This window comes from Gavia stellata, chromosome 7 (assembly GCF_030936135.1).
Source record: "Gavia stellata isolate bGavSte3 chromosome 7, bGavSte3.hap2, whole genome shotgun sequence".
In the NCBI taxonomy this organism is placed as follows: domain Eukaryota; kingdom Metazoa; phylum Chordata; class Aves; order Gaviiformes; family Gaviidae; genus Gavia; species Gavia stellata.
Window position 1 is genome coordinate 50,402,330 of NC_082600.1, and position 69,714 is coordinate 50,472,043.

Here is a 69,714-nt window from a genome sequence, read left to right on the forward strand (position 1 = left end):
TGGGACCGACTTCATTACCCCCCAGTCCCTGCCTTGAGCCTCAGGGGCTTGAGAGAAGAGAGATTACCGTTGAAAACTGAGGCAAAAAAATTGTTGAGTACCTCAACCTTCTCCACGTCAGTTGTCACCACTTCTCCTATCTTATATATTTACTTTCTTTAATCTTCCTTCTCTGGCCAATGTAACTGTAGAAGCCTTCTTGTTACTCTTCACATCCCTTGCCAAATGCAGCTTCAACTGTGCCTTAGCTTTCCTGATCCCCTGCCTACACATCCAGGCAGCATCCCAGGATACATGTACCTGGTTCCACTGCTGGTACATTTCTCTGTTATGCTTTAGTTGTGCAGTAGTGATGAGGAGGTCCTTCCTGAGCCATGCGGGTCTCCTGCCATCCTTGCCTCATTTCTCACATGTTGGAATCGATAGCTCTTGCACTCTAAGAAAAATGTCCTTAAAGAGCTGCCAGCTCTGTTCAGCGCCTTTGTCCCTGAGGGCAGTTTCCCAGGGGGTCCCATCCACTAATTCCTTAAACAACTGAAAGTTTGCTCTCCTAAAATTCAGGTCCTGACTCTACTCTTCACCTGGTCTATATCCCTCAAGATTGTGAATTCCACCAGGGCATGATCACTGCAGCCCAGGCTGCTACCAATCTTGACATCTCTAACTAACTAGTTCATCCACGTTGGTAAGCAACAGGTCCAGTAATGCTTCTCCTCTGGTTGGCTGCCTATCACCTGGATGAGGAATTATCCTCAACACACTGCAAGAGTCTTCTGGACTGCTTACAGCTTGCTGTGCTGCTTTTCCAGCAGATGTCAGGGTGATTGAAGTCCCTCAGCAAGATCAGAGCCTGTGGGAGTGATGCTTCCTATAGCTGATGTAAAAACAATTCGTCAACAGGCTCCGCTTGATTAGGCAGCCTGTAGCAAACACCAACCACGAAGTTTCCTTTGTTGACTTGGCCCTTAATTTTTATACATAAGCTCCCAAGCTATTCATCTCTGGTTTTCAAAGACAGCTCTGTGCAGTCAATCCATTCTTTTACAGAGAGGGCAACCCCCCTGGTCCCTCCTTCCATGCGTGTACCTTCTGAACAGTTTATATCTGTTGATTGCAGTGCTCCAGTCATGTGATTCATCCCACCACATTTCAGTGATAGGGATTAGATAGCAGCTTTCTAGCTGCACAGTGGCTTCCAGCTCCTCCTGTTTGTCATTTATGCTGTGTGCATTGGTATAGAGGCACTTCAGATGGGATATTGACCTTGTCACCTTTTTAGAGGAACACGCCCTAATTCCTCTGAGGCATTTCAAAGGTATTTTCCTCTAGGTTCCTGATACATCAGCAGACCCTGTCTCTCTCTGTTGCTCAAATCCCTTTTCCCCACTAAATATATTCTAAAACTCTCCTTATAAGTCTGGCCAGTTTGTTGGCAAAAACCCTCTTACCCCACTTAGTTTGATGAATGCCATCAGCTCCCAACAGACCTGTCATCTCAAAGGTAGATCCATAATCACAGGAGCCAAAACCTTGAGCATGGCACCAGCCATGCAGCAAGGCATTCATTTCCTGTTCAATTCGTCTCTTCCCTCCCAAACCCCTTCCTCTGACTGGGTGGATAGAGGTACCTGTTCTCTGGATCCTTTTAACATTGCTTCGAGGCACATCTAGTCTCTTTTGATGGTTCTAAGTTGCCTTACTACTCCAAATAGTATCATTAGACTCTGTGTGGAATACTAGGAGTGGATGATGATCTGTAGGGGTCACCAGGCTCAGCAGCCTCTCAGTTATGTCACAAATGCAAGCTCCTGGTAGACAGAAAGCATCTCTATAGAAATTGTCTGCATGGCAAATGGGTGCTTTGGTGCCTCTCAGTAAGGAATCTCCAATTATTAACATTTTATGTGCTTTTCTGTTGGCACTAGTTCTAATGTGGATGGGTTGTTGGATCAACTTTGCATGGTAGACTTCTCCTGGATCCTGTCTGTTACTCATGTAATCTTCATTCTCTAACCCCAGAGCGTTGTGTATGTTACATAGAGGCACTTTAGGGGAAGTGGGAAGATCCTTCTTTCTGCCCCAAGCAGAGGCAAGGGTCCCATCTCCTTCAGCTTGTCAGTTACTTGTGCCAGTCAGCTGGACATTGAATTCAGGCTTACCTTCCCCCTGTGCAGCCTTAAGGCAGGGCTGTCGCTCAGACTGAGACAGTGCAGAATATCATGTATCAAATCTCCTGCTCACATTTCTGGATACTGTGCTGCCTGTTGAGCTCCACTTGTTAAACATAGCTACTGTTTTGAAGAGTTCTTCTATCTGGGCACAGTGGCAGCTATGACATCCACCGCTGCCTTCAGGTGCTAGGGGGACTTCCAGCTGCTGGATACCCATGCAACCTAAGGTCTGGACAGATATTTCAGTCCTTAGGAGGTCTGTTTGGCTGCAGACATCAGCATACACAGGCTGTAGTGCTTCTGTTTGGGTTTCAGCCTCAGACTTGCAGTTGTGGCGGGCTGACACCATTTTCTTGTGGCAGGTCACAGTCTCCTTGTCCTCACAAAAAAAACAAACGGCCCACTTACTTATAAAACTGTAGTTCTTTTGAAAGATGTCGTCCTTCTAATTCCTTGGAGACCTCAAGCTTCAGGGTAGGTTTGCACAGCCACCAGCTAGCTGGAGTGACCATCAGGGCGGCAGCCTAAGCTTGCGGAGGAGCAGAGCAGATAACAGGTTGACAAATGGCAGAGCGCGCTGCCCTTCTCACATGCCCTTCCATGCAAACTGCTGATGTCGCGCCCTCCTCGTGGCGCTCCTGGCCACTGGTGCTTCGTAGGGGCCAGTTACATGCAGCTTCCCAAGGTTTGAACTGGCTGTGGGGACCACTGGCACCACCCAGCTCTCACCTGCCCCTCTTGTGCAACCTGGTGCCTGCTGGCTGGTCCTTCCACACACAGCCCAAGGGTGCTTGGGGCCCAGAAACCCCCTCAGACACCCCCGGGGGCCTCCCAAGCCTTGCACTTCTCTTAGCATGCGACAACAACTGCTGCTGCCGCTGCTAGCATTAGCTTCCTGCGGTTTGAGTTGCCGATACAAGTCTGCTACATTCTACACTGATACTGTGTGCAGTGGCACACCAGGATGTCCTTTTGCTTTGTTAACAACCAAAGGGCATGCAGGGATCATGCTACCATTTTTGCCCTTGGACCTTTCACTCCATTGCTTGGTAGAGGAATCCCAGCTGACTCCATCCTAATATTCACTGGGCTAAGTAAGTACATGACCCCTATGACTCCGTTGCCCAGTACAGACACTATGCCTCTACTTCCTAACTGTGCGTACTTGGATCTCCAGCATATCCCTCTGTACTTGGGCTTCCAGTTTATCCAAGGTCAACCGGTTCTTCAAAATTTCCAGTTTTGCTTGCAATTGTCTTGTTTTCTTTCAGTCATTTTCTAGGGCATTCAGGAGTCCAGATTTTCCTGTTGTACCCACAATTCCCTTGTTTTCTTTAACTCACTTTCTAAGTTCTTCCCCCTGTACCTGGGCTTCCAATTTAGCAAAGCATAGTTGGGTCTTCAGATTTTTCCAGTCGTGCTTAAAATTGCCCTGTTTTCTATCATCCACTTTCTAGGGTTGCCCCCTGTAGCTGGAGGCAAGTTAAAAATAACCAGATACTACTTCGATCTCACAGAATCACATAATCACAGAATCACTAAGGTTGGGAAAGACCTGTAAGATCATCAAGTCCAACCATCAACTAACACCACCATGCCCATTAAACCATGTCCCGCAGTGCCACGTCCACACATTCCTTGAACACCTCCAGGGATGGTGACTCCACCACTTCCCTGGGCAGCCTGTTCCAATGCTTCACCGCTCTCTCAGGAAAGAAATTTTTCCTAATATCCAGTCTAAACCTCCCCTGGTGCAACTTGAGGCCATTTCCTCTCATTCTATCACTAGTCACTTGGGAGAAGAGACCAGCACCCACCTCTCTACAACCCCCTTTCAGGCAGTTGTAGAGAGCGATGAGGTCTCCCCTCAGCCTCCTCTTCTCCAGACTGAACAACCCCAGCTCCCTCAGCCGCTCCTCATCAGACTTGTGCTCCAGACCCCTCACCAGCTTCGTCGCCCTTCTCTGGACACGCTCCAGCACCTCAATGTCCTTCTTGTAGTGAGGGGCCCAAAACTGAACACAGCATTCGAGGTGCGGCCTCACCAGCACCGAGTACAGGGGCATGATCACCTCCCTACTCCTGCTGGCCACACCATTTCTGATACAGGCCAGGATGCCGTTGGCCTTCTTGGCCACCTGGGCACACTGCCGGCTCATATTCAGCCGGCTGTCGACCAGCACCTCCACGTCTTTTTCTGCGGGGCGGCTTTCCAGCCACTCGTCCCCAAGCCTGTAGCGTTGCATGGAGTTGTTGTGGCCAAAGTGCAGAACCTGGCACTTGGCCTTGTGGAACCTCATACAATTGGCCTCGGCCCATCGATCCAGCCTGTCCAGATCCCTCTGCAGAGCCTTCCTACCCTCAAGCAGATCAAGACACCCACCCAACTTGGTGTTGTCTGCAAACTTACTGAGGGTGCACACAATCCCCTCATCCAGATCATCAATAAATATATTAAACAAGACCGGTCCCAAAACTGAGCCCTGGGGGACTCCGCTTGTGACCAGCATCTCATTGCCCTCTGCCTTATCCTACTCCTTACTTCTCTAAACATTGCTTAATAGCCTCAGGGTTGAGGCACTGGAGTAATTCCTTCCGATTCCCAAAACACTGTGAGGTGGGGGTCACCTGGTATAAACATTGTGTGACTGGCTCCCACAACTGTGAGCGTGGCCACCCTATGACTCATTTCACCTTTTCCTGCTCTCCACTAGCCATCATCCAAAATGGCATTTCCTACTGGAGTTGTACAGTAAGGCACCAGGAGTCCTGCGGATGCATGAGTACATAAGTACTTGGACCTCCCAGGTAGAACAGAAAGGCACTCAGAGGCCCATGTTGCACCCAGAAACACACTTGGAAGTCCCTGGGTTGCACAGAAAGATACTCTGAACAAAAAAGGCTCTCAGAGGCCCCTGCTGCACACATAAAGTCACTCAGAGGACAACATGAAGGGCACCCAGAGGCCCTGAGGACAGACTGAAAAGGTCTACACACAGAAGAAATCACAGTCAGGGGTCTGTACGAAAAGGCACTTGGAAGCCCCTAGGCACCACAGAAATGCACGCGTGGGCTAAACAGAAGGGCATCCAGAGGCTCCTTGGGTTCAACAAAAAATGCACTCCGTGGCCTCTGGGGCGCCCAGAAAGGCAATGGAAGGACCCCCTTGGGACAAAGAAAGAAACTAAAAGGTTGCATAGAAAAGCATTCAGAGGTCCCTTGGTCAAATGGAAAGGCACTGAGAGACCCCTGTCTCTGACAGAATGGGACAGAGGCACCTGGGAGACAGAAAATAACATGGAGGCTCCTGGATCGCACAGCAAGGCACTTGGAGGTCTCTGGGCCATGCAGAAAGGAACTCAGAGGACCCTGCATCTAATAGAAAAGCACGCAGAAGTCGCTGGGCAGCACAAAAAAGCTCACAGAGGCCCTTGGTTCAAAGAGGAAGGCACTTGGATGCCCCAGAGCCAAAAGGCAACTTGAGGCCCCTTGGGTTGAACAGAAAGTTCAGCCCAGTGTCCTCCCAGTCCCTTTCTCTGTTGCCCAGGGAGTTCTGAATGTCTTTCTGTTTGAGTCAGGGGCCTCTCTGTGCCTTTGTGTTTGGCCAAATGCTCGCTGGGTGCCTTTCTCTGCACTCCAGAGGCTTCTGAGTGCCTTTCTGTGCACTCCAGGGGCCTCCAAGAGCATTCCTCTGAGGCCCAAGGGCCTTCAACTGCCTTTTGGTGCACCCCAGAGACCTCCGAGTGGCTTTATTGGCTTCCCAGGGGCCTTTCAGTGCCTTTCTGTGTGGCCTGGGCTTTTGTGTTCATCTCTCACACCTCAATGTCCCTTTCTGTGTGGCTTCGGGCAGCCAAGTGCCATCCTGTGTACCTCAGGGTCCTCCACTTCTGCGTTTGTGTCTCTTCCTCATGATTTCCCTAAACTACTGTCTCACTGTAGCAAGAGCACAGGTCCAAAAGACAAAACATCCAGCTTAGGGCTCCCACACAGAGGGGCCAGGACTGAAAGCTTCTGCTGGCCCACACCTTCCCTTGGCAACACTTTTACAGTCCCACCAACACAGGGGACCTGTGATAGAACTCCTCCCTTACCTACTCCATTTTTTAGCTAGAGCCTTCGATAAAAAGAAGAAAAACCTCCAGTGAAGGCTCCCACACAGAAGCGGCAAGGACTGAAAGCTTTTTTGGACTTCACCTTCTCTTGGCAGGCCGTTTCACATCCCTACCAAAGCCAGGGCTCTACCTTTGCTGTGAAACCCAATCGTCACCTTTGCCATAGCCCAGCAAGACAACGGACAGCAGACAGCTAGGGCTCCACACAGAACTGGCAAGGACTAAAAGCTATCTCTGGTCCTCACCTTCCCTTGGCAGACCATTTAACAATCCCACCAAAACCAGGGCTCTGTCTTTGCTCTGACACCTAATCACCACTATCATCAGAGCCAAGCAAGAAAACCACTAGCAGCCAGCGGTGCTCCAACACAACAGTGGACAGGGCTGAAAGCTGTTGCTGGCCCTCACTTTCCCTTGACAGTGCCTTTACAGCCTCACCAAAACCAGGGCACTTTCTTTGCTCTAACACCTTGTCGCAACCTGAGTCATAAAGCCCTGGGTTAAAGGACAAGTTGCATTTAGATTTTGTGATCTGCTGTGGACAAATAAAGGTGAGATTGACACCAAGCAACCAGGAGATTCAATAGAAATCCTTTATTGGTTGCAGACAAAAGTGATAAAATGTCCCTAACTACCTGTATAGTTATATAATTCTCAAATGAGAGGTAAAAGGAAAAAGAAGGAAGAGTAAGAATAAACAAGAGAAAATGAGAAATAGAAAAGAAAGAGATACATGACCACCCTAGGTTCCAGTGATGTCTTATCCTGCGTAGTGTCTGGTTCATGGCTTCTGGATGGTGGGGTGCCATCACCCCATCTGTCCTGGCATCTTTTATAGTCTCTTTCTTCCTGGGATCCTCCCTTCAGGCACAGTCTTGACACGCAGGCACACTATTTACTTGGAGTACTTGGAACGTTCTCGAAATGAGTACCTTTTGAGTACTTGGAATGTTCTTGAAATGAGTCTGGGAGTGTGGGGGGTCTTGGTGGTCGATATACCCCTCCTCCGGTTGTGACCACGATGTGACCTTTTCCTTGCGCATGCGTCTCAAGTCAAAATGGGGGAGTTAAGGTAGGTAACACCACCACCCTACCTCCACAAATCTTGCTGCTTCCCTTTTTCCCACTGACTTGCAAAAATGGCTTGTTTAAGGCATATCTAATAGGCCACACATCCTGTTTGTTACAGCCACGCATGCTGTTTGTTACACACCTAAGCATCAACATTGCCAGAGGCCAGCAAGAAAACAGACAGCTGCCAGCTAGGGCTCCAACATAGAAGTGAGCATGACTGAAAGCTGTTGCTGGCCCTCACCTTCCCTTGGCAGGTCATTTCATAGCCTCACCAAAAACAGGGCTCTTTCTTTGCTCTGATATCTAATCATTACCATCCTCAGAGGCAGCAAGAAAAAGGACAGCCGACAGCTAAGGCTCCCACACAGAACTGGCAAGGGCTAAAAGCTGTTCCAGTCCTCAGCTGCCCTTTGCAACTCCTTCACCGCCCCACCAACAGCAGCGCTCTGTGCTTCTTCTGAGACCTTATGATTCCCCTCTCCTCCTTCTTCACTCTAGCCAGAGTCTAGACCCAAAAGACAAAACTGTCCAATAAAGGCTCCCACAGAAAGGGGCCAGGACTGAAAGCTCTTGATGGACTTCACCTTCCCTTGACAGTGCCTTCACAGCCTCACCAAAAGCAGGGCTTTTTCTTTGCTGTAACACCTAAGCATCACCATAGCCAGAAGCCAGCAAGGAAACGGACAGCTGCCAGCTAGGGCTCCCACATAGAAGTGGCCATGGCTGAAAGCTGTTGCTGGCTCTCACCTTCCCTTGGCAGGTCATTCACAAACCCCACCAACCCTGGTGCCCTATTTTTGCTCTAACACCTAATCGCCACCTTCGCCATAGCCCAGCAAGAATAAGGACAGCAGACATCTAGGCTTCCCACACAGAACTGGCAAGGGCTAAAAGGTCTTGCTGGCCCTCACCTTCCCTTGGCAGTGCCTTCACAGCCTTACCAAAACTGGGGCTCTGCCTTTGCTTTAACACCTAAGCATCACCATAGCCAAAACCCAGTAAGAAAACAGAGAGCTGCCAGCTAGTGCTCCCGCGTAGAACTGGCCATGACTGAAAGCTGTTGCTGGCCCTCACCTTCCCTTGGCAGGTCATTCACAGCCCCGCCAACAGCAATGCTCTGCGCTTGTTCTGACACCTTACGATTTCTCTCTCCTCCTCCTTCACTCTAGCCAGAGCCTCGATCCAAAAGACAAAAACATCCAGTGATGGCTCCCACACAGAAAGGCCAGGATTGAAAGCTCTTGCTGTACTTCACCTTCCCTTGGCAGCGCCATCGTAGGACCACCAACGTCGGTGCTCTAGCTTTACTGTGAAACCTAATCATCACCATCGTCAAAGCCAGCAAGAAAGAGATGGGCGGCCAGCTAGAACTTCTGACACATGACTGGCAAGGGCTAAAAGCTATTTCTGGCCCTCACCTTCCCTTGGCAGGCCATTTCACAGCCCCATGAAAACAATGGCTCTTTCTTTGCCCTAACACCTAATTATCACCGTCATCAGAGCCCAGGTAGGAAATGGCTAGCGGCCAGCTAGTGGTCCCACACAAAAGTGGCCGTGACTGAAAGCTGTTTCTGGCACTCCCCTTCCCTTGGCAGCCCATTAATGGTTCCATCAACACTGCAGCTTTACTGTTATTCTAACACCTAATCATCACAATCGTCAGACCCAGCAGGAAAATGAACAGCGGACAGCTAGGGTTCCCACAGAGGACTGGCAAGAGCTAAAAGCTGTTGCTGGCCCTCGCCTTCCCCTTGGCAGTCCATACACGTAACTACCAACCCCGGTGCCGTGTTTTTCCTCAAACACCTAATCACCAACTTTGTGAGAGCCCAGCAACAGAACAGCCAGCCGACAGCTGTTGCTCTGGCACAGAAGTGGCCAGGGTTAGGGTTTGGGTTTGGGTTAGGTTTAGGTGTTATGGTTAAAGTTAGGTTTAGGGTTAGGGTTAGGATTAGGGGTTGGGGTTAGGGTTAGGGTTTAGGGTGAGGGTCTGGGTTAGCTTTAGGGTTAGGGTTACGGTTTAGGGTTAGGGTTGGCTTTAGGATTAAGGTTAGAATTAGGGTTAGGATTAGGGGTTAGGGTTAGGGTTTGGGTTTGGTTTTGGGTTAGGATTATGGTTAGGGTTAGGCTTTGGGTTAGGGTTAGTTTCAGGATCAGGGTCAGGATCAGGTTTAGGGTTCGGTTTAGGATGCAATTTAGGGTTAGGGTTTGGGGTTAGTGTTAGGGTTAGTGGTTAAGGTTAGATTTAGGGTTTGGGGTTGGGGTTAGGGTTAGGGCTCAGGGGTTAGGGTTAAGGTTAGGGTTTAGATTTGGGTTAAGGGTTAGGGGTTAGTATTAGGGTTAGGGATTAGGGGATAAGGTTAGGGTTAATGTTACAGCTAGGTTTAAGGGTTAGGGTTAGGGTTAGGGTTAGGGTTAAGGTTACAGATAGGGGTTAGGCTTAGGGTTAGGGTTAAGGTTACAGATGGGGTTAGGGTTAGAGGTATGTTTAGGGTTAGGGGTAACGATTAGTGTTAGCATTTGGGTTTGGGGTTAGGCTCAGGGGTTATGATTAGGGTTAGAATTAGGGATAGGGTTAGGGGTAAAGGGTTTGTGTTAGGGTTAAATTTAGGGATTAGGGTTCGGGTTAGAGTTTAGGGTTAGGGTTTAGGTTTCATGCCATTGTTAGGGTTAGAGTTGTGGTTAGGATTAAGGTTATGGCTAGGTTTAACAGCTAGGGTTAGTGTTAGGGTTAGGTTTAGGTGTTAGGGTTAGTGTTAGGTTTAGGGGTAAGGTTTAGCGTTAGGTTTAGGGTTAAGTTTACAGATAGGGGTTAGGGTTAGGGTTAAGGTTATGGATAGGGGTTAGGGTTAGGTTTAGGGTTAGGGTTAAGTTACAGTGGGGTTAGGGTTAGGTTTTGGTTATAGGGTTAGGGTTAGGGTTAGGGCTATTTGATTTAGGGTTAGGGTTAGGGTTAGGGTTAGGGTTAGGGTTAGGGTTAGGGTTAGGGTTAGGGTTAGGGTTAGGGTTAGGGTTAGGGTTAGGGTTAGGGTTAAGTTACAGTGGGGTTAGGGTTAGGTTTTGGTTATAGGGTTACGGTTAGGGTTAGGGCTATTTGATTTAGGGTTAGGGTTAGGGTTAGGTGTTAGGGTAACATTGAAGGTTAGGGACATTATGGTTAGTTTCATCGTTATGGTTATGGCTAGAGTTAGGGTCTTGGTTAGTTTTAGAGTTAGGGTTATGGTTTAAGGTTCGGGTTAGTGTTAGGGTTTGGGTTTGGGTTAGGTTTAGGGTTAGAGTTAGGGTTATGGTTATGGTTAGGATTATGGTTAGGGTTAGGCTTTGGGTTAGGGGTAGGGTTAGGGTCTGGGCTAACTACAGGGTTAGGTCTGGGGTTTGGGAGTAGGGTTAGGGTCAGGGTTATGGTTTAAGCAAATGCAATGCCCATCTTCAAGAAGAGCCAGAAGGATGATCCAGGGAACTACAGGCCTGTCAGCCTGACCTCAGTGCCGGGGAAGGTTATGGAGCAGATCATCCTGAGTGCCATCATGCGGCCTGTACAGGACAACCAGGCCATCAGGCCCAGTCACTATGGGTTTATGAAAGGCAGGTCCTGTGTGACTAACCTGATCTCCTTCTGTGACAAAGGGACCCCGCTTAGTGGACGAGGGGAAGGCTGTTGATATAGTCTACCTAGACTTTAGTAAAGCCTTTGACATCGTTTCCCACAGCATTCTCCTGGAGAAACTGGCTGCACATGGCTTGGAAGGGCATACTCTTTGCTGGGTAGAAAACTGGCTGGATGGCTGGGCCCAAAGGCTTGTGGTAAATGGAGTTAAATCCAGCAGGCAGCCAGTCACAAGCACTGTTGCCCAGTGCTCTGTACTGGGGCTGGTCTTGTTTAATATCTTTATCAATGATTTGGACAAGAGGATCGAGTACACCCTCAGTAAGCTTGCAGACGACACCAAGTTGGGTGGGTGTGCTGATCTACCTGAGGGTAGAAAGGCTCTGCAGAGGGATCTGGACAGGCTGGATGGATGGGCCGAGGCCAGTTGTATGACGTTCAACAAGGCCAAGTGCCGGGTTCTACACTTGGGTCACAACAACCCCATGCAATGCTACAGGCTTGGGGACGAGTGGCTGGAAAGCTGCCCCGCAGAAAAGGACCTGGGGGTGTTGATCGACAGCCAGCTGAATATGAGCCAGCAGTGTGCCCAGGTGGCCAAGAAGGCCAACGGCATCCTGGCTTGTAGCAGAAACAGTGTGGCCAGCAGGAGTAGGGAGGTGATCGTGCCTCTGTACTCGGCGCTGGTGTGGCCACACCTCGAACGCTGCGTGCAGTTTTCGGCCCCTCACTATGAGAAAGACATGGAGGTGCTGGAGCATGTCCAGAGAAGGGCGACGGAGCTGGTGAGGGGTCTGGAACACAAGTCTTGTGAGGAGCAGCTGAGGGAACTGGGGTTGTTTAGCCTAGAGAAGAGGAGGCTGAGGGGAGAACTTATAACTCTCTACAACTACCTGAAAGGGGGTTGTAGAGAGGTGGGTGCTGGTCTCTTCTCCCAAGTGACAAGTGATAGGACCAGAGGGAATGGCCTCAAGTTGCACCAGGGGAGGTTTAGATTGGATATCAGGAAAAATTTCTTCACAGAAAGGGTTTTCAGACATTGGAACAGGCTGCCCAGGGAGGTGCTTGAGTCACCATCCCTGGATGTCTTTAAAAGACGTGTGCATGAGGCGCTTCAGGACATGGTTTAGTGGTGGACTTAGCAGGGTTAGGTTTACAGTTGGACTTGATGGTCTTAAAGCTCATTGCCAAGGTAAACAATTTTATGATTTCTAACATCCTTTACTGAACTTGTGATTATAAAGGCAATTTACAATATAACAATTAAATAAACAGTAAGTTAAAACAACATACTTTTATACATTCTATTTCAAAGGTCTCAAATGACCATCAGGTTCCAACACATTAAGACTTGAAAACAATATTAATCTTCAAAGTGCATCCACGGCTATACTTATCATTGTAACACATTGCAAAGGTCCCAACAACGATTAAGAGCACTACACGAGACAGGCATGAATGATGTGCTTGAAGCTTCCTGGGCAATATGGCTTTTACCTCTAAATTGAATTGACTCTTTGGACAACAAATTGTAAACACTAGCATCCTTTCTGGACTACATAAGTGATACTCTTAGTGGGAACCAGTCTCCACGTCCCTCACTTAACACTGTAGTTTCACAAATGTTTCAGGTTAGTGCTGCCTAAAGACATACCCCACCTGTCTCCGGCCATCTGTTCCCATGCGCATCTCCTGCTACCCTTGAGCCAGTGCAAAGCACTTGTACGTTTGCTCAGTGAACCAGCCAGGGAAACTGATTGACCTTCAAGCTAATTCAGCAAACAAACATGGCAGAGCGCTAGCTGTAATTCTCCTTGATTTCCCTGGTCATGTTCACTGTGCAGATGTGCTGGCACCAGAAAGACATCCGCACAGGGGAGAGACACAGTGCCTGGGAGCAGGAAGACTATTTCTGTAGGCAGCAGTACTGTTAAAAACACCAGTTAAAACCATCTTGTGGAACTACAGCATTCAGCTTTTTCATTTTGAAACAAGAAACGTGTTTTTGAAACAATTTATAGTGCCAATCAAATAGTCAGGAGCAAAATGGTGGACTACCAGAATAGACAATAACTTTTTACCATCTCTCTCATCCCTCTTTCTCTCTGCCTCAGCCAGCCGGTGCCCAGGGATGGAGTGGACTTCAGGTTCTCATCTTGAAGGGTGTATGGTGTAAAGAGTGCAGGGCCACCAGGCCGCAAACACAAAACAATGCTCCAATACTGTAAACGGGATCTGTTCCTCCTCTCCGAGTACGGAAAGCCCACAGGATAGTTGGTACAACAGGGGCTGCTACAGTATCTCTTCTTTTTTCCTGTCTTGACATACCCAAAGGCTTCATCATCATGAGGTTCTGTAAAATCACGTTCTTTCACGAAATGGTTTTCATTAAGTCCGTGCCCCACCTTCCTGCATGGAGACTCCACAGGAGACAAAAGGATGGCAGCGTTTAGATGACTTGGAGTTAAGTCCACTACGATACCAGAGTCACTGAACCTTCCAGGAGAAAATTCACCCAGTTCCTTCAGTGAAGACGGTGGGCTTAGAGGACAGGCGTCTTGAGCTCTGAAGATGTTTTGAATGAGCTGCTCCACATCTAGGCTAGATGCCACCACGTCAGTCTGGATGGCCTGTTCCACCATCACATTGCTGACTTTCTCCTCCTCCTGGAAAGAAGTTACTTTCTCATCCAGAACACTTTCAAGCATCTCTTGAGTCACAGCAGAACTGGAGGGAGCTGGATCACTCAACTCAGAGGTTATGGTGGTCAAACTGTCTTCACAGGAATCAGTCCCGTTAGCTGTGCCCTCATTAAGAAGCAGCCCACTATCTGCCACCTCCTCCAGAGCTTGGTCCTCTGTGGTGAGGCTGTCTGGCATTGTGGCACACAACACCAACGGCTTCCCCTCTGAGTCACACCTGTGCTCCAGGCACTGCTCATCTCTCACAGAGCTGCTCTGAGCCATCTCCATGCTCTGCAGCAAAGACTCCAGTTTCTTGTTTTCAATGCTAATGGCTATGAAGTATTGCTGCATTTTTTTGTCTTTCTCAGCCAAGCTGGTTTTCATGCTTTCAATAACCTGCTTGAGTTCTTTAACTTCCCTTCTTGCTTCCAAGGCGGCCAGCTCTGCCTCCACACGATGACACTCTTCCTCAACCCAGTCCTCCTTCATCCGTCCCAGCTGAGCTTTGAGTTCTTCTATTTCCACTTCCCTGTAGCAAAATAAAAAAGTTATAACGCTTCTGCTGACCGGTCAGTTAAAGAGTCAACATGTGGCTCCACTGCACTGGGATGGCTATGCTGCAGAGATGCTCCAAGAAGAAAGCAAATTCCTCCATGCACCATGTGCTGCTGCCTCCAAGAGAGCTGGCAGAGATGCAAACCAGCTGCCAAGACACGCTGGCTGATTGTTAACTGGAGTCACTGACCTCACCACACAGCCAGCAGCCTTGTGGGCTGTGCCGTGATCCTGGACATTCTGAGGTGCAAGTGGTGGCCTCTAGGTTAGATCCAACCAGTACAGCACTTAACATCTCACCTATTGCCTCACCCTGGAGTAAATAAGAAACAGCTGCCTCGATACATCCCCCGTACCTGGCAGCAGCTTGTCTCGTACAGCCAGAGCCAACACTGGCCTCAGACAGCAGGAGGGCTCGGGGCTGCAGGCACCTGGCTTGCTTTGCACCCACCCAGCCCAGCGTGGAGCCAGAGGCTGCTGCCTTGACTTGCAAGCAAGTGGGGAGAGGGGGCCCTTACTGAGATCCAGCCCTCCCAGATGCAGAGGTCGGGCTATCCCGAGCTGGTCCAAGTTGTCCCTGCGACTCTGCCTTGGGGCTCCACTCAAACACCCCTTTGTGCCCGCTTGGGCTGTGTGTGCTGGAGAGCCAGCTCTCAGAGTGCAGCTTTAGTAAAGGAGATGACAGAGATGACGTCTGTTGCTGTGGAATGCACATTGTCACTTCTTTGCTCAGCATCCATACAAAGGGCTCTTGCGAAAAATTCAATATCTAAGCGACAAAACCACAAGCGGGCACACTGGTTTGTGTAAGAGCTTTTCTTTCATTAGGGGAGAAGGGGGACAGCTGTAGTCATATTTCACTGAGTAAGGCAGAACAGGAGACCTGCAGGTAGAAACTGGTTTATGTAGAAAAGGTCTCAATGCTAAATCAGACTGGTAAAAAATGACCCTTTAAAAATATTCTGCTAGGGAAGTTCAAAAAAGGGAAAAAGAGACAGCCATATTCATAACTAAACTGCATGGTACGTATTCACGGAGCACGCTATGAAACCTGAAATATCTGAAACCAACCAAATCAGATTGATCACATTTCAAATTTCTTAATGAAAACTTTATGTGGCCAAGAAATGAGTAAAAACATTCAGGACTCCCACCCCTAAATGCTCCTGCATAAATCTTTCTGACTCTGATTTCTGAAGTGAAATATACCTTTCTTTAAGTCTGCTCTCAGATTCCTTCAGCTTTGTTTTCAAATGCCGTACTGTAACTTCTTTCTGCTGCAGAGAATTTAAATACTGCTCTGGATTTTCTGGCTTCATGCTGTGATTGTCACCACAAGAAATGGTGACAAGAAAAAAAACCAAACCATCACATAACATCACTCCTACAGTTCTTCAGTCCTGGCAAAAAGAAAAACATCCCATAGACTGATACAAAGCTTGACTCATTTGGGGCTCCTCAGTTTCCGCACAAGTGACTCCCTCTGGCAAATCAAAGTACTTGAGGAAATGGCTGATTTGTGGCTATCGTGCAAAATCTGCTATTTATTGTACTTGTTTTCAGTGTAGGGAGACATTTAACTTTAAAACACCCAGCCAACCCCTCACCCTAAACAGGTGTGGTGTGCCCAAGGGCAGGCAGCCGGGCCACCGGCAAAGGCACCCAGCTGCAGACACGGTCAGGTGAGGTAGTGTAGGGACTGAGTTCAGCTCCACATGTCAGGTAGGAAGCTGAGCACCCTGAAACCTAGATTCATCCTGTCTAGCTTTAGGTGCACATCTGATAATGCTTGGCTGTTAAGAGAGAGAGAGGGAAACAGCAGCAGTGTGGTGGCAATTTCTTCTCTGCAATACGGGTTGCATGCTCTGACAGGTATCTGTTTTCTTTCCTGTACGGGAAACTGCACAGAGAGGTGCCTAAGGCTGGGCAGGGTGAGTTTTCACCTGAGTGTATCATATTTTCTATACTACCCCAGCCAACTCTCTCCAAAGCGAAAGGACCCTTATACAAAAGAACCAGTAAATCCACATGGGAATTGATGCCATGAAACCACATGAAGGAGCTTGCCTTGGAGTGATAACCAACTATAAGGGGCTTTGACTAAAAGTAACCTTGAATCTTACAGTGCTGAAACAATAAAGGTTTTACAGGGGATGGAGCACCCTGTTGACTGGCGAGCCACCAATATGAGGAGTCACACCTATGCTGAGGAGCAAGTTGACCTGCACAGCAACCCAGACAGCCAATGCCACATTACCGTGCAGAGACGGTAAGTCAGTGCGCTGAACACTGGCATGCTGAAATAAAGACTTGCCTCATCACTGAGCTGCTGTCGCTTCCTTTGCATGAGCCTGGCTTGCTCCTGCTGGCTGAAGAAGCCCCGTGATTCTGGCGGACGTTAGCAGGACACAGCTGGCTTTTGCCCAGTCTTGACAAAGGGTCCTTTTCACAGGAAGCAGGTGGGCTGGCTAAGAACTTGTAGGATAAGGATCCATTATCCCGACCATAAGGGCCACGGCTGCAGGGGAAGCAACACGGTTAAGGCATATTGGATTATCCTCATCACGCAACCCATTATGTGTCTTATTTTACACACAAAGTTGTCTAAACACTAAAACAGACAGGAAACTGTGAGTGGCCGTGAAGAAAGTCAGTCCCAAAGTCATCAGCCACTGCACGTTCTTTCACTGACTGTGGGGCACTCAGTCTGAATTACGTGATCTAGGAAAACCTCGGCCATTTTCACATTTCTCAGTGGATAGCACGATTCCCAGTGACTCCATCAGATCATCCACGTTCCCTGAACCTCTGACTCCATTAAGTAATGAGAGAACTGCAGCCTGGACTAGTGCCAAAAGAACCAAGCTCCAGCCTCTCCCAGCCAGGTCTGCATAGAGATGCCTGTCCACGGAGGTCTGCTGTAAGACTGTTTTCAAGCTCCTCAGCAAGCAGCCTGAAGGATCACAGCATGCAGTGAAAACAGATTTTGGTTGAGCCACTGTTCTTTCCTGCCTTTGGCATACCGGCTGCTTCAGCTGCCATTGTCAGCTATTCACTTGCTTAGATATAGTTCGAAACCCACTGTGAGCAGTCTGAAAGAGTATTAAAAAAGCACAGCCTTTTCTTTCTTCCTTCCAGTTTCCCTCATACATATCTACCTTTCTTTTCCCACTCTTTACTAAAGAATCAGACTGTCAACCACGTGCTTGAAAGCAACTGGTATCTGCACTGCCCGACAGCTGCCAAAGGGCTGGGGTGCTCTGAGGACAGCTTCTCGAGGGGCATTCCTCACTTGCTCACTTGCTTTGCCTTCTGCACTACTACGCTGCTAACTTCATCCTCTCATGCCAGTTGTTCTTCTAAACTGTAACGGAAGGGCTGGTTTCAAAAAAATACGGAAAAAGGCAAATCCAGCCAGCAAAAGAGAAAGCTTTAACATAAAAAATTAAATACCACAGAATTAGGAAGCAAGCTCTCTTCTCAAAATCGTCTGACTTGGTTTCCTCCCTTCTCCGAAAATGGAACAGTTTATAAGGAACAGGTGGCTGAGTGGCTGCTGCAGACCTTCATCGCACTGCTGCCGTTTGGGTCATTTTATAACCACTTCACTCATTTTATAACCATTTCACAATGAAGTGCAGGACTGTGGCTTGTGACAACATGGAAACGTTTCACAGCGACTTAAGCCAAACAGTTAAAAGAGAACATATTGCAAAGGAGAGGAGACATCTCTTTCCACTCGGTACAGTACAGCATCAACTCTTGTGTGAGGCAGAATTTGCCCAGACTGTGCATAACACAGCCATGCACTGGAAGGAGCATTCTTACAGAGGGCTTCTGTCCAATTAAGTAGGTCAGCATGCTCTAACATAAAGTTACATTTAAACGCACAATAATCTATGAAACGATACATCATCTTACTGCAAGTAAGGTGATTTTAGGGCTTCACATTATACTTGGTATTGCTTTTTCCCCCAGCCAGTACCTTTACTTGTTAGATTTAACCTAGAGAGCACTTCAGTAACATTTATTTTTCCAACAGTCTCACGACGCAGATAGGAAACTGCTCATTAAGCATCATTCTGCCGACCTCTGTACACTGGGGCACGCTGCGACCTTGGAGACGTGTGTGCCTTAAGCACAGGGCTATCCCACTGCCGGTCCCAGCCTGCCTGCCAGCTCTTCCACAAAGGGCAGGAAAACAGTCCTGTCTGTTTGAACTCTTTGGTTTTGGTCTCCAAACACAGCATTTGTATTTTTTTCTTCTTCTTTCTCGTATCACAGTTCTCATCAACATAAGTACTGCCCATTACCCAAATTGTTTTAAAACTCACAATACTGATATTGTCTGTATTAGCTGCAAGACCTTACAGAGTAGTCTACCTCTGCACTAGTGACGCTTGCACTATTCACGAAAGATTGCTTTGCTTACTTGAGAGAAAAAGAAGATCTTTTGCTTCCAGCAGCAGACACATGGACTTCAGGCGCTGAAATACCGCCCATGCTGCCTGAAGACCTGAAATCGGCTTCACTCCCTGGCAAGGAAAAGGGAAGAGTAAAAACATGATGATAACTCAAAGTCTGTTTTCAAAATAACAGTGAATCACAAGCATCCTTCCTTTGTCCGTCCTGAGTGAATTTTAGAAGTCGCATGAATTTTCAAACATCCCTGAGGACAAGCGCTGGGCTTGTTCCAGATTTTCAACATGTCTTCAGAACCGGCACTTCAACAGGAGCAGAAAAAAACATTTGAACACAAAACCCTCACGCTACAGAAGTCATTTTAGGATGTAGCTAGGAACATTTGTTGTGACAACCTGTTCGCTTTCTCACAGCCATCAGCACGTGAATGAGGCTGCTCACGTGGCTCCTTCAGAAGCCCAGTGATTCGGAACACACAATTGTGATGTCAAATGAGAACCAAAAATAGAGTGAAGGCATCTAAAACACAACCTCCCCAGGATTTAGGTATCTAGGTACATAAACGCAAGTAAAATCCCAGTGTTTAAAGGGGCCAAATGTTCAAAATGCCACCACTATCTCTCTGCAAAGACCTGCTTAGGTCTTTATGGTCGAGCTTCCACTTTTGAGCCCAGTAACCACCACTTACCCCATGGCCTTATACCACAGTGGAATCAAGTAAGTGAGATGTGCATGACTAAGATAAAGACATTCCCTTTGCTTTCTATGCCTACATATAAATACAGATACATAAACAGAAGGAACATACAGACATATCTACTCAACACTGCTCAAAAAGTATTAAAAGGAATCGCTCTGAGGGAAACAAAAACTTTTAGGGAAGTAATTTGGCCACCAAAAAACAAAGTTCAGCGAACACTGAAACTATTTATGATTTGAAGTCAAACATGGACAGAAAATGGAAAACCAGAATTTTCTTTCTGTCTGAAACGACAGTTTAATTTTGAAAACTGTCAAATTTCTTTCTTCTTTTAAAAAGGGGTGAAAACATTAAAAAATCTCCCCAGTCATTCTAAATATTTTAGGTTGAGTATCATCTTTGCTCAGTCTGAAACACAGGTTTTCTTTAATGTATTGATTTGGCAGCAAAGCCCCGAATCAGTTAGTCCCATAGTTCCACTTTGAACATAACAAGGTGTCAGACAAAAAAAAAAAAATAGGGGATGTAAAGGAAAATAGAAAAAGAAATAATCTACCAATTCCTGAGTAAACATTGTTCAGAAAACAGTTCCAATCCCAGGATTCTCATTAAAAAGGCGTTAATAACCTGCAGGAATCCCAAAAATGTCAACAACAATTATAACAGGATTACAGGGCACTGTTTAGGAAGGGAGATGACCGGAATTTGTGTATTCTAAGATAAAAAGAAATACTGGCAACACTGTTTGTCACAAAGAGGAGGAATACAGCTGGAAAACTGTGAAGAAAACCAGGTAACAGCAACACAGGATTCTGGCTGCGATGCGTGTTATTTCATGAAAAATGACTTGAAATAAAATCTGATGGTCGGTGGGAGTTGTGCATAGTAAAATGTAGCTGGAGTAGGTTTGGAATATTTTAACCAGAGAATCAGAAAGCTGTTTTAAACATTGGCATAAATAATGAAGATTGTAGTTTACAAGCAGAGCACACACACACACACACAAATCTCCTAAGGGAAGATTCATAATGGCCTCTTTCATATGCACAGTATTTCTTTCTGTGGAGGTGGAACTGGCTGAAAGTCACAGAAAACAGTCAGAAAGAGCAGAAAATTTGCTGCAGTAAATACCCAAATTGCAAAGCATGTTCTAGCTTGACCTCACACCTATTTTAAAACAAATACTTAAGAGTGCACAGTGTGTGTAGCATCGGCTTCTCTTTTTTGACTCATCTTCCAGACTGGATTAGCAGAGGAGAGAAAAAAAAACCTGCTTGAATATACAAAAAGGAATTTTTTTGACTAAAGATCACAGCTATTGCCATCTTCCATACCTGCCTCAACTCTGACCTCAGAACCCCAGGGCCCTTCTTATGCCAGAACTCAGCCATCTTTTCCAGATGCAGGAGCACGTCCCCACAATCCCCACGAGACCTGCATCTCTACCAAAAGGCATGTGGAGCTAAAAGACGAATTGGCTGGCATGGGTCTCACCCTGTCCAGCAGCCCGGCGGCTCAGGCGCTCCCTGCAAAAGTCCCATCCCTGCATCCCCTACTCACTCAGCTTTGCAGTCGGAGCCGTGGCTTTCTCATGGACCAAGCGCGAGGCTAAGCTCGAGGTGGCAGGCATCCTGAGGCGAGAACCTCCCTTTAACGGTGGGCATCCCACTTTCTGTACATCTGGAGCGGTATCGAGACAATCAATGGGCCAGAGAGAGAGAGAGAGAAAGGAGTTATGGTGTGCCTGCTGGGAACTCGGCTTCAAACCCTCAATAAAACCGTTACTGAATGATATGAAGTGGAACAGCTTCCCTGGAGCAGACTCCCCACATCCCCTCAGCCTGCCAAGCAGCCTGCTGTTAGGGCACCCTTCTCCTCTGTCCTCAAGTCCATACTCCAAGAGGCAAACACATCTAAATAGAAGTTTCTTTTCCCTTTACTGAACTAAGTAAAAGGGATCTCCTTTTTTTTTTTTTTCTGTGAGGAAGGAGATAAGTACCTAACTGCGGAAGATTTGTGCCCGACACCCTGAATTGCAGGTGGCCTGTGCCGCCAGCCCAGGGCTGAGCAGTTCATTATTTAGGACAGATGGGATTCAGGCTTTTGCCTTTTACTTGCCCATTCCTCCTTTGTAACTTGCTGACTTCTTTTTTGCATTCTCCATTTTTGCTGTGACGTCTGGGTGCTTCCTGCAGCCTGAGAGTCTTCTGAACAAAAGGAGATACATGTCTTGAGAGGCCACAGCCCAACCACGAATTGCCTACGTCTCCACTAAGCAACAGCAGCCATTTTGAGACAGGGGTGGCTCATAAACATTGCAACACAGAATTAAAAGATCATTTTTCCAGGCCACTTTAATCCAACAGGAACTTGTAGATTTGGGTTCAAAAATACAAAACACTTTAAAGCCGAAACACTCTTTGTAGGTGCTACTTTGCTTATTCTCGTTTGAAAGAAATGCTTGGCTATTTGAACATGTTTTCCACATCAATTCAACTAAATTTGTTTAAATTCAAACTTTAAAATCTAAAACGTATAAAAATCCAAACTAAAAAAATAGCACTATGCTACTAATTTTTACCAAATTTTTAAGCATCTTTTGCTCAAAATATTTATATTCCGATTATATTCTAATATTACCTCTTGGAAGCTACAGAGCACCTTTTTCACTTCAGTGCAATTTAGTTAGCTTATGTCCTAAAAATAATTCATTCCTGCTGACTAACAAAGCTCATGGTGCGAAATGAGATGATACAGAAATTTCCCTGTGCAATGCTAGGCGCCTTGGGCAGCGGTCCTCAGAAACAGGACAAAAAAACAGAGAGTGCCTAAGCTTATCAGGGATCAACGGAAGAGGAAAAGGCATCTAATTAGACCTACTTGAAAGAGCCAAGCGTGATCTTGAAACACAAACTTTCTTCTGCAGCTGAATATCCAAGACTGAATTTCTGTTCAAGGAAAAAAAAAAACAAATAAACCCCCCTAAAAAAAGGAGAAATAGAAGAGACAGAGACTGTACTTGGCTTCCATAAGGGCTAACAGCAGAGCTGTCAGAGACCTGATGAGGACCACAGGAGACTGGGGTGGGATTCATCTGACTAAACACGAATGTCTCTAACGTAGACACCCGCGTCTGAGCCAACCTCGGTCCCATTTTTAGACAACAGAGAGTTACTCAGTAGAACCAGTGAGTTCAAGGCACTGCTTACCTTATCCTAAAGTAAATGCTTACATATTTGGGCAGAAAGACCGCACACTAGACTCACTGATTTTATTTGTTATATCTCCTTTAAAACAAAATAGGACCTCAGTCCACTTGTGCCAGTGGAAACGATTACAGCTACATTACAGATACACAACTGAGGTCAGACAAATGACAGTCCATCTCTGCTCTATCCAATTTGGCTCAAGACCGTGAATTTACATCTCCCTCACCTCCCAACAGCTCCCGTAACCCCCAGAAGAAGGGAAATGGCAGATTCACCTCTTAAAGCTCTTCCACTTAGGAAGTGGAAAGAGAGACAGTCCCCATCCACAGCCCACAGCTCCTGAACGTCATCTGAGACCTGTAGATTCAAATGTCTCCTCTTCTAAATCACAAACACCGAGGGGTTTATGCCAGAGAGAGGAGCTCCAACGGGATCTACTGGCTGTGCCGGGTCCGTTGAGCCACCTGGGAGGGACCACTCACAAACTGCCACCGGAACCCGAACGTTCTGAAGCGTGCGGGGGAGGGCGGGGCTATGCAAATGACGGACCCCCCAACAGCCGCATCCACCCCCCACCACCCACCAGACTTCACAGCACTGGTGCCTTCCAGACCTCACAGCTCCAACTGCTACAGCACACCACACCTTCCCAGGGTGACGCCCCTCCATGCCCAACTCCAGGACGCAAGCTTTGAGGATAGCACGGGCTTGAACCCGGACACGGCGTCCTCGCTCCTGGAGGGCGAGATGTGCGTGTTCATCTCCCTCTGAAAGAGGAAAAAACAACATTAGAAACCCTCAACCCGACATGACAATAGCTTTAACTCATTTAAACCAGACACAGAAGATGTTTCTATGAACTTCTGATCCTAGTATTTAGGAACAAAAATACAGGCTTTTTGTAACACTGAAGGGATATTTTTAATGATAAAACCATTTACTCTAAGCAGGAGAAGATCATTCACTGTACACTCGCACTCTGCTATTCACACACCCCTCCCTCCCCGCACTTTTTTTTTATTAATTAAAAACAAGTGCCACTAAGCAGTATTTCTGATGGAAGGCAAATGTGGGTAAGCCTTCCAGAAATACAGGCAGCTCAAATAAGTTGTCCTCCAGTCCCACAGAGAGCATCCCAAAGGAAGACTGAGCTCCCCAACACGCCTTGCACAACTGCAACCCCTCCCCAGGAAGCCCAAAGAGAAACATGATGCTTCTGAAAAATCCCAGTCCTCCGCACATGGTGGTGTCAGAGCAAAAGTCTGGACAAGAACAAGAGCCCCACTTGAGGCTCAACAAAGCTGTATTTGATGCACAGTCTGGGAAAACCAGAGCCAGCAGATAACTCAGAGCTTTTACAGAAGGCCTCAGACCTCCCAGCATCAGCGCTGAGAGCAGCTTCCATACGCCAAGCACAGGGATGGAGAAACAGCTGGTCACGAGCAATGGCTCCTTCCCAAGGTCTCCAGGCAGCCTGCACCACAGAGGGTTGCTTAAGCAAGCCGTTTGTAAGAGACAAGGTCTAGGAGGAGGCTCTTCCATAAACGGCATTCTCAAGCCGAGATCCTCGAGAACACGACCTTGCTGCTCGCTCTCTTCCCCTACAGAGCCTGAAGGAGCTGCCCAACGGCTCAGGCAATCGCCGTTTTCAAGAGAGGCAGAGTCCAGCAGTATGTAAGGCTGCCAGATCCAGAGACATCTCCTGTATGGATCCTTCCCCTGACATACAGGCCCATGCTGGCCAGACTGGTATTTATGACTGGAGCTGAAGTGCTCTGGAAGGTCGGCACACACTGGCCACTGAAAAGCTCTGCTCAGTGCTACCAGATGATTTCTAGTCAAATTCAGCAACAGAAAGACAAACGGGGAGAGGCCACAGTCCCGCGTGCAAAGGGAGCAGAGAACAAAACAAAAGATACCGGGGGCAATTCTGGAAGCAGCAACTGGCCGTCTGGCAGACGCATTTTTACCCTCACCTGGTTCATACCTTGCCTTTCTCTCTGTGTATGTCTGCATGTAAAGTGTGCGTATTCATGTGCATGTGTTCCAAGTCAGGACAGCGTATGCTCCACACACAGAGAAAAATGACCTTCCTCCCTTGACCTTGAAAATGTCTGTGTTCCGTGCAGAGACAGTATCGATTCAACATGAAGACATCGACATTCGTATTCAACATAAAGACATAAAGCGTAGCTTCCCCTTACCTGACTGTTTTGTGTAGTATGTACACAATTAACACATTGTATGTCTATTCTGCATGTTCTATGTGTGTGTTCTGTGTAGAGAGTGCATCTACAGAGAGAAAAACATGGTTGTGCTTCCTGTGTCTGTATACTTTTTTTATGCGTAGATAATCTATCTTCTGAATCAAGAGAGGAAAAAAGCCTCAGCGAGATGAGATCAGCTGAGGCTTCTCTTCCTGCAGGCAGAGAATATAGTGTCTGTGGGTGTTCTGTATAGACCGTGCATGGGGGGGTGTGTATCTGAGTTTGCAAAAGACGTATATTTATGTGTATCTCTATACGTCTATGCGTATGATTCTGTTTATACTTGCTGCATGTTTTCTGTGTATATTCTATGCCTATAAAGGTACCGAGATGGTGTCATACCTGTGTGTATTTTATATTCAGACAGAAGTTCCCTCGCTTGGGCAATGCAGGACTTGTTCTGTATGTAGACTATACGCAACCTACAGATATTGTAACTAAAATGAAGCAAGCTTCAGCTAAGCAAGGTGAGGCTTTTTTGCTTCAGTGCAAAATACACACTTTCTTGTTTATGCCCTGTTCACAGGTGCAAAAACCTCAGCCAGACTCTTCTGAGTGTAGGCAGTAAACATAGTGTCTAGTTCTATTCAAGCTGTAGATGGAGAGCAGGGACATAGTCGAAACCCTTTTGTCAGTCTGCCAAGTCTCTGCTGTCTGAATGTCTTCTACCTTCAGCCTGGGGAGCTCGGCTGAGCCTTCTGTGTTGCCACAGACGTGGACTTTGTGCTGCTTGTGTATCTCTTAGGTAGCGGGTGAGGGCGAGGTGAGAGTGACCAGAGGAGCAGGGAGGTGGCTCCCAGGTGAAACAGGAGCTCTCCAGGTGGTCATTTAAAGGGGCTGAGGGGAATGTTTTGGGGGCCACCTTTTATCTCGGCCAGAAGGGGCCTTCTGTGAGTTGCAGGTTTCTTCAAAGGCGGAGAAGTGGATTGCACCCCTGCGCCAGTGCCACCTGTGAAGGTTGAAAGCTCACTAGGAAGCATTAAGAGCGGTGGGCCGCAGAGTTGACTAATCCCTGTGCAATAAACAGGAGGGGTCTGGGAAGAGGTGCGGCATTTGTGTCCTCATCAGGTGTAGTCCGACTCTGCGCAGGCAGCCTTTCCGTTGTGGGAATGTGCAGTGTGGCTTTTTGGCACAGCAAAACGAGGGAGAAATGAGGACTTTCCCAGGAGGCCCTAGGAGATGAAGAACTGGGATGCATTCAAGGACTTTCACAGGACTTGCTAGGAATGACTGTCTCTAGGAGACTGCAGGAACGTTGTACAGCTGTTGGCTAGGAATTTCCAAATGGGAATAAAAATACCTGTTCCACTGCTGTTTTCTAGGATTGCCCACAGTCTGGGATTGCCCACACTAGTTTTGAAGCGTGTGAGGAGCACATCACCATATGGCTCTGGAGGAGGGCTTCACCACCTGGTTGTTTTTCTTGCAGTCCTGCGCTGTTTGGTTTTTTGGGAGCTGTCCAGCCTGGGACTTTCTGGGAATGTAGTGGTTCAATGAATCCTCCAAACACCATGAGCAAACGTGGCAAGCAAAAAGAGAAGTCCCAGACTGCCACTTCCAAGAGACTCTTTTCCACCCCCTTGCTGGTCTTCTCTTTGTGCCCGTGCAGCTGTCTTCTGCAGATGTCTTCTCAGCAAACAGAACCCATGAAGCAACCAGCTCAAAACCAACCCACCAAACCGAGGCTTATTTTTGGAAGCCTCATTTTGTTAGCCTGCCTAGTCAAGCTCTTCAGGTCCTCCTCCTCCTCCTCAAAACCAGATGGCCCAAGGACTATTTCATCCAGTCCTGAAAGTGACAGTGAGAATCTGAATCCTTTTTTCTGAAAGGTAGGTCAGAACTTTTATACAGTATTTTTAGGCTATAGGAGTAGATTTGTTGCCCCCTTCCCTGCAGATCATGCCACTTTTCTGACTTGCACAATTATAGCTACTCTGTTTCTTGTAGTGAGATAGTCAATCTGTCATTTAGTCAGAGAAAAGACGCAGGTCAGTCAGGCATGCTCCATCTGAAGTGAATGCACGTAGGACTCCATCTGCTTAGTTTGATGGTGTTGATTAATTCTTTCCTTTGCAAATTCTCCAGAGCCTTGCATACTACTGATGTCAAACCCATTAGGCTATAGCTGCGCAGCTGCCTGACTCCAGTTCTTTGGGGAAATGTTTTCTGTAGCTCACTAACAAATCTGCTAAGTCAGAGGTAGAAGATGTCGGAAGTTCTTGCTCTGAGATAGGACTTCAGTTGCATGGGCAAGTTCTTTCTGAATTCTGAAACAAGTTCCCTGACTGCTTTGATCCAGCCTGCTGAACTCAGTCCTTGCTTCCTTGTCCCACATGTACATTCCTGCTCAAGATCATTCTTTTTGTTTAAAAAGGAGACAAAGGATTTGTTTGAAGATCATCTACATACAACTCAAAACTGGGAATCTCCCTGCCTGCCTCCTGACCTCTTTCCTCCTGTCCTTTCTTTTCATCTTGGTGAGGCTGAAGACTGCTCTAGTTTGATTTCTCTTAGGACCTTCCCCTGGCTGTTTGTGGTTCTAACGCTTGTCATTCTATTCCTGCAGTTCTTCTCCCTGTGACATGGCTAACTCGTCCCCATTCCCAACTGCCTTCGTCTCCACCTGCTGGAGTTGCTTAAAGAAGACTTTGGTTCGGAGATCTTCCCCCCAAAACCTGAACCAGGTGAGGGTAAAAATGCGTCTGCCAGACGGCCAGTTGCTGCTTCCAGAATTGCCCCCGGTATCTTTTGTTCTGTTCTCTGCTCCCTTTGCACGCGGGACTGTGGCCTCTCCCCGTTTGTCTTTCTGTTGCTGAATTTGACTAGAAATCATCTGGTAGCACTGAGCAGAGCTTTTCAGTGGCCAGTGTGTGCCGACCTTCCAGAGCACTTCAGCTCCAGTCATAAATACCAGTCTGGCCAGCATGGGCCTGTATGTCAGGGGAAGGATCCATACAGGAGATGTCTCTGGATCTGGCAGCCTTACATACTGCTGGACTCTGCCTCTCTTGAAAATGGCGATTGCCTGAGCCGTTGGGCAGCTCCTTCAGGCTCTGTAGGGGAAGAGAGCGAGCAGCAAGGTCGTGTTCTCGAGGATCTCGGCTTGAGAATGCCGTTTATGGAAGAGCCTCCTCCTAGACCTTGTCTCTTACAAACGGCTTGCTTAAGCAACCCTCTGTGGTGCAGGCTGCCTGGAGACCTTGGGAAGGACCCATTGCTCGTGACCAGCTGTTTCTCCATCCCTGTGCTTGGCGTATGGAAGCTGCTCTCAGCGCTGATGCTGGGAGGTCTGAGGCCTTCTGTAAAAGCTCTGAGTTATCTGCTGGCTCTGGTTTTCCCAGACTGTGCATCAAATACAGCTTTGTTGAGCCTCAAGTGGGGCTCTTGTTCTTGTCCAGACTTTTGCTCTGACACCACCATGTGCGGAGGACTGGGATTTTTCAGAAGCATCATGTTTCTCTTTGGGCTTCCTGGGGAGGGGTTGCAGTTGTGCAAGGCATGTTGGGGAGCTCAGTCTTCCTTTGGGATGCTCTCTGTGGGACTGGAGGACAACTTATTTGAGCTGCCTGTATTTCTGGAAGGCTTACCCACATTTGCCTTCCATCAGAAATACTGCTTAGTGGCACTTGTTTTTAATTAATAAAAAAAAAGTGCGGGGAGGGAGGGGTGTGTGAATAGTAGAGTGCGAGTGTACAGTGAATTATCTTCTCCTGCTTAGAGTAAATGGTTTTATCATTAAAAATATCCCTTCAGTGTTACAAAAAGCCTGTATTTTTGTTCCTAAATACTAGGATCAGAAGTTCATAGAAACATCTTCTGTGTCTGGTTTAAATGAGTTAAAGCTCTTGTCATGTCGGGTTGAGGGTTTCTAATGTTGTTTTTTCCTCTTTCAGAGGGAGATGAACACGCATATCTCGCCCTCCAGGAGCGAGGACGCCGTGTCCGGGTTCAAGCCCGTGCTATCCTCAAAGCTTGCGTCCTGGAGTTGGGCATGGAGGGGCGTCACCCTGGGAAGGTGTGGTGTGCTGTAGCAGTTGGAGCTGTGAGGTCTGGAAGGCACCAGCGCTGTGAAGTCTGGTGGGTGGTGGGGGGTGGATGCGGCTGTTGGGGGGTCCGTCATTTGCATAGCCCCGCCCTCCCCCGCACGCTTCAGAACGTTTGGGTTCCGGTGGCAGTTTGTGAGTGGTCCCTCCCAGGTGGCTCAACGGACCCGGCACAGCCGGTAGATCCCGTTGGAGCTCCTCTCTCTGGCATAAACCCCTCCGTGTTTGTGATTTAGAAGAGGTGACATTTGAATCTACAGGTCTCAGATGACGTTCAGGAGCTGTGGGCTGTGGATGGGGACTGTCTCTCTTTCCACTTCCTAAGTGGAAGAGCTTTAAGAGGTGAATCTGCCATTTCCCTTCTTCTGGGGGTTACGGGAGCTGTTGGGAGGTGAGGGAGATGTAAATTCACGGTCTTGAGCCAAATTGGATAGAGCAGAGATGGACTGTCATTTGTCTGACCTCAGTTGTGTATCTGTAATGTAGCTGTAATCGTTTCCACTGGCACAAGTGGACTGAGGTCCTATTTTGTTTTAAAGGAGATATAACAAATAAAATCAGTGAGTCTAGTGTGCGGTCTTTCTGCCCAAATATGTAAGCATTTACTTTAGGATAAGGTAAGCAGTGCCTTGAACTCACTGGTTCTACTGAGTAACTCTCTGTTGTCTAAAAATGGGACCGAGGTTGGCTCAGACGCGGGTGTCTACGTTAGAGACATTCGTGTTTAGTCAGATGAATCCCACCCCAGTCTCCTGTGGTCCTCATCAGGTCTCTGACAGCTCTGCTGTTAGCCCTTATGGAAGCCAAGTACAGTCTCTGTCTCTTTTATCTCTCCTTTTTTGTTTGTTTAGGGTTTTTGGGGTTTTATTGTTTAACAGAAAGGAAAGTCAGTCTTGGACATTCAGCTGCAGAAGAAAATTTGTGTTTCAAGATCACGCTTGGCTCTTTCAAGTAGGTCTAATTAGATGCCTTTTCCTCTTCCATTGATCCCTAATAAGCTTAGGCACTCTCTGGTTTTTTGTCCTGTTTCTGAGGACCGCTGCCCAAGGCGCCTAGCATTGCACAGGGAAATTTCTGTATCATCTCATTTCGCACCATGAGCTTTGTTAGTCAGCGGGCATGAAGTATTTTTAGGACATAAGCAACCTAAATTGCACTGAAGTGGAAAAGGAGCTCTGTAACATCCGAGAGAGAATTCTGGAATGTAATCAGAATATAAGTATTTTGAGCAAAAGATGCTTTAAGAGTTAGATAAAATTATTAGCATAGCATTATTTTTTTTAGTTTGGATTTTTATATATATTTGATTTAAAGTTTGAATTTAAACAAATTTAGTTGAATTGATGTGGAAAACATGTTCAAATAGCCAAGCATTTCTTTCAAAGGAGAATAAGCAAATTAGCACCTACAAAGAGTTTTGGCTTTGAAGTGTTTTGTATGTTTGAACGCAAATCTACAAGTTTCTGTTGAATTCAAGTGGCCTAGAAAAGTGATCTTTTAATTCTGTGTCGCAAATTTTATGAGCCACCCCCTTCTAAAAATTGATGGTTGCTGTTGCTTAGTGGAGATGTAGACAATTAGTGGTTGGGCTGTGGCCTCTCAAGGCATGTATCTCCTTTTGTTCAGAAGACTCTCAGGCTGCAGGAAGCACCCAGACGTCACAGCAAAAATGGAGAATGCAAAAAAGAAGTCAGCAAGTTACAAAGGAGGAATGGGCAAGTAAAAGGCAAAAGCCTGAATCCCATCTGTCCTAAACAATGAACTGCTCAGCCCTGGGCTGGCGGCACAGGCCACCTGCAATTCAGGGTGTCGGGCACAAATCTTCCGCAGTTAGGTACTTATCTCCTTCCTCACAGAAAAAAAAAAAAAATAAAAGGAGATGCCTGTTACTTAGTTCAGTAAAGGGAAAAGAAACTTCTATTTAGATGTGTTTGCCTCTTGGAGGATGGACTTGAGGACAGAGGAGAAGGGTGCCCTAACAGCAGGCTGCTTGGCAGGCTGAGGGGATGTGGGGAGTCTGCTCCGGGGAAGCTGTTCCACTTCATATCATTCAGTAACGGTTTTATTGAGGGTTTGAAGCCGAGTTCCCAGCAGGCACACCATAACTCCTTTCTCTCTCTCTCTCTCTGGCCCACTGATTGTCTCGATACCGCTCCAGATGTACAGAAAGTGGGATGCCCACCGTTAAAGGGAGGTTCTCGCCTCAGGATGCCTGCCACCTCGAGCTTAGCCTCACGCTTGGTCCATGAGAAAGCCACGGCTCCGACTGCAAAGCTGAGTGAGTAGGGGATGCAGAGATGGGACTTTTGCAGGGAGCGCCTGAGCCGCCGGGCTGCTGGACAGGGTGAGACCCATGCCAGCCAATTCATCTTTTAGCTCCACATGCCTTTTGGTAGAGATGCAGGTCTCGTGGGGATTGTGGGGACGTGCTCCTGCATCTGGAAAAGATGGCTGAGTTCTGGCATAAGAAGGGCCCTGGGGTTTTGAGGTCAGAGTTGAGGCAGGTATGGAAGATGGCAATAGCTGTGATCTTTAGTCAAAAAAATTCCTTTTTGTATATTCAAGCAGTCTGGAAGATGAGTCAAAAAAGAGAAGCCGATGCTACACACACTGCGCACTCTTAAGTATTTGTTTTAAAATAGGCGTGAGGTCAAGCTAGAACATGCTTTGCAATTTGGGTATTTACTGCAGCAAATTTTCTGCTCTTTCTGACTGTTTTCTGTGACTTTTAGCCCATTTCACCTCCACAGAAAGAAATACTGTGCATATGAAAGAGGCCGTTATGAATCTTCCCTTGGGAGACATTTTTTTTGTGCTCTGCTTTTAAATTACAATCTTTATTATTTATGCCAATGTTTAAAATAGCTTTCTGATTCCCTGGTTAAAGTATTTTGAACCTACTCCAGCTACATTTTACTATGCACAACTCCCACCAACCATCAGATTTTATTTCAAGTCATTTTTCATGAAATAACACGCATCGCAGCCAGAATCCTGTGTTGCTGTTACCTGGTTTTCTTTACAGTTTTCCAGCTGTGTTCCTCTTCCCTATGACAAACAGTGTTGCCAGTATTTCTTTTTATCTTAGAACACACAAGTTCCCATCATCTCCCTTCCTAAACAGTGCCCTGTAATCGTGTTACCATTTTTGTTGACCTTTTTTGGGATTCCTGCAGGTTATTAATGCCTTTTTAATGAGAATCCTGGGATTGGAACCGTTTTCTGAACAATGTTTACTCAAGAATTGGTAGATTATTCCGTGTTCTATTTTCCTTTACATCCCCTATTTCTTTTTTTTGTCTGACACCTTGTTATGTTCAAAGTGGAACTATGGGACTAACTGATTCGGGGCTTTGCTGCCAAATCAATACATTAAAGAAAACCTGTGTTTCAGACTGAACAAAGACGATATTCAATCTAAAATATATAGGATGTTTGTGGAGATTTTTTAATGTTTTCACCCCTTTTTAAAAGAAGAAAGAAATTTGACAGTTTTCAAAATTAAACTGTCGTTTCAGACAGAAAGAAAATTCTGGTTTTCCATTTTCTGGCCATGTTTGACTTCAAATCATAAATAGTTTCAGTGTTCGCTGAACTTTGGTTTTTGGTGACCAAATTACTTCCCTAAAACTATTTGTTTCCCTCAGAGTGATTCCTTTTAATACTTTTTGAGCAGTGTTGAGTAGATATGTCTGTATGTTCCTTCTGTTTATGTATCTGTATTTATATGTAGGCATAGAAAGCAAAGGGAATGTCTTTATCTTAGTCATGCACACCTCACTTGATTCCACAGTGGTATAAGGCCATGGGGTAAGTGGTGGTTACTGGGCTCAAAAGTGGAAGCTCGACCATAAAGACCTAAGCAGGTCTTTGCAGAGAGATAGTGGTGGCATTTTGAACATTTGGCCCCTTTAAACAGTGGTATTTTACTTGCGTTTATGTACCTAGATACCTAAATCCTGGGGAGGTTGTGTTTTAGATGCCTTCACTCTATTTTTGGTTCTCATTTGACATCACAATTGTGTGTTCCGAATCACTGGGCTTCTGAAGGAGCCACGTGAGCAGCCTCATTCACGTGCTGATGGCTGTGAGAAAGCGAACAGGTTGTCACAACAAATGTTCCTAGCTACATCCTAAAATGACTTCTGTAGCGTGAGGGTTTTGTGTTCAAATGTTTTTTTCTGCTCTTGTTGAAGTGCCAGATCTGAAGACATGTTGAAAATCTGGAACAAGCCCAGCGCTTGTCCTCAGGGATGTTTGAAAATTCATGCGACTTCTAAAATTCACTCAGGACGGACAAAGGAAGGATGCTTGTGATTCATTGTTATTTTGAAAACAGACTTTGAGTTATCATCATGTTTTTACTCTTCCCTTTTCCTTGCCAGGGAGTGAAGCCGATTTCAGGTCTTCAGGCAGCATGGGCGGTATTTCAGTGCCTGAAGTCCATGTGTCTGCTGCTGGAAGCAAAAGATCTTCTTTTTCTCTCAAGTAAGCAAAGCAATCTTTCGTGAATAGTGCAAGCGTCACTAGTGCAGATGTAGGCTACTCTGTAAGGTCTTGCAGCTAATACAGACAATATCAGTATTGTGAGTTTTAAAACAATTTGGGTAACGGGCAGTACTTATGTTGATGAGAACTGTGATACGAGAAAGAAGAAGAAAAAATTACAAATGCTGTGTTTGGAGACCAAAACCAAAGAGTTCAAACAGACAGGACTGCTTTCCTGCCCTTTGTGGAAGAGCTGGCAGGCAGGCTGGGACCGGCAGTGGGATAGCCCTGTGCTTAAGGCACACACGTCTCCAAGGTTGCAGCGTGCCTCAGTGTACAGAGGTCGGCAGAATGATGCTTAATGAGCAGTTTCCTATCTGCGTCGTGAGACTGTTGGAAAAATAAATGTTACTGAAGTGCTCTCTAGGTTAAATCTAACAAGTAAAGGTACTGGCTGGGGGAAAAAGCAATACCAAGTATAATATGAAGCCCTAAAATCACCTTACTTGCAGTAAGATGATGTATCGTTTCATAGATTATTGTGCGTTTAAATGTAACTTTACATTAGAGCATGCTGACCTACTTAATTGGACAGAAGCCCTCTGTAAGAATGCTCCTTCCAATGCATGGCTGTGTTACGCACAGTCTGGGCAAATTCTGCCTCACACAAGAGTTGATGCTGTACTGTACCGAGTGGAAAGAGATGTCTCCTTTGCAATATGTTCTCTTTTAACTGTTTGGCTTAAGTCGCTGTGAAACGTTTCCATGTTGTCACAAGCCACAGTCCTGCACTTCATTGTGAAATGGTTATAAAATGAGTGAAATGGTTATAAAATGACCCAACAGGCATCTCTATGCAGACTTGGCTGGGAAAGGCTGAAGCGTGGTTCTTCTGGCACTAGTCCAGGCTGCAGTTCTCTCATTACTTAATGGAGTCAGAGGTTCAGGGAATGTGGATGATCTGATGGAATCACTGGGAATTGTGCTGTCCACTGAGAAATGTGAAAATGGCCGAGGTTTTCCTAGATCACGTAATTCAGCCTGAGTGCCCCACAGTCAGTGAAAGAACGTGCAGTGGCTGTTGACTTTGGGACTGACTTTCTTCACAGCCACTCACAGTTTCCTGTCTGTTTTAGTGTTTAGACAACTTTGTGTGTAAAATAAGACACATAATGGGTTGCGTGATGAGGATAATCCAATATGCCTTAACCGTGTTGCTTCCCCTGCAGCCGTGGCCCTTATGGTCGGAATGATGGATCCTTATCCTACAAGTTCTTAGCCAGCCCACCTGCTTCCTGTGAAAAGGACCCTTTGTCAAGACTGGGCAAAAGCCAGCTGTGTCCTGCTAACGTCCGCCAGAATCACGGGGCTTCTTCAGCCAGCAGGAGCAAGTCAGGCTCATGCAAAGGAAGCGACAGCAGCTCAGTGATGAGGCAAGTCTTTATTTCAGCATGCCAGTGTTCAGCGCACTGACTTACCGTCTCTGCACGGTAATGTGGCATTGGCCGTCTCGGTTGCCGTGCAGGTCAACTTGCTCCTCAGCATAGGTGTGACTCCTCATGTTGGTGGCTCGCCAGTCAACAGGGTGCTCCATCCCCTGTAAAACCTTTATTGTTTCAGCACTGTAAAATTCAAGGTTACTTTTAGTCAAAGCCCTTTGTAGTTGGTTGTCACTCCAAGGCAAGCTCCTTCATGGGGTTTCATGGCATCAATTCCCATGTGGATTTACTGGTTCTTTTGTATAAGGGTCCTTTCACTTTGGAGAGTCTTGGATGGGGTAGTATAGAAAATATGATACACTCAGGTGAAAACTCACCCTGCCCAGCCTTAGGCACCTCTCTGTGCAGTTTCCCGTACAGGAAAGAAAACAGATACCTGTCAGAGCATGCAACCCGTATTGCAGAGAAGAAATTGCCACCACACTGCTGCTGTTTCCCTCTCTCTCTCTTAACAGCCAAGCATTATCAGATGTGCACCTAAAGCTAGACAGGATGAATCTAGGTTTCAGGGTGCTCAGCTTCCTACCTGACATGTGGAGCTGAACTCAGTCCGTACACTACCTCACCTGACCGTGTCTGCAGCTGGGTGCCTTTGCCGGTGGCCCGGCTGCCTGCCCTTGGGCACACCACACCTGTTTAGGGTGAGGGGTTGGCTGGGTGTTTTAAAGTTAAATGTCTCCCTACACTGAAAACAAGTACAATAAATAGCAGATTTTGCACGATAGCCACAAATCAGCCATTTCCTCAAGTACTTTGATTTGCCAGAGGGAGTCACTAGTGCGGACACTGAGGAGCCCCAAATGAGTCAAGCTTTGTATCAGTCTATGGGATGTTTTTCTTTTTGCCAGGACTGAAGAACTGTAGGAGTGATGTTATGTGATGGTTTGGTTTTTTTTCTTGTCACCATTTCTTGTGGTGACAATCACAGCATGAAGCCAGAAAATCCAGAGCAGTATTTAAGTCCTCTGCAGCAGAAAGAAGTTACAGTACGGCATTTGAAAACAAAGCTGAAGGAATCTGAGAGCAGACTTAAAGAAAGGTATATTTCACTTCAGAAATCAGAGTCAGAAAGATTTATGCAGGAGCATTTAGGGGTGGGAATCCTGAATGTTTTTACTCATTTCTTGGCCACATAAAGTCTTCATTAAGAAATTTGAAATGTGATCAATTTTATTTGGTTGGTTTCAGATATTTCAGGTTTCATAGTGTGCTCCGTGAATACGTACCATGCAGTTTAGTTATGAATATGGCTGTCTCTTTTTCCCTTTTTTGAACTTCCCTAGCAGAATATTTTTAAAGGGTCATTTTTTACCAGTCGGATTTAGCATTGAGACCTTTTCTACATAAACCAGTTTCTACCTGCAAGCATGTCTTAGCTTAGTCTCCTGTTCTGCCTTACGCAGTGAAATATGACTACAGCTTTCCCCCGTCTCCCCTAATGAAAGAAAAGCTCTTACACAAACCAGTGTGCCTGCTTGTGGTTTTGTCGCTTAGATATTGAATTTTTCGCAAGAGCCCTTTGTATGGATGCTGAGCAAAGAAGCGACAACGTGCATTCCACAGCAACAGACGTCATCTCTTTTGCTAAAGCTGCACTCTGAGAGCTGGCTCTCCAGCACACACAGCCCAAGCGGGCACAAAGGGGTGTTTGAGTGGAGCCCCAAGGCAGAGTCCCAGGGACCCCTTGGACCAGCTCGGGATAGCCCGACCTCTGCATCTGGGAGGGCTGGATCTCAGTAAGGGCCCCCTCTCCCCACTTGCTTGCAAGTCAAGGCAGCAGCCTCTGGCTCCACGCTGGGCTGGGTGGGTGCAAAGCAAGCCAGGTGCCTGCAGCCCCGAGCCCTCCTGCTGTCTGAGGCCAGTGTTGGCTCTGGCTGTACGTGACGAGCTGCTGGCAGGCACGGGGGACGCATCCAGGCAGCAGTTCCTCATTTCACAGAATCACAGAATCATTAAGGTTGGAAATGACCTGTAAGATCATCAAGTCCAACCATCAACCCCACACCACCATGCCCACTAAACCGTGTCCCACAATGCCACATCCACACATTCCTTGAACACCTCCGGCGATGGTGACTCCACCACCTCCCTGGGCAGCCTGTTCCAATGCTTCACCACTTTCTCAGTATAGAAGTTTTTCCTAATATCCAACCTGAACCTCCCCTGGCGCAACTTGAGGCCGTTTCCTCTTGTCCTGTCACTAGTCACCTGGTAGAAGAGACCAACATCCACCTCTCCGCAACCCCCTTTCAGGTAGCTGTAGAGAGCGATAAGGTCTCCCCTCAGCCTCCTCTTCTCCAGACTGAACAACCCCAGCTCCCTCAGCCGCTCTTCATCAGGCTTGTGCTCCAGACCCCTCACCAGATTCCTTGCCCTTCCTTCTCTGGGCACGCTCCAGCACCTCAATATCTTTCTTGTAGTGAGGGGCCCAAAACTGAACACAGCATTCGAGGTGTGGCCTCACCAGCACCAAGTACAGGGGCACGATCCCCTCCCTACTCCTGCTGGCCACACCATTTCTGATACAGGCCAGGATGGCGTTGGCCGCCTTGGCCACCTGGGCACACTGCCGGCTCATCTTCAGCCGGCTGTCGATCAACAGCCCCAGGTCCTTTTCTGCCGGGCAGCTTTCCGGCCTCCAGCTTTCCATTTCCTCCAGGGTGAGGCAGTAGGTGAGATGTTAAGCGCTGCACTGGTTGGACCTTACCTAGAGCCAGCACTTGCACCTCAGTATGTCCAGGATCAGAGCACAGCCCACAAGGCTGCTGGCTGTGTGGCGAGGTCGGTGACTCTAGTTAGCAATCAGCCGGCGTGTCTGGGCAGCCGACTTACATCTCTGCCAGCTCCGTCGAAGGCAGCAGCAAGTGCTGCATGGAAAAACTTGCTTCTTTCTTGGAGCATCTCTGCAGCATAGCCATCCCAGTGCAGTGGAGCCTCACGTTGACTCTTTAACTGACCGGTCAGCAGAAGCGTTATAACTTTTTTATTTTGCTACAGGGAAGTGGAAATAGAAGAACTCAAAGCTCAGCTGGGACGGATGAAGGAAGACTGGGTTGAGGAAGAGTGTCATCGTGTAGAGGCAGAGCTGGCCGCCTTGGAAGCAAGAAGGGAAGTTAAACAACTCAAGCAGGTTATTGAAAACATGAAAACCAGCTTGGCTGAGAAAGACAAAAAAATGCAGCAATACTTCATAGCCATTAGCATTGAAAACAAGAAACTGGAGTCTTTGCTGCAGAGCATGGAGATGGCTCAGAGCAGCTCTGTGAGAGATGAGCAGTGCCTGGAGCACAGGTGTGGCTCAGAGGGGAAGCCGTTGGTGGTGTGTGCCACAATGCCAGACAGCCTCACCACAGAGGACCAAGCTCTGGAGGAGGTGGCAGATAGTGGGCTGCTTCTTAATGAGGGCACAGCTAATGGGACTGATTCCTGTGAAGACAGTTTGACCACCATAACCTCTGAGTTGAGTGATCCAGCTCCCTCCAGTTCTGCTGTGACTCAAGAGATGCTTGAAAGTGTTCTGGATGAGAAAGTAACTTCTTTCCAGGAGGAGGAGAAAGTCAGCAATGTGATGGTGGAACAGGCCATCCAGACTGACGTGGTGCCATCTAGCCTGGATGTGGAGCAGCTCATTCAAAACATCTTCAGAGCTCAAGACGCCTGTCCTCTAAGCCCACCGTCTTCACTGAAGGAACTGGGTGAATTTTCTCCTGGAAGGTTCAGTGACTCTGGTATCGTAGTGGACTTAACTCCAAGTCATCTAAACGCTGCCATCCTTTTGTCTCCTGTGGAGTCTCCATGCAGGAAGGTGGAGCACGGAGTTAATGAAAACCATTTCGTGAAAGAACGTGATTTTACAGAACCTCATGACGATGAAGCCTTTGGGTATGTCAAGACAGGAAAAAAGAAGAGATACTGTAGCAGCCCCTGTTGTACCAACTATCCTGTGGGCTTTCCGTACTCGGAGAGGAGGAACAGATCCCGTTTACAGTATTGGAGCATTGTTTTGTGTTTGCGGCCTGGTGGCCCTGCACTCTTTACACCATACACCCTTCAAGATGAGAACCTGAAGTCCACTCCATCCCTGGGCACCGGCTGGCTGAGGCAGAGAGAAAGAGGGATGAGAGAGATCGTAAAAAGTTATTGTCTATTCTGGTAGTCCACCATTTTGCTCCTGACTATTTGATTGGCACTATAAATTGTTTCAAAAACACGTTTCTTGTTTCAAAATGAAAAAGCTGAACGCTGTAGTTCCACAAGATGGTTTTAACTGGTGTTTTTAACAGTACTGCTGCCTACAGAAATAGTCCTCTTGCTCCCAGGCACTGTGTCTCTCCCCTGTGCGGATGTCTTTCTGGTGCCAGCACATCTGCACAGCGAACATGACCAGGGAAATCAAGGAGAATTACAGCTAGCGCTCTGCCATGTTTGTTTGCTGAATTAGCTTGAAGCTCAATCAGTTTCCCTGGCTGGTTCACTGAGCAAACGTACAAGTGCTTTGCACTGGCTCAAGGGTAGCAGGAGATGCGCATGGGAACAGATGGCCGGAGAAAGGTGGGGTATGTCTTTAGGCAGCATTAACCTGAAACATTTGTGAAACTACAGTGTTAAGTGAGGGACGTGGAGACTGGTTCCCACTAAGGGTATCACTCATGTACTCCAGAAAGGCTGCTAGTGTTTACAATTTGTTGTCCAAAGAGTCAATTCAATTTAGAGGTAAAACCCGTATTTCCCAGGAAGCTTCAAGCACATCATTCATGCCTGTCTCGTGTAGTGCTCTTAATCGTTGTTGGGAGTCTTCAAAAGTGTTACAATGCTAAGTATAGGTGTGGATACACTTTGAAGATTGATGTTGTTTTAATGAGTTGGAACCTGATAGTCATTTGAGCCCTTTGAAATACTTTGTATAAATGTGTGGTGTTTTAACTTACTGTTTGTTTAATCGCTTTATTGTAAATTGCCTTTATAATCACAAGTTCAGTAAAGCATGTTAAAAATGTTAAACATGTGTGAGTGTTTTCTTGTAGCAAAGCTATATAAAATAGACCGTCTCAGCTGAGCTATCAGGCACAGGCAGAGCTGGAGGGGGCACTGTGTCAGGGCATAAGGAACCATCAGGACCCGGAGAACACCTCATTTCAGCTCCAAGCGTAAGCACTCAGCCAGAGAAAAAGGCTCCAGCCGGTCTGTGGACACACAGGCCACCTGCTCTGCCGCATCCACACTGCATTAAAGATGCAAGTGACCTCATCTTTAACCCAATGCAATCTTCCAGAAGCTTGCCACTTCTCCTTTCTGCACTGCCAGGAGAGTATCAGTCTTCCTGGCATTTAACAGAAGTCCAGAAGGCCTCGTTTAACCCGGCCGAGAGGCATGCAGTCTCCGTGTGCCCAATGAGATGCCACTGTGACCATCAAACCACGAATTCTCCGTGTCCCAAACTTGAGATCTGTGCCTAGGTCAGATGAGGGCAATGCTATCCAACAGATGAAATAGTGGAGTTTGTCTGGCTCCACCCAACCTTTCATCAACACCTTACAAAGAAGGTAATTCTTACTGTCTTGCTTGCTCAATTACTTCTCTTTTAAACAAAACTTGTGTCAAAACCTACTTATGACTTAGTTAAAATTTCTGGTTTTTTAGGCAGAGATGATCTAGGCAGATAGCTCCCCCCACCCCTTCCCATTCTTTTACAACTTCACTGTTCCCTGTGTTACAAATCTGTAATATAAAAACTCACCTACACACTGTACGTAGGTGAGCAGACACTTCTTTATTGCAGCGTTGGACACACAGGGGATCGCTCCACCTCGTGTGCGTGCTTAGTTTCTCTGCTACAAAAGTTATATACAATCAAAGTATACATATTCATCACATTTCCAAGAAACAATTAACATACTCATACCATTTCTGAGAACTCATTAATATATGTAAATGCTCGTGACGCATGCGCCTCCAGGTACACAGGTGGTCGTCTAAGGTCCTCTGGTGGTCGTCCATAGTCTTCCTCATGGTGTCCTTTAGTTGAACCCAATCTTTGCGCATGCTCAGGTTGGTTGTAAAATTCCATTCTTGGAATCTTCTTAAGTTTTCCTCGGTTTACTGACCAGGCCTACAACTTATCATTGTCTTGACAAGCAAATTCTACCTATTCACGATGCTACATTGTTCAACAGTTAGTTTATGATTAAATCACAGATAAATCATACCTAGTTACCTTCATACAGAATATGTATAATTTATTTTTTATTAATCGCTCTCTGGATTATACCATTCTACCAATATCCATCCTTAAAACAATCAATGGTTATTTCTATTAATATTGATTGATTGGCATTCTTGATATTCGAATCAAGGTGGGAAAGGTAAGGAACTTTCCAAGCAGCATCACTGGTGCATATCAGGTCACATTGTCACAGGACTCAGATGAAACTTTTCTATTCAATTCTTCATCGTTCCATCTCGTTACTGTTAGTTCCTTAGTATGGAACAGCGACTCCCTGGTGAGGTTCCTATGGTTATTGTTTCTAACTTAACAATCCTAACTTATGCCTTTGTATTTTATTATTTTATTTGTTAATCAAATTTAACCTTTCTATATGATCATATTTTGATTATTTTAGAAAATCAGAGTATTTACAATACCTGTATGCACAGGGACTAAGGCTCAGGCACAGAATTTGCTGCCTTCACTCATCTGTCACAAGATAGGAAATCCATACAACCCGTGAATTCAGGGATAATAGCATCCACACAGCAGAAGATGGAGAAGGTATTCACCGAAGCTCTGAGCGGCACCTAAGAACCACAGGGACTCCCCTCTTCCTACACACTTTTCCTTCCCCCAGACATTAACTTTTCCTCTTCATTAAAGCACTGTTGCCTTCTACTGCATATTTACCTTGCACACTTTTCCAAGAGGAATTCCACTGTAAATACACATAGTAAGTGTACAAAAATTGCATTTGAGAAATGCTGTTAACTGAACTGAGTTTTCACAGTAGCTTTATGAACAGGAGGATGCAAATTTTTTTCAGTTATGCTACCTATGTAACGAGTATAAGGTGGGAGGATTTTTTTCCCTAACTGTAGGAAATAAAAGAATTTCTGCTAGACATAGGAATTTACCAATAGAAGTAAGTGGTTAAATCGCTCCCCTACGTTCACAACATCAACCTTCCTCAGAAAGGAGCGGTGTGCACCACTGTTCTGTGGTGATGCCCCTGCTGGTAACCACTGCAGTGTTGTAAATGGCCATGGTAGCGCAGGAAGCTGCAAGTGACAAAGTGACAAGAAATCCACTTTAGTGTTCAGCTCTAACTTGTGCTCTACCATAGTGGCCTCTACCAGGAGTACATTTAGAGTTGCAGGTCAGCCATAACAAGTCATTTTCTTCTGCACACGTCACTATGATCTCCCATGGAAAATGGTGAAGTATTTAGAAACACTTTGATAAAAAAGCAAAAGCAGACATTCTTCATCAGGCAGGAAGCAAAGGGTTCTTTAAAACTCTTTAATGACATGTTTCAGGTAAGCACAGCTTCTCAGATTAATCTAGTCTTAGGCAGTAATATTTGTTCAAATACTGTACAACCTAAAGCCACTCAATTCTCAAAGATTCAGAGTAAGTGAATCAGTGAGAGCACAGGACAGTTACAAGGCCTCGAGCCTATTTAGAAAAATCTATCAAATGCTTTGAGTAACACGATTATCCGTATTGTCGCATTCAGACCAAAACAATTTGACTTGTCTAGAACATCGAGTTGTGTTCCCCCCGCTTTCCCTCAGCAGAGGCATCAGCAGCTCTCCTCTTTGTAACGCAAGTACTACAAACATTTTCCTCATGGTCAGACGAGACGATAACTTCTAATATTCCCTTTCACGTGTTCAGGATCTGTGTTGTAGTCTATTGTTCAGTACAAATATATACAAGGTATTTCTACTTCTCGTTTAGAATCACGGTTACATTTGATCCTCAAAGCTGAAGACCATCTGTGATCTCCCAAATACAATCCCCGCAGCACGCAGACATCAATCCGTCTTACCTGAAATTCTTATTCCGGCACCGGCAGAGGATGTGACCTGAGTAGCTGAGGTTTACAAGAAGTCTGTGCGCTCAACAGTTGAAGTGACACAGGATATACGTCTGGACCCGCATCACCTGAAAGGAAATGACTCCCCGCTAGAAGGCACAGAAGGGGTCCAGAACTGGACTTCAGGTTCAGGGGGGAGTGGGTTTTTTTTTTGGGGGTGGTGGTCTTACACAAAGACGTACGTGTCCAGTGCCAGTGCCAGCAGAACACAAGCTGGCGAGATCTCTGTTTCAAACGTTTATAAAGCCGTTTTCAGCACTAAATGAGCATCGCAAACACAGGTCGGTGAAGGATCCACAGCCGTCAGTAACTAAATGAAGTAAATCAGACACGAATTCCACACGTGGGACGTGAACTGGGGCTCCTCGCCCCGCGCACCCCCCCCGCGAGCAAACCCGAGGGGTGGCCCGAGGGAAGGAGGCAGGGCCCCCCTTCTCTCCAGCACCTCCCTGACGCCGGAGAGGGGCTTGCTGGGCACCTGAATTGTCTTTTTGTGGGGGACCTGGCTGGAGAGAGAGGGACCCCTCTGATGGCTGGCTCTGCCCTTTCCAACCCAGAGTCTGTCCTCCCTTTGCAGAGGCCTGGCACCAAGACACCTTGCCCCGAGGGGGGAATACCTGTTTGGGACAGCCAAGGTCTCGCCCCACCTGACTCAGCCCCAGGCTGATCCGCTGCACGGAAGGCAGAAGGGGCAGTATGGAAGAGGAGCAACACAGTAACTGAGCTCTTGGGAACCTACTTGCAGAAGCCCCTCGCCGCTCCCGGCCCACCCGTGCGTAACCACACAGCATCACGCTGCGCCCCTGAAAGTAGGGATGGGGCAGGGGAGGGCGCCGGCCTGACCTGGACCCTCTCCACAGGCCACTTCTCCGCAGGCTGAGGGTGAGGCCACTTCTCCGCAGGCTGAGAGCCAGGCCCCCCCACACCTGGGGGCTCCTACGCCTCAGCAGGAGCTGACGGCCGCAACCCCAGGCCCCCGCAGTCAGTGGCTCGGCCTGGTGCTGGTGTTACAGAACATCCTGAAACGCAGGGTCAAAGTAGTGTAAAAGGAATGGAAATAATGTGAAGAAGATACTTTGTAATGCGTGCACCTGGTATGTAGACATAAAATTACAGTTAAAAACTGTCTCCACTAACTAACAGTAAGGATTACCACAAGGTCGAAGTCTAGGAAAATAGAATAGAGTGCCAAAACTGTTTTAAGGCTGACCTGCCTCATTGTCATGTGAAACCCACACCTCCTAGCTAGAAAACGCCCCCAACCCAAATAAGCCCCCTCCCCTCTGGGCATGCGTAGGGAATTGGAACTGTATCTGTAAGATGAAGTAAGAAAGGTACTAACCAATAGTTAGTTAAGGGGTAGGAGCAGTAGGCGTAACTAACTTTGTCACCTGTTTTAAATCCCTGTCATGATTTCAGCCCGGGGTGCATGCTGGCTGGAGAGATCCCCCACGCACCCGGTGCCGAATGCAGTAATGCCTGCTCCTTAATAGACCAGTGTGAAGGGGTTCCATTCCCGATTTCGGTGACACTGGCACTGAGGGAGGGAGCAGGAGGGCGCCCGACCGGGGCTGGGCTGGGCACCCTCCGCCTGTTCGTGCTGCGAGGCCTCAGGGCGAGGGCCCGCGCCTTCCCCTGAGAAGGCCCAGCACGGCCCGCAGGGCGGGATGGGCCAGGAGCAGCTGTGCCCCGAGGGCCCAGACAGGCTGGGCTGGGGCCCCCCATCAGCGCTGATGTTCTGGGCTGAAAATGGGAAAATGGGGAGAAACTTTGCCGTGCGTGTTTACTGGAGGCTTGTGGCCTGATGCTCTCAGGCCCTGGGTGCCAGCGAGGCTTTCCAGATGGCTGAGTAACGCTGTGCGGCTGTGAGCGGTGGCACAAACTGCTCCGGTGGCCTCGGGTCCCTGGAGGGGGACGTGGATCGGGGACGGGGCTGGGAAGGGCTCTCGGGAGAAAGTCCTTGCTAGAACTGTTCGAGGACCATGAGTGAGTTCAAGTGATGGAGAATGGGGAAATCCTGCATTTCGGGGCCTGTGGGGATCCGCAGGGTGCTGTGTGTCTGGTCCCCGCCCCGCGGCGTGTCCCCAGCACGTGTCCCTGTGTCACAGCAGCCCTCTGTGAGGCGCTGCGCCCCGCACGGGTGTCACAATGGCCAGGCTCTATATCTTCCCAAGGGGCTGGTGCTGCCCCAGTTTCTCATGGCGTTCACAGGAGGAGGACCCAGAGAGAGCAGTGCGTCCATCTGGGGGATCCTGCTGCCCTGAGGAGGATGAGAGCACTCAGAGGTGAGGCGGTGGTGGGGGGCTGGGGGCTGCTGCCTGCTGGGGGCTGCGTCCCCATCACCTCTCATCCTGCTGCCAGGCACCTCCGAGAGGGCTCTGGCTCCATCCTCTCCCTGCCCTCCGTGGGGCAGCTGGGGACTGCTCAAAGACGACCTGGCCCAGCCGACTCTTGTCGGGGCTGCCCAGCCCCAGCCCTCCCAGCACCTCCTTGCAGGGTCCCATGTCCATGTCCCGCCCAGCTCGAGGTCCCCGTGCTGGACTCGCTCTAGCGCATTGCTGCCATTCTGTCACTGGGGAGCCCAGAATGGATCCAGTCCCCCAGTGTGGTATTCCCAGTGCGGTCTTCCCAGTGCCGCAGTGAGGGGAAGACTCCCTTCCCTCATCCCACTGACTGCCCTCTTGCCAGTACAGCCCAGCATAGTGTGTTAGTGCTGGGAGAGGCTGGGAAGATCCTCCCCCCTCCCTGGTGCAAAGCCCTGCAGCCAGCAAAACCATTTCTTTCTTTTCTTCCAGCTCTCTGCCCGTGCTTTGGTTCTCAGTCCAGACCTGCACATCCTGAGGATGGAGGCAGGGCAAAGAAGGCTGTCCCTAAAGCCGTCACTACCTTTGTGGCTAGTGGGGCTTCTCTGCTAAAGCGGCTGCAAGACCATGAGGTGAGACAAGGGGGCTCGAGGGCTCCCCTCCAAGCCCTTGACTTCCCCAGGTGCCGTGGCAGAGGGGGATCTCGCCTGATGGCACCTCTGCCCTCCTGCAGGCGCTTCGTCCCCAAGCGCCGATCCTGCCGCTCCAGCTGGACTAATGCCACTGCTCCCTCCCTCCTTTCCCTGGGAGCTTGCAGTGCTCTCCTGGACAAGGCAAAGCCTCTGGCATAAATCCCAGCATCTCTCCAGCACCTTTGCCCAAGTGCTCGAGGCCCCACCTTAGCTTTGGTTCCAGAACTGTCCCAGCGCCTGGGCTCCTGCCTGTGCGAGGGGAGCGACACTGTGCCCCAAGGTGCAGGGAGTTCATGGCTCCCCCTCCTCAGGGACTGGTCTCATTCCCACATCTTCCCCTTCCTCGCCTGGCACTGTCCGTCTGACCTCCACCATCCCCCATCCTCAGGAACGACTTCCTAGGCTCCCGCATGGCCTTTTACCCTGGTGGAATCAACCTCCCTGTCTGGCTCTCTGGTAGTGTCAGAGGTGCCGTGGAAGATCTTGCCGTTCCCCATGGCTGTCCTGACCGATGCCTGCAGCTCGTACCTCGTGCCCATGGCAGAGAGATGATTTGGGGGGCAGTAGGTCTCTCTCGTGGGTCCCTGGCAACGAGGGCAAAGCAAGTCCCATCACTCCCATGTGTGGTCTGTCCCCAGGGTGACCGAGTGGAGACATACCGGGAGCTGGAGAGCTTCTTGCAAGGAGACGATGGCAGTTTGCAGAGCGGTGTCGTGAACCGTCTGATAGCAGAGGTGTCCAGTGACATGCGAGCAGCCCAGGTGAGCTTGTTCTCTTTCAAGGCCGCCAAAGCAGCCTGCCTCTGGCCCTGGTTTTTGGGGAAATCCAGAGCAGCACAGAGATGTTCCTCAACTATTCAGACCCAGTGGAGGTCTGAAGGGGACTCCTCCTTATAGGGCATTTGAAGAGGAGATGCAGAGAGTAGTGCAGAGAGGTGGACGCGGGGCTGTTTCTAACTGAGCGAGAGCTGGGTTCAAGCTCACTTGAGGAACAGCCCTGGGAACCCAGCAGCCCCAGTGGAGAGGCCCCAGGGGGTCCTTGAGTCTGTGACAGTTTGTTCCTGGCATCTCTGCAGAGAGGGAGAGAAGGCAGCAGCACAGGGCTGTGCTAGGGAAAAGCCTCCCTGGTCTCACCGGGGAGCTGCTCGCCTACCCCAGGGTACAAGAGGCAGCAGGCGCCCGGTCTGAGCGAACTGCCCCGTGGGGTCTTGCAGGGGAGACAGGGGCGTTCAGCCTGTCCGAGTGCCTCAGCCTTTTTCTTGGGAGTGTTTAACTTGTGGCACTTTTTCAGGGTGTGACAGATGATGTGAAGATGGCTGCTAGCGACGTCCTGGTGGCTCTGGCCCGCTCCCGCTTCCACTTTGTCATGTCTGAGCTCCAGAGCCACCTGAAGGCCATGGGGAAGGTCCCTGATGAGATTGTGCTCCTCACCTTGGGCAAAATGGCCCGCAGCTACGGTACGGCACCCTGGGCCTCTTGGTTTGGGTAGGGGTCTGAGATAACGGGGAGAAAGCACCCTCCCCCTTCCTGAAGGCTCTGTGTTGAACTGGGGGGCTATGAAGTCGCCATGCCTCCTTGCTCTGTGCCAGGGCTGGCCGGCAGCTCTGCCTTACTAGCCCAGTCCTGGTTCCTGGAGGGTGGGAACCCACTGGAGACAAACCCGCAGGGTCTCTGCCCCGCACCGTCCTCCCCATTTCTGTAAAGGGCTTTCCTGTGTCCCCCTTGGGGAAGGCAGCCCTCCCCACAGCCTCTGGCATGTCCCGCATGGCCCAGCAGCCCCAGCCTTGCCAGGGATCGACCCCGGTCTCCCGTGTCTCTCACTGACCCTCTCGGTCCCTCTGTCCCTGCCTTCTCCGCAGCCCTGCGGTGCATCCCCTTCGTGGGAATGACGCTGCTTGCCCTGCGTGCCATGCTGAGCCGGGTGGGGAGTGGCCGGATCCTGCGCGCCGTCTGCAGTGGTGAGTGTCGGCTCCTTAGCTGGGGTCCCAGGGTCAGGGGCTGGGGTGGCCTTTGATGCCTCCATGTGATCTCAGAGGGAACATGGCAGGTGTCAGCCCACAGCGAGGTCAGGCCTTGGCGATCCCAAACCGCTGTGAGTGTGCAGAAGGAGCGGGAGAAGCCCCGGAGGTTTCTGTGGGTAGGACGTGACGGTGCTGCACAGGGGAACTCCTGGGTCTCTTCCCATGGCTTCTGTTCCCCTGTTTACCCTGGGAAATACTGGAGGGGAACAGGCCATTGAGGAGGAAAAGGATGGGGAGGAGGAGAGAAACGGTGGGGTGTTTGAAACCAGACACCTCAAGGGCACAGCTTGGCCTCAGATGCAGATCTGGTCCTGGGCTGAGCCCTGCCGAGCCTGGGACCATCCTTAGAGCAGGCTTGGGTGAGGGTGCAAGGTTCCGTCCCTGCTGCAGACTGTCACGTGCTGCCCTTCCCTTTCTCCTGGTGCAGTTCTGGAGCAATGGTCAAAAGGGGTCAATACATACTTCAGCAGCCGGGAGCAATGCCCCTTCCCTCGCAACGGGGAAGCGCAGCTCTGTGAAGACATTTACCCAGTCTTCCGTTACGCGCTGGTAAATTGGCTGGGCTGCGAGGAAGAAGAGGTAAGAAGTGCTGCTTTCCACGCCTGGGGCCACAGCGGGGATGTCCACGTTGGTGGGTCTGTCTGTGGCTGGTGGGGTGCGAGCAGAGGGGTGAGGGGAGGGAGCGGTCTGAATGAGACAGCATCCCAGGCCGGGAGCCTGCTGTCACTGTGCCTGGGGCTGGAGGCTCTCTGGCAGGAAGCAGCCGAGTCCTGGGGCCTTTCTGCAGGGAGGGCTGGGGTGCGAGCGTGGGGAACTGCTCTCTCTCCTCTGGAGTGAGCCCTTCTGCTGCAGGGCAGAAGGGAAAGGGAAACCCCTCCCAGTGGGAAGGGCAGACTGGTGTGCAGGCGATGCTGAGTGCTAGGCAGACCTTCAGCCCTCCAAGCAGAGCCTCTCCCTTCCCTCTTCAGGACAAGCAGGCTGTGCTCAGGGCGGTGGCTGCCATGATGGAGGTCCTGCTGCGTGAGGAGCAGCACCGCGAGCATGCCTGGGAGCAGCTCCTCTGGCTGCTGCACCAATCTCAGGAGGTCCGAGACACCTCCCGGGTCAACAAGGTGAGGTGTTGCGCAGGGCCCGGCGTGGCTGCTGGGGTGGGTCTGCGCGAGTGCCACGAGGCACTGGGGAGCTGTGGGGTGCCAGGAGGAGCTGTGAAGGCCTTAGAGAAGGAACAGGGAGGGGGAGAGCAGAGGAGGCCTGAGAATTCCCCACACTCTTTGGGCAAGAAAAGAGAAAAGAGGGGAGGGGCCAGAAGGGAGGCAAGAGTCCCCGGGGCTCGTCTTCTCAGGAAGGGAGGCATTGCCATCTCCCTAGGGCTCTGTGTGTGGGAAGAGCTTTGCCCTAATGCCCGGGGCCGTGTCCAGTCCCGTCCAGTGAGGGCTGAGGTCTGATGAGTGGGAAGTGCCAGGAAACGGAGTTGTCAACAGCGGGCTCTGTTCAGAGGAAAGAGACCCTGCCGATGCTGCTCTGAGGGGAGGGCAAACAAGAAGCCCCATCCAGGAAGGTTTGTGGTTTTCCCTGGGAGCTGGTGTTAGGGACTCCCCTTCTCCCAGATGTGCCTTTAGGTAGCTTTAGCCTCCTCTTCCTCCCCCGTTGTCTCACAGACCTTCCTGCAGGCCAGGAACACGCCAGGATTTGTGAGACAGGTGCCACGTAGGTTCCTTAAGGCTGCAGGAGGCCTGATCCTGGCTGTTCGGAATGGGCCTGAGGGGCAGCCCTGTTCCCACAGTGATTTCCCTCTCAGCCAAGTCGCAGCAGGACTCTGGGAGAGGAGGGCAGAGAGCACCCTTTCTTTTCAGTCCCCCTCAATGCTGATGCAGATTTCTTTAAAACAGACCTTGTTCCCACAGCTCCCTGACGTGACCAAAGAGCCTGGCCTGGCCCCTAAGGCAGAACTTCCCCGCTGCATCGCGCTGCAGGGTAAGGAGAGGAGACTGGGCAATCCCCCGTCGTGCTGTGGCGGCTCTCTCCCTGTCCTCGGCAGTCAGAGGCAGCTGCCTGCTAGTGCAGAATGCGATTTCTTCCCTGCAGCACGAATATGCCCTGAGGAGACGGGCATGTTTCTGCACTCCCCGGAGAGCGGTGGGAGCAAGGCCGGTCGCGTGGCAGCCCTGGGCCTGCTGGGAGCGCTGGCCCACTCTGACGGTCAGTGCCATGGGCAGGGACAGAAGGCAGGGGTTGGGGCTGCTGGGCTGAGAGCAGGAATGGGCTGGAAGTGGTGCACCTGCACCCAAAAGGAGCTGCAAAGAGCGGGTCCCCCAGCCGAGCTGACACCCTGCGACAGGGCTCGAGCTCTCCTCCGGCAGTTAGAAATGGTGGCACACCAGGGATGATGCTCCAAGCTCAGTAACACGGGCAGGCTCGTGGGTGGGCGGGTGGGCTGGTGCACAGGAGCTGCTTGTACCCAAGTCATTTCTCACGTGCTCTGTGTTACCATATTACCATAGCTTTCAGTCCCTATAAAACAGCTGTGCCTCTAGAAATGGAGTCGCTCTGGCTACGCCGCTGCCTCCTGTGAAGTCAGAGTCAGGCCCCCCTTTTCTGTCCCCTTGGTGTGCGAAAAACTTGGAAGCTTCTGCCGTTGGGGCTCTGCCTCAATGCACACCTCTCCATATCTCTTCCAGCACCTGCAGTGAGAGAGAAGCTGCCCCAGGTGGTGGAGGCCATGGGGTCAGTGTGCAACGACCCCAGTGCCCAGGTGAGCTGGTTTGGGAAGGGACAGTGCCACCAGGGGAGGCAGAGGAAGCCTTTTCCTCAGGGCAGAGCTGGGGTGCCTGGGGAAGTGCCAGTGCATTGCCCAGGCGGTGGGTGATGGCTCTTCCCCGGGGAGAGCTGGCAGAGTGGAGCGGGGAGGTCGCTGTGCTCTGTGGGGCAAATGCCCATCCAGCCTGGTGCTAAAGCCCAGCCCTGATGGCAGTAGCGAAAGCTTCTGCCGTGCGCTTGTCATCTCTCCGCGAGCCACAAAGGCTGCCCCCAAGCAAAGGCGGCTTCCCTTTGGGTTTTGAACAGGAGGACCGTAACCACGCTCTCCCCTGGCAGGTGCGGAGGGCAGTTCTGGAGTTCATCCGGGAGCTGCTCAGCTCCGGCTCCCAGAGCTGCTGGGCATGGGATGTGGTGGGGCACATCTTCAACGAGTTCAGCCGGACCTCAGGCAGACTGGTAAGGGCAGAGCGAGACACCTGGGGCTTCCAGCAGTGCCTGGCCTGTGCTGAGAGCTCCTGCAGGCATCCTTGAGCATGGAGAGCTCCACGCTGCAGGGCCATCAGCGCCGGCGCTGCCATTGGAATGACCTGCAAATGGCTGTTCCTCATGTGTGTGTGTGCTGATGTTGGTGGAGACGTCCGTGAATGATGAGGGTTTGCACCCGGGCGTGCCACCTGGGACTGTGGGGCTGCCTGCGCACCCCACAGGCTGAGCTGTGCCCACAGACACCTTCAGCAAAGCTGCCTTGCAAAGGGAGGGGTCTTCTAGGGACAGGACATCCTCCATCCTTAAGTGCTCACAGACAATCAGCAAAACACAGCCACTGCAGCCAGATGGGCCTGGCTAGAGGATCTTTCTGTGGTGTTCTCATACTCTGGCCCTCAAAAGCATGCCCTGCCCATCCAATAGCAGTCTGGGGACGCACATCCCTTCTGCCAAGGGGACAGGCCGTCTGGCAGTCCCTTTGGTGAGTGTTTCCAGCTGGGTGCTCAGGAGATGAAGGATGGGCATGGCTGAGCCTTTTGCTGACTTGCTGAGGATCTTCCCTCTGGCTAGAGCCTCCCTCCAACCAGGGGATCTGTGGGTGTTGCTTTGCTCCAGGGCTTGGGGAGGCTCTGCTTTGGGAGCAGGACAAAGGAAAGAGCCAGGTTCTCCTCCACATCTGTCGGGCTGGGCGTGCTGCTGCCAGGGCTGGCATCAAACACAGCCCTGCTGAAGGGCACGTTCCTCACCATGGCACGACAGCAGCATTTGGGTCCTGGGGGACCGTGCAGACAAGCGGTGTCTCTTTCTGCTCCCAGGCTTCCTAGTCCTTCCCAGGGTCTGGGAAGTGGTTCCCGAGCTGGGTCTGGCCGTCCTTGTCCTCCTTCTGGAGGTCAGTGCTCCTGGGAGGTTGGCGCAGGAGCACTGGTGGGGCCATGCCTGAGCCTTGTCGGTCGGGAGCTGAGAGTAACATGGGTTTTGCCAACTCTGTCTTACAGGTGGCAGGAGGCCTTTTTGCCTGGGTAACACCGGAGGAAGGAGCTCTTCGAGCCCTGTGTGTGGACATCCTGGGCTCGCTGGACGTCTCTCTGAGAGGGATGACCAAAGTAAGTCGCCCTGTGCCCTGCTGCTGTGGCCACTTCTTGCCTTCAGGGCATTTTTCCTCGTGCTTCCCCATGCTGTGAACCTCTCCCCTCACATGTGCTGAAGCACACAAGGCTCAGGGAAAAGCAGACTGTCATTTTTGTCTTTGAGCTGAATAGAAATGCTGATGTGGTGAATTGTCTGGTTCTTCTCTGCAGCTCCTGTGGCCGAGGCTGCTGCAGTATGTGGTGCCAGCCCAGTACAGCGGCATGCTGATCCCGCTCTCCCGCTGTCTCCGAGCCCTAGTTGAGAGACGGGAGAGTGCAGGGTGTGAAGAAGACGAGGAGGAGCCTGACGCCGTGGACTCCCAGGAGCAAGGTAGAAGCTAATGGGTTCAGCCAGGGGCTTGGCCAGTCTGTGTCTACATGCACCCTGCCAGCCCTCAGCAGAAGCCTGGGAGAACCAAAGAGCAGAGCCAGGCTCTGCTGCTGGGCACGAGGGGCTCTGCCCTGCATTGCCCCTTGCCCAGCGCAGAGGCCTGCTTCTCCTGCTCGCAGCACTCTCCTGGCGAGCCGGGGCTTGTTCCTGGCCATGCTGGAGCTGCCTTCGTCCCGTGCTGGGCAGCCCTGGGGATTTCTCCCGGGTCAGCGCCGTGGCAGCACAGCTGCTCTCAGCCCTCAGCCCTGTGCGGAGCATTGGAGGCGCGATGGGCAGGGCATGGCAGGGGCTCGTTGGCTCACCCAGCCTTTCTTCCTCCCCACAGCCCAGCTGCCGGCTCCCCAGGCCCTGCTGGCTCGACTGCTGGTGAGTAGTGGGGCCCGGGGGAAAGAGCTTTTCTGGCCAGGGGTGGTGGGGGAGCCCAGGGCAGAGATGCTGTTGAGGCCCGTGCCGGGATCCCCCAAGGAGGAGGCAGTGTGCCTGAGACTGCCTGGGCCCGTTGGGTATGCCACTCCTTTCTTGGGGCTAGCAGCACCCCGGGTGCAGGAGCGGCATCGAGCTCCCTCCATCCCTCCCTCCCTCCCTCCCTCCCGGGAAAAACTGCAGCTCTGGTGGCAGGAGTGACCCTTCTCTCCTGCCCTCTCCTAGGTGGTGGCAGCAGCTCCTCACAAGAGCGGTGAACATGCCGTCGCTGCCTTGCAACTGCTGCAGGCCCTGCATGGCAGGATACACCGAGCCTTGGGGGTGGTGTGGACTACCGAGATCCCCCTCCTGCTGCAGTACTTGGAAGGTAAAGTGCGGGTGGGGAGGGAGAGGCTGGGGGGAGGGAAGGGGGTCAGGAAAATGCAGCTTCCCAGCGTGACGGAGGAGAATTGTCCCCAGTTCCCCAGCATTTGCTCTGCAGCCTTTCCCCTTCCAGGGAGCCAAAGCTGAGGCTGGGGGCAGCTGTCCCCCAGTGTCGATTTGGCCCAGGGGATGGATGGGGCTGTTGATGTCCTTTTGGAGGGCAGGTCTTGGCGGCACCCCCATGTCCTGGCCGGGACGGTGTTTGGGGAAGGGACAGGACTGGTGCTCCTGGAGGGGGTGCTGCCCCTGGTTTTGGAGAACCAAGTTGCCAGGCCAGACCAGGTTTGCAGCAGCTGTCCTTGGCAATAGCCTGGGAGAAAAGCTGCAAATGGGCAGAAAGTGGTGGGTCATTAAGGAGAAAATGTGTGTTGCCAATGCACGCTCGCACGCAGTGGTCGGAGTTGTTCTGGGAGCTGCAGTGAAGCAGTGGGGATCTGCCGTGGACAGCACGTCCTTGCCTAGCTTGAATCTGTGGCCCTGACAAATGTTCCTGGGATCCCTCCTGTGTCTTTGGCCTCACAAGGGCTTTGGTGTAGGTGCTTGTAGGCCCTTTCTAGTGTGATGGCCTGGGAATGTTGGGAGGTCTGACCGCAAAGGAGACCACAGGGCTTGTCTTTGGTGTGAGCTTAAATAGCAGCGAGGGCTTTTGCTTCCTCTTGCTTTCTAGGGAAAACCGAGAGGTCCCTGGACTCTGCAGAGTGGGAGCATCGTGTGCTCAAGGTACAGCATCCTTGGGGGGTGTCACAAATAGAGGGGGAGAAGAGGGAACAGACAAAGTTGTGGGAGGAAGCTCGGGGCTGCCTGTGTAGGCAGCAGGAGGTGGGGGCACCTCCTGAGTGCCCTGTGCCTCCCCCCGCAGTAGGTGCCTGCCCGCTCAGAGGAGCTGCTGTCTGCGCACGTGCCACGGCTGATGGCTAATGCCCTCTATCGCTGTGGCACACGCCTTAGCACTGCCTCCTCCTCTATGTCTGGCATGCCGGGGGGCTCTCGCCTGAGGTGTTAGGAGAAGAGGGAGGCTGGTGAAAAGAGGGCTGGGTGGGGCAGGGGAAGAGTCTGCCATTCCCAGTAGCTCCCCTCAGCAGTGTCCCGGGACATGCGAGCGTAGAAAGCATCCTGGCCAAGGGCAGGGGAACACTCGCTTCCTCTCTGTTCCCCACAGTTCCTGCGAGCGTCGCTGGAGCCCATCGAGGACAGGGCCTGGACCATGGGCCTGAGCCAGGAGCTGAGCCAGCAGCTGGGCAGCTCTGCCCCCGGCTCCTGGGAGAAGGTGTGTCTCCTGCCCCGCGCCAGGGCTGGGGCTCTGCCCACGCAGGCGGTTTTCATTGCTTCCCCTTCTCTTGCCCCCAAAATGCGCCTCCCTGGGCTACTCCAGTGGCTGGCTACCACCAGGGGTGGTCGGGTCTGTCTGGGGCCAGACCTTTCCTGACAGGTCGGGCCATGAGCACATCTCGGACGTGGCCTCTTCTCTTGCAGCTTTTCCTGTACAAGGCCCTTGGGACAGTGCTGGCAGCTTGTCAGGATCTCAGACACGTCCAAGGGCAGGTGCTGAGGTTCCTGCAGGAGACAAGCTTTGTGCAGCTGTCTGAAGCCCAGGTGAGGTGATGTTCATGTCCTGCGCATCCCCTGCCTGTTCCTAGGGGAGAGGCAGGGCTGCTCCAGACCTCGATTTCCCCCTTGCTGCCATTTCCCCCTTGCTGCAATGTCCTGCCTGGCCATTGTTGCTGGCCATGGCCGAGTGCCTGGGCTGGAGCCAACTCCCTGTTTCTCTGTGGTTGCAGGGAATGATTTCTGTTGTGTCCCACACGGCTGAGAGCCACTTCCATCTGGTCTTGGACACGGTGACCATGTTCTCCGCTGCTTTCACCAGAAGCTGGTTTTATCGGACTTCCATGGGCTGGAAGGTAAAGGAGGCAGGGTTTCCCTGTTTGGCTTTCCTTTTTTGGCCGCCTTTCACTTCTACACCTGCAGCAGCCAAATTGTGGCAGCTGCCTTTAGATAAGCATTCGTGTAAGAGCTACCCGAGACCTGTGTTTCAGAGGGAACGTCCTGGCATTGGGGCCCCTGAGGTGTCTTTGGAGAGGAGGGGGTTTGACACCGGGTGGATCAGAGCCACCTGGGGCAGCTGCAGCGGTTGCTTGCTTGCAGCCACCTTGCCCCTGACTTAACTTCAGCAGGAGCTGGCGACAAGGGGGTGGGCACGGTGCGACACTCTGACCCTTCCCCAAAGCTGAGGGCCAAGAGCAGGAGCCTGGTGAAGTCTCGCTGGCTCTGCTCCCCACCTGGGGGCTGTGGGGAAGCCTTTCAGGGCAGGGCAGGGCCCTACAGAGAGAGCGGTGCAGCCTGGCCTGGGGAGGTGAGCAGAGTGGGCTCATCTGCACCCCTGACGCGCACGGGCTGCGTGTCTGAGCAGGACCGTGGCAGGCTATGTCAGATACCTTTCCACAGAAAGGTTCCAGGCAGCTCCTCGACCTCTCAAATCAGTGGTAAAAGAGCCAGCAGTGTGTGGTGCTGGCTGCCCCTCGTCCCCATCCCCATGCGAGATCCCAAGCTGTGGGATGGGAACAACTTCTGGCCCTGGAACTCGCAGCTCGAGGAGTGGCTTGGGGAGCTGCTGGGAGGTGCCCAGGGAAACAAGGAGCTGGTGAGGGTGCGGGGCAGGGCCTGCTGCAGGAGCCTGCCAAAGTCCCGGGGCTGACCTCTCGGGGCATCTCTGTTGACACAGGTCCAGCGGTGGCAGAAGATGGAGAGCGCCCAGGCCATTCGTGCTGCTCTCATGCGCACCTACAGCGGCATTGCGCTGCGTGCCCCCAAGGAGCAGCTGCTCACCCGCGTGGATAAAGAAATCGTGGGCAACATCCTGCGGCTCTCCAGAGCTAAACAGAGGGTAGGAGCATGGGGCGCGCAGGGCAGGGATGTGCCAGGGCAGGGTGTCCCAGCTCCAGCCCCTTGGGGCTGGGGTGTACCGAGATGGTCAGTCTCTTTCTAAAGATCTCCCAAGGAAGGGTTTGTCCTCAACGTCCAGATCCAGCCCCCCATGGGTTTCCCCTGCCCATGCTCTTCTTCCACCTCTCAGCTCAGCCCTTCAAAGAGTTGAAGGGGTGCTTTGCTGTCTTTGGCCTCAGGACTTGCAGCTCAAGCTCGCCCTGGTGCAGAGCATCACCGAGGTCAGCTGTGCCATCCGGGTTGTGGGCAACTGTGGCAGCTTTGAGCTGTCCTTAAAGCAGGAGGCAACGTGGACCTTGCTGGTGAGTGCCCGTAGCCGGGGCGGTCGCACGGGGGAGTTTAGGGCTGTGCCATCGGACTCCTTACCCCAGAGGCACGATGGTCTCTGGGCTTCACGTGAGCTCCTGGAGCTGTGTCCAGAGCTGGTGGGGCTCTTGAGTGCTGGTGCTGGGTGGCTGTGGTTGGGGAGCAGGGGCCCTTCTGCGGTGCCTTTGGGGATGTGTGGGGGTGACGGGGCAGTGTCTGCCCAGGCCTGGCAGCAGAACGTGTCCCCCCAGGGGAGGCGGGAGGGCCGTCCCGTGCCCCTGCCAACTCTGTGCTTCTCTCTCTGGGACTTGCAGGACTGCATCAAGGGGGAGCCCTGGGACTCCCTGGTGTATGGAGTGTTCCAGGCCCTGGAGGAGTTGAGGTGAGGTCTGTTCCCCGGGCTGTGGGGACTCCCAGTGTGCCCCATCCCAGCTGGCTGGGGCAGCCCCAGTGGCCTTGAGCATGGGGCCGGGAGCTGCTGGGGCTGTGGAGTGGGAGGGTGTCCCCCATGTCGGGTGTCTCCCACAGGAAGGGAGCCCCCGGGGTTCCTTAACCTGGGGGCAGGGGTTTGCCTGCTGCCTGAAGGAGGCAGGAATTGCTGGCGCTGAAGGCAGTGCTCGCTGGCGTGGGTGGGGGTGTTGGATTTGGGGCCCTCGATTAGGAGGAACCCAGGTGTGGTTTGAGCTACTCTGGAGACAGTAAATCTCCTTTCTGTTTTCTCTTCCTTTTTCCTCTGGCCAGCAAGCTGAGGCCACCTCTGAGGCGGAAGGAAAATCGCAAGCTGCTGTCAGTGTGCTGCCAGACTGTCTTGTCCTGTCCTTCCGAGGACCAGGACCTGCACAGGAGATGCGTGGAAGATCTGGGCCATCTCCTAGAAACCTTTCTGGAGGCAGAGGTGACCTCTGCCTGCTTTGATGACGTGGTCCATGTGAGTAGCCGTGCGGCAAGAGGGAAAGTGTTGCAGGGGCAGAGAGTGGAGGCCTTAGAGGGTGTTAGGAGGTGGATACCTTTCCTGCAGGAACGTGGGGCTTTGGCTCCTTGCTCTGAGGCTGTGCGTCTGGCCGGGGCCAGGGGCTGAGCTGGGAGACGGGAGCGCCCGGCCACTGCATCCTCAGGCCAGGCAGAGCAGTGGGCCCTGATGGAAGGAAAGCCCAGAGCCAGCCCTGAGCTGGCTGAGAGCAGCCTGGAGGAAGGCTGGAGTGGGGAGACGCTGGCAGGGTAGCAACAGCGGGCTCAGGGCAGAGGCGGCTGGAGGGAGCGAGGCGGTGGAGGCAGCAGTGCCAGTGCTCGGTGGGGCTGGGGATGGCACTGGGAAGGGGCCAGAGAAGGAGGGAGTTGGAGAGGGATCTCAGGGAGAGAAAGATGCCTGTTGTGAGAGAGATGCACCCTGCCTCAGGTCCTGAAGGGCTGGCTCACCTCAGCCGAAGAATGGGAGCGGGAGAGAGCCCTGCAGGTTTGCACGCACGTGCTGGGAGCTTGCAAGGAGCGATTCGAGCTCATGGTGAGTAGAGCCCCCTCGCGTGCCCTGGCGCCCTTTTCCCACCATTCATGGCCCCAGAAGGGAGCCCTGCCCAACTGGGTGCTGGGTTTTGGGGCTCCAGGGATTACGGGGCAGCCCTTCTGCCTGCCCCTCTGCCCAGTCGCTGCTCAGGGAGCAGGATGGGCGATAGAGGGGAGTGGGTGCTGGGGCTGCCTGCGACCCTTTTCCTGCTGCTCTCCCCTGCAGAGAGGACGTCCTTGCAAGCGGTTCGGCTCCCTGGTGGGATTGCTGGCGACTCTGACCAGCGACTGCCTGGCCACATCCCGCCAGAGGGCATGGGTCTGCCTTGGCTACCTTCTCCAAATGCAAGGTAAGGAGAGTGGGCGCTTCCCAGCCTTGCTCAGCCTGATCCTCCCTCCCTTCCCAGCCTGGCACCACTGGGATCCTGCAGGGCCAGGCCCTGTCCCCAGGAGGGAAGGGGGAGGCAACGTGCTTGGCTGGTTTTGTGCCCCCACCCTGTTAGCCCTCTGCCTCCCTGGACATGTCAGGAAGGATCCCTGGGAGAGGGTCGCTGAGTCCCACCTCCGCAGCGCATGTGTGCGGTTGGTCAGGGCCATCCCCCACTGCTGTCTGAGAGCAGGACATTGCCACCAATGCTGGGGACTGTCCCCCTCCATGTCTGCCCCCCTCCATGTTCCAGGAGAGACAGAGGGTGGTCAGACAACTCGCTCAGATGAGGCCCCTGACATTCCAGAGGGTGCCTTCCCCCTTGCTCCCTGCCTTGAGCCTGGAGAGACAGGCAGCTCCCCAGGCAAACTATCCAAACTCATCGCCGCCAGGGAAGAAATCTCCTGCTGAGCACAAGAGAGGAAACCAATTTGCTGCCCAGAGCAAACTGGGCAGGGAAGAGGGATCTGAACTGCAGGCCCGGGGCGTGCCGCAAAGGGTTGTGTTTGGACCGTTTCCTCTTCAGGCAGCAGGGTCTGCCTGTGCTGAGGCAGTCACAGGGAGGTTTCCTGCCTCCCAGAGACGATGGTGGCCTGTGTGGGAATAGGGGACACAGCTGCTGGGATCAGAGGCCAGTAGCTGCTGAAACCCTGAAGCCCCAACAAATGGTTCAAGGAGGAAGAGGGCTCTTTCCAGCCCGGGATTTGTCAGCCATTTATCGGGCTCAGGAAATCCTGCTGCACCGAGTTCAGGAGGGCCCTGGGTTTCCCTGTGGCTTTCACTGCCACCCCCTGCGTTCTCCTTTAGCAGTATCTAGGGCCAGAGGTTGGGTTTCTGTGGGCGTGACTCCCCTTTTCTCCTGGTGTTTGTTCCAGCCAGGACCATGGAGGTGGTGCCTCAGGCAGATGAGATCAGGTGCCTTGGTGAGGAGCTGAACAGCCCAGACACCGTGCAGACCTGTGCCAAAATAGCAAAGGTAACTGGCCCCAAAAGAGCGGGGTGGGGGCCCAGCTCCTGGGCTCCTGCACATCTCCCTGCTCCCCTCCAGAGTGTCTCGCTGTCTCCAGAGCAAGCTGTCCAGGATGGCTGTTGTTAGCAAGTAGCAGGAGGCTTTGAGACAAGACTGTCCTTTAGGCATGCGGGAGTATATACCGTATATGTGTGCGTGTGTGATTGCTCTTGTCAGAATACAAATTTGGTACATAATAAGCAAACAACATGGGGGGCGACACTTCCCAATCGGGTAGCTGCATCAGATGTGAACAGCACTGTATGCACAGCAGGAGGAAAAAGTGATTGCCCCCTGCATGACTGCCGAACTAACAGTTCTGTCAAGTTTCCTTTCCATTCTGAATTGCTGGAGCAGAGCTGTGACATGGTCTCTCTTGTTCCTGACTTCTCTCCAGGCTGTTTGCAAGTGCATCCCTCCAGCGCAGGCTACAGACTTTCTGACTGCGGTCCTGCACAGCTTGCTGCACGTCACACCCACGTGTGTGAAGCCACTATGGAAGTGGGTGTTCATCTTCCTGGTGGAATGCAGGAAGGAAATAGTCCAGGAGGTAAAGGAGACCTTTTTCCCATTTGACTTTGTCTTTGCTCCTGTTGGCTGTTTAACGACACCCTGTGCAGTTGGCACAGGCTCAAGAAATGCCACCTGTGTGTCGAGCCAAGGGGCTGCTGAAGGAGTCAGGTGCCCTTGCAGAGGCCCTGCAAGGCGACTTCAGGGTCTCAAAGAGCGTGTTTGGTTTTGCTCTTGCATCGCTACACACATGTGGGGAGAGTTCTTCAAGCGTTGGGTGTGAAACGTGCCCGTGTCCTCTGTGTGCACAAGGGCATGCAGCTGCTCGTACGGTTGGGCCCAGGCACGTGCAGTGACTGAGTCTGTGCGTGTGAGCGCGTGCATGTGTGCGTACGTGCGCACAATTGCCAAGAGCACACCCAGCTCCAGACGTGAGCCAGGGCCAGGCAGGGTGGAAGGGGTGAGGTTTCAAGCTAGGTCTGGACTCTAGGTCTGCACTGCTCCTGTGCTGAATGACTGTGTCTGGGCCCCGCAGGAGGGGGTAAAGGATGCACCGAGCCCTTCTTTCTCCTCCATTTCCATTCAGGTGCCAAAAATCCTGAAGACCCTTTGCACCTACATGCGGCAGAGCACCCACAGGCCCTTCCTGCTCCGGGCCGTGTTTCTCCTCGCCCACTTTCACCAGGAGCCCGTCGTCAGCAGTCTCCTCCGGAAAGGTCTGCCCATGGACAGGTACGTGCACCAGCCACTTCCCCACTGTAGTCAAACAGAGACCCCGCAGCTTGCGTGCACTGGGGTGGTCCAGTTAAGAAGCATGTCTTTTTTCTGCCTGGGCTGTCTTGAGTGTTGCAAGACTGCGTGCTTGTGTCTCTGCCGTGAGTGGGGCATTGTAAGCCCCATTGCGGACGAGGAGAAGGTTTGAGGGCACTGCAGGACTGCGAAGATAGGGGTTCAGGGGTGAACATCTGTTCCCTTGCAGTGACACGGTGGAGCTGTGGAGGAGCCTGGGGAGAAGCACCATTGGGATTCAGGTCCTGAGGTGCTTAGTGGAGAAACTAAACAGAGCAGGAAACAACTGCCTGGGGACCAACTCCTCCCCTTGTGAGCAGCACAACCGTCAGACTGCTCTGGAGACTTTGATGGTACGTTCAACAGTAGACACGTTTCTGCAGCTTTGCATCTGCTTTGTAACTCCTACTTCGGCATGAGGGAGTCAGGTGCCCTTTGCAGATGCCCCTGGAGACTCCCAGGGCGCTGTGCTGGGCCAGCCTCAAGCAGTGTGGGGAGCTGGGACAGCCTTTGCTCCTGAGCCACAAGGCTGTTGCAGAAGTGACAATTGCGGACAGTAACCCCCCTGCCCCAGGCAGGCAGGGGAACCAGGCTGGTGGGAAAAGGCCTTGCCTGAAGAGGGGCTTCTTGGTCACGTTTCTCTGCAGATCACCCGTGCCATCTCTGAAGTGGTGCTTGCCCTGAGGAGCACGGAGGAGCTCAGGCAGCTGCTTCCCCACCTCCTTCCCAGCCTCCTGAGGTGGGCCAGCGAAACCCTGGGCGAGGAGAGGCTGCTTTCCCCCCTGGGAGAAGGCTGGAGACAACTGTTCCTCAAGGGCCAGGTGCTTGAGGAGAAGCCGTGCAGGTAAGGAGCCGAAGGGGCAGATGGAGGGGCTGGCTTCGGTTCCCCTCGCCAAGGCACGTGCCTTTGTGGGGCTGAGGGAGTGCTTCGCCTGCCCCGCTTCCTAGTTGTGCAAACCGGTTGTCGTGGTTGGGTGTACTTCTGCTCCTTCATGGGGAAACTCCAGCTCCCAGGCAGGAAGGTCTGAGGCAGCTCGTGCTGTGGACGGCTGTCATCTTGCCTTCTGCATACCCTTGCATGCATGATAGCGTTGCACTCCCTCAGCGGACCCCCACCGGGGGGGGGAGTGTGACTCTTGCGGGCAATGGCATCATTCTTCACAAAATGCTGGTGGGAAGAGGTATTAGGTGTTGCCTTGGTTCTCTAGCATGGAGTCAGTCCAGGGGCGTGGAGTTTCTTCTGCTTCAGTGGGTTTGGGGCATGATGAAAATGCCAGTGTCGTTAGCTGCAGTCTACGAAGCATCATTCCCGGGGTATTTAGCTCTGCTAAAGAGAAATCTTCCCCTAAGCTGCAGTGATTTGATCTTTCTTTGGTTTTGTGGTGTTGCTGCTGTTTTGATTTTTTCTTGTTTAGTTTGACTGTGTTTTGACTGGTTTTGTGTTTTGTTTCTTTTGCCAGGGTTTTCCTTATGGCTTTAGAGTTGGTGCTAGGCAAATGCATGGCAGAGAAGTGGATGCGGCTGCTCATGAATCGGGCAGCGTGGGCTCACCTTGAAGACCCCCTGAGCCATTCTGATGGGGTGCGTCTCCTGACCAGGTAAGAGCCCCAGGGATGCACGTGGCTGCCTCCTGCGGGGCTGTGCCCAGGGAAACGCCTGCAGGACCCTTCCAGTGTGCCTGGGAAGCCGTCCTGAGCTGACGAATAGTGTCTGCATCGGTGTACGTGAATTTTGGCAACCTGGCCTGTGGCCTTCCTGGGTAACTGTGTGTCCCTCGCTTGTGCTCCCTTGCGCAGCGTCCTGGTCCAGGCTGGGCTTCTATCACCCTGTCTGAAGCAGACCCTCTTGCCATGGCTGGATTCCTGCTCAGTTAAGCTGCGGGTGACAGCTACAGCCTTCTTTGCTGAGGTAAGGCAGGGGGTGGGGAAGGAAGGGTTCAGAGGGTTTTAGTGAGATCCGGCTCCTTGGGATGTCTTTTTTTGTGGGAAGATCCCTGGAGCGGAGCAGACAGGGGAGCGCCTGGCCAGGACCAGGTCCCCACAGCACTGCCTGTGTCCTTCCAGCTCTCTTGAGACTGCAGCACAACAAGGACCCGCGAGTGAAGCAGGTGCTAGAGGAGTCTCTCCACGATACCTGTCCCCAGCCAGCACCAAGGAGTTAATTAAATAAAGCTCAGCACAAGATGCCTAAAGGGCAGTGTATCTTTTTTCCACCGATGGCACCCTTGTGCTTGGCGGGACCACATGTGGGTGACACCGAGGCTGGGGGCTGCCAGCTGCATGGCCCCTCCCGGATCTTCGTGGGCTGGGCACAACGCAGTCATGCTGGGACAGACCCCAGAGCAGGGGTCTCCCCATGGGGTCCTGGGGCCGTGCCCTCCCACTGCCCATGGGGATCCCCTTGCCACCCCTCCCACCATGGCACGACCACCTCTGGCACCAGCAAGGGCTGGCGCAGGGAACAGCCCAGGAGAGCCCTGACCATACCACCACAGCAGGCTTTGCCCTCCCCGGTGTCCTGCCATGCTGGGCCCCCCCACAGCACTTGCCCAGGGACAGAGTGGGGGGGTATCAGGGGAAAAGGGGGGCACTGGGGGGAGTAGGGGGCACTGGAGGATGGGTGGGGAGAACCAAGGGAGGCACAGCAGTTTAGAGGGGTGTGGTCAGGGGGCAGAAGGGGGGCACTGGGGGACAAGTAGGGAATGTCGGGGGGATCTTAAAGGGTCAGCTATGGCTCAGGGGCTGAGCAGAGGGACAGAGTGTAGCAGAGGGCTCTGGCTGGCCCATCGGACCCCTGCCCACTAACACAGGCCCCACTGGTGCTGCTCCCCAGCCCCGGCGGGCCTGGGCACATCTGCGTGGGGCAGGGGCAGCTCTACACAGGGAGCCCACCAGCAGAGATGCGGTTTCGTCCCTCAGGCTGCTGGGCACCCTGGCCCCGCTGCGAGCCCATGTAAGCCTCTGGTCCCCTGTCCCAGGGGTCCCACCATCCCTGTGTTCCTAACTGAAGAGTCTGCAAAGATTGCTCAAACACGTGCTCCTGCCTTGCCACAGTCACGTTCCTTGACAGAGGTGGGGCTGGAGCTGGAAGAGGGAGTCAAGCCCCTGACTGGGTGGAACACCAGGCCTGGGGAGGGTCCTGCTGTGGAGGGGGCACCAGCAAGGGCCGAGGTGCTGGGGGTTTCCCTGGGCACCAGCAGTGCTGAGGGCTCTGGTAATCCTGGGAGGTGAGTGTGCCAGGCACGGGGCAAGCGACTGAGCTGGACCTTCTCCAGCAGCAGGCATTTGTATGAGGGGGGCTCAGAGGGACCCCTGTCCTGCCCCACTGCTGCAGGTCAGTCTGAGGCACGTGTGAGCCCTGGCTCCCTGCACATCGGGCTTTGCGCTGCCCTCAAATGGTCTGAGCCTCCTCCCAACCCCACAGAGCTTCTCAGCCCTGCCGGTAACTCCTATTTCCCCCTGACTTGCCGCTCGCATGGACCAGACGCCTTGGTTCAGCTGCATCTCCTGAAAGAAAGCAAAGGACCAAGAAGCCAGAGACATGGGGAGAGAGGTCCCTGCAGAGTGGAGTCCCTGGAGATCATCCCTGGGCATAACCAGAGAGGAGCAGACTAAGCCATGGAAGAGGCTTCTCACTTTATTAAAGTAACCTTCCTCCACACTGCAAGAGGACAGGCGAGGAGAGCAGAGTCCAGATGCACGGACCTGCACACGTTTGCTCTTGAACGGGGCTGGCTCGTGGGGGTGCAGCCTCCAAGACACTAAAACAGAGTGGCTGAAACCTACGGCACAGCACGTCTCACCCAAAGCCAGGACAGAAAGCCTGCACCCAGCTGCCCAAACCCCCCAGATGTGAACTGAGGCTCCTGCCCCAGACCAGAACATGGCCAGACAGACCGGGCAGGAGGTAGAGCTGCATTTACAGCATGGCCGCTCGGCTGCAAAGACCCGCTCCACCTGAGATCGTAACAGAGGCAGGCTGGCTGCTCCTCACACTTTGAGCAGGGGAGGTATTGATTGCCAACGACAACAACTCCACATCTGTCAAAGGCCATGACCCTGCCGTCAGCTGGGGAAAGACGGCCCAGACGGCCAGACAGGCTCCTCGGCTGGGTCCCTTACTGACCTCGCTGCACCTCCAGAACAAGAACCTTGTGCCGCATTTGTTGCTGCGACCGGAATTGCCATCTCTAAGGTAGGAACTCAGCTGCAGGGCTTAGAAATGAAGAAGTAAACAAAGCTTGCCACCATTTCCACCATGCACCATGCACCACTCCTGTTCTGAAGCAGGGTGTCTGCCATCTCAAATTACATCTCCCTGCAAACAGGCCCATCTGCCAGCAATAGGGCCAAGACAGGGTTATTTGCTGTCACAAATGTGATACTGTCACTTACGCTTATCTTACAAATGCACGCTCAATTACTCTTGGACAGAGATTATAACGCTCAACGAGCAGATGCAGAATGATAGAATAAACTGATCTGTGCTACGAGGGTGTATACGCACAGCGCGGGAGCAGATTACCAGCCGGTAAGATCTTCCTGACAGAGATTTTATATTCTGCAAAGCTTAAGCTTTTTGTGGGAAAGTTTTGTATTTGCGAGAAAATCATTAGACTTTCACCAATCAGAAATACTTGACACAGTAGCTCCAACTCAAATTACTTCCTTTCCTGAAACACCTGGAAAAATTTCATATCAAGTCTCATGAACAAGTGGAGTTTTTTTCCCAAATCACCTCCATCGCCTTATGAAAAATAGACTTTTGGCTCAGACCCACCGCTGTGGGCCAGGCCAGCTGCAGGGCTTGCAACACACAAACCCGCACAGCCTTTCCCTCGGACACTGCCACAGGGACCCTCACGCAGGTGGTAACAGGGAGGAAAGTACAGCGTGGGGTCAGGAGGGGAAAGCCTGAGAGGGAAGCAAGTGTGCCACAAACCAAAATATGTCTTTAACGTTGTAGTGACTCACCAACATTGAAAAACATCAAAACTGAGGCATAACACAGAGCGCTCTGATTTCAGGAGAACCAGATTATTTGTAAATTAATTTCCACCGTGAAAATTTTCAACCTTAACATGTGGGGTTTGGAAAACCTTCCCCAGGAAAACTCCAGGACAGGAATCATAATTTTCCCCCCCTTCTACTCCATCCAGAACAGCCCTGAATGAGGAAGCTGGACATCACTTCAACAATTTCTGCAACCACTTGCAAGAACACTGGGTATTCTTCAAACCACAGTTACAGCAACACGGTCTCGGGATGGGTCTTAAACTTCAGGAAACAAGGTGGGAAGTCTGAACCAAAAAGGTAAATAAGGAAAAGCCTTGGGGATGAAGTCACTAGGCTGCCTCAGCATTGCCTGGAGCAGCTCCACACGGGGACCAGCCCCACATTGGTTTCACATGGGCAGGATAGGACAAATTGATTTTAATACATACTAACTAATTAGTATGAAAGCAGATTCTCCCACACGCTGGGAGCCCAACTGTGCCTCCCCAATGCCGCACCTTAGGAAGACGGACGAGCACTTCCCTGTTTCTCATCCTCTCAAGAACAACCTTCTGCAAGATGCTAAAGCCCACGACATCCCATCACCAGAAGACAGGAATAACAAGTTCCCTGTCCACGGACTGAGACGTTGCCTATTCGCACTGCCCGCCATTCACATTGCTCCCCCTGTGCACTCGCACCCCTAACACACGTTCTTAAGAGAGAGGCTGTAGCCCTGGCTTCCAAGGGAATTATGAAGTCAGGGGCGAGGAGTGAGGACTCCTTTATAGCAGTCCTCCCCCTCAGGAGTCCTCCTATGTCCTCCTCAGAAGTTCTCTTCCCATTCAGGAGTTCTTCACCTCTTCTTCAGGACTTCCCCTCCTCCACCTCCTCAGGACTTCTCCTCAGGACTTCAACAGAGTTCTCCTCAGGAGTCCTTCTCTTCCACCTACAGGAGTCCTCCTCAGGAGTCCTCCTCTTCCTCAGGAGTCCATCTCTTCCTCCTCCTCAGGATTCCTCCTTCAACTCCTCAGGATTCCTCCTTCTCTTCCTCCTCCTCCACCTCCTCAGGAGTCCTCCTCCTCCCCCTTCTCAGGAGTCCTCCTCTTCAGGACTTCTCCTCCTACACAGGATGCCTCCTTCCTCAGAGTTCTCCTCCTCAGGAGTCCTGCTCTTCCTCTGGAGTACTCCTACTCAGAACTCCTCCTTAACTTCCTCCCCCTCAGGAGTCCTCTTCCTCCTCCACCTCCTCCTCCTCAGAAGTCCTCCTTCACCTCCTCCTCAGGAGTTTACCTCCTCCCCCTAAGGAATTCTCCTACTCATCTTCCTCCTCAGTCGTCCACTCCTTCTTTCTCCTCAAGAGTTCTCCTCCTCAGGATTCCTCCTTCATATCCTCAGGAGTCCTTCTCCTTCTCTTCCTCCTCAGGAGTCCTCCTCTTTCTCCTCCTCCCCCTTCTCAGGAGTCCTCCTCTTCAGGACTTCTCCTCCTACACAGGATGCCTCCTTCCTCAGAGTTCTCCTCCTCAGGAGTCCTGCTCTTCCTCTGGAGTACTCCTACTCAGAACTCCTCCTTAACTTCCTCCCCCTCAGGAGTCCTCTTCCTCCTCCACCTCCTCCTCCTCAGAAGTCCTCCTTCACCTCCTCCTCAGGAGTTTACCTCCTCCCCCTAAGGAATTCTCCTACTCATCTTCCTCCTCAGTCGTCCACTCCTTCTTTCTCCTCAAGAGTTCTCCTCCTCAGGATTCCTCCTTCATATCCTCAGGAGTCCTTCTCCTTCTCTTCCTCCTCAGGAGTCCTCCTCTTTCTCCTCCTCCCCCTTCTCAGGAGTCCTCCTCTTCAGGACTTCTCCTCCTACACAGGATGCCTCCTTCCTCAGAGTTCTCCTCCTCAGGAGTCCTGCTCTTCCTCAGGAGTCCTCCTCCTCAGGAGTCCTCCTTATCTTCCTCTTCCTCAGGAGTCTTCTTCCTAATCCTTCTCCTCCTCGTCCTCCTCAGGTGTCCATTCCCTCTTTCTCCTCAAGAGTTCTCCTCCTCCTCCGAAGACCTTATCCTGCTCAGGAGTCCTCCCGCTTGTCCTCATGAGTGCTCCTTCTGCTCTATATGATTCGTCCTCCTCAGGACCCTTTTCTCCTCCTCCTACTCAGGACTTCTCCTTGTATAGGTTCTCCTCCTCAGGAGTCCTTCTCTTCCTCCTCCTCCTCCTCAATGGTCCTCCTCTTCCTCCTTCTTCTCCTAAGGAGTCTTCTTATTCCTCCTCCTCCTCCTCAGGAATCCTCGTCCTTCTCCTACTCAGGTCTCCTTATGGTACAGAATTCTCCTCCTCAGGAGTCCTCGTCCTCCTCAGGAGTCCTCCTCTTCAGGAGTCCTCCTCCTCTTCCTCCTTCTTCTCCTAAGGAGTCGTCTTCTTCCTCCTCATCATCCGGAATCCTACTCCTACTCCTACTCAGGACTCTTTCTTGTACAGAATTCTCCTCAGGAGTCCTTGTCCTCCTCAGGAGAACTCCTCTTCAGGAGTCCTCCTCCTCTTCCTCCTCCTCAGGAGTCCTCCTTCACCTACTCAGAAGTCCTCCTCTTCAGGAGTCCTCCTCCTTCTCTTCCTCCTCTTCAGGAGTCCTCCTCCTTCTCTTCCTCCTCTTCAGGAGTCCTCCTATGTCCTCCTCAGAAGTTCTCTCCCAATTCAGGAGTTTTCCACCTCTTCATCAGGACTTCCCCTCCTTCTCCTCCTCAGGACTCCTCCTCCTCCTCAGGACTACTCCTTCAAAAGAGTTCTTCTCCTCAGGAGTCCTCCTTTTCCTCCTAGAGGAGCCCTCCTATTCAGGAGTCCTCCTCCTCCTCCTCAGGAGACCTCCTATTCAGGAGTCCTCCTCCTCCTCCTCCTCCTCAGGAGACCTCCTATTCAGGAGTCCTCCTGCTCATGAGGCCATCTCTTTCTGCTCCTCAGGATTCATCCTTCAACTCCTAGGCGTTCTCTTCCTCCTCTTCCTCCTCAGGAGTCCTTCTCCTTCTCTTCCTCCTCAGGAGTCCACTCCTTTGTCCTCAAGAGTTGTTCTCCTCCTCCTCCTCAGAAGACCTTATCCGCCTCAGGAGTCCTCCCGCTCGTCCTCATGCGTGCTCCTTCTACTCCATACAAGTCATCCTCCTCAGGACCCTTCCTCCTCCTCCTACTCAGGACTTCTTGTCTAGATTCTCCTCCTCAGGAGTCCTCCTCTTCCTCCTTCTTCTAAGGTGTCGTCTTCCTCTTCCTCAGGAATCCTCCTTCTACTGCTCAGGATTCCTTCTTCTACAGAATTCTCCTCTTCAGAAGTCTTCGTCCTCCTCAGGAGTACTCTTCAGGAGTCCTCCTTCACCTCCTCAGAAGTCCTACTGTTCAGGAGTCCTCCTCCTTCTCTTCCTCCTCCTCAGGAGTCCACAGAAGTTCTCTTCCTGTTCAGGAGTTTTCCACCTCTTCATCAGGAGTTCCCCTCCTTCTCCTCCTCAGGACTCCTCCTTCAACAGAGTTCTCCTCTTCAGGAGTCCTCCTCTTCCTCCTAGAGGAGTCCTTCTATTCAGGAGTCCTCCTCCTCTACCTCTTCCTCCTCAGGAGTCCATCTCTTCCTTCTCCTCAGGATTCCCCCTTCACTTCCTCAGGAGTCCTTCTCCTTCTCTTCCTCCTCAGGAGTCTTCCTCTTTCTTCTCCTCCTCCCCCTTCTCAGGA

At 51.3% G+C, this 69,714-nt stretch overlaps 3 protein-coding genes across 3 annotated transcripts; 2 read left to right on the forward strand and 1 right to left on the reverse strand.

Moving 5' to 3' along the window:
* Positions 1–13,107: 13,107 nt before the first annotated feature.
* LOC132317345 (syntabulin-like) lies at positions 13,108–22,060 on the reverse strand. The gene is given in 8 exon segments (XM_059819930.1): positions 13,108–13,261; positions 13,263–14,177; positions 15,413–15,547; positions 16,458–16,721; positions 18,636–18,738; positions 20,886–21,005; positions 21,433–21,532; positions 22,052–22,060. Coding segments are annotated over 8 exon segments (1,800 nt in total).
* A 1,014-nt stretch (positions 22,061–23,074) lies between these two features.
* On the forward strand, positions 23,075–38,898 carry LOC132317346 (syntabulin-like). The gene is given in 10 exon segments (XM_059819931.1): positions 23,075–23,283; positions 27,368–27,485; positions 28,697–28,816; positions 30,471–30,570; positions 31,003–31,122; positions 33,230–33,332; positions 34,562–34,825; positions 35,736–35,870; positions 37,829–38,743; positions 38,745–38,898. Coding segments are annotated over 10 exon segments (2,238 nt in total).
* A 7,728-nt stretch (positions 38,899–46,626) lies between these two features.
* Positions 46,627–56,802, forward strand: LOC132317347 (maestro heat-like repeat-containing protein family member 2B; the record flags this gene model as incomplete). Its single annotated transcript, XM_059819932.1, has 19 exons — positions 46,627–46,677; positions 47,207–47,372; positions 47,775–47,873; positions 48,364–48,515; positions 48,905–49,048; positions 49,841–49,910; positions 50,022–50,135; positions 50,615–50,688; positions 51,030–51,149; positions 52,175–52,282; positions 52,478–52,637; positions 53,023–53,063; positions 53,346–53,487; positions 54,211–54,263; positions 54,703–54,810; positions 55,017–55,136; positions 55,322–55,444; positions 56,266–56,392; positions 56,768–56,802. Coding segments are annotated over 19 exons (2,007 nt in total), but the record flags the coding sequence as incomplete, so codon positions are not given.
* Positions 56,803–69,714: the final 12,912 nt, after the last annotated feature.